We start from the raw sequence: 72,089 nt of genomic DNA, 5'->3' as shown, positions 1-72,089 counted from the left end.
AGTGAAACATGGTTTGTGGTGAACACGATCAAGAAGACTCCTCAGCAACAGAGAATGGAATAATTGATAGCTTCATATGTTTATTAAGCATCATGTGATACGTCTGTGTGGTCAGCTATTACTGATAAAGCACTGAAAAAGTGACCAAAATATACATCAGTGTCCTTGTTAAAACAGCACTATTACCAATGCTGTACCATTCAGTGTTTTGCAGTATGTTTACAGATACAGTTGTTCACATCTGATATTTTCAGATTTTATTCCATTTTCTGTAAGAGCATTGAAGGGCCAAATAAGATGTAATACACATTGGCATTGTAGAATGTTCACACACTTTCACAGTGGGGTACTGTGCTTTTATGTTACGGCCCTATTCATTGTTGTATGGCAGCTAGGCAATTCACAGCTCTCAGGGGCTTCTCTTACAGTAATCTGTACATCAGTGTACGCTTGGCCTGTAGAACACCCAGGTGAGTGAGTATAGCTTGTCGCTGGCCAAGTCATTATGCCAGTTGAGTGTTGAAGCACTATGAAACCCACCAGACCCTGCAGCCCCGGAGGACCAAGCGGGGCCACCCCCACACTCACAACAATGGAGGAGCTGAATAGAAAAGGGAGTCCATCAACTTTATTTCCTTATGGAAGTGCCATGGGATGGCTGCTTTTCAGAAGGAATTGTAATGGCTTGTGCAAGGTAGGCCAGTAAGTGCAGTTGAAAGGTTTTTCAATGCTTAGAGAACAATGGCTCTACTGTAATTCTTAACAGTATGAAACCTTGACAGATGACTGATCACTTAAGTTACTTTTTTAATTGATTAATGGTAGACTACCGTACATTCTATTTAGGTAACCATGACCTGAGCTCCAGTGAAAGCCAGCAGCCACAATAGCTCTCCTCTCCAGAATTACTACAAGTCCTTGGCTGTCTGATGGCATAGCCAGTCACTTACTTATTCTCACTGGTCATAAACCTGTCACACTGCTGGTCGCCAAATACATATACTTCATGTTGTCCTATGGGGTATCACTGCTATACCCGTCTGTCTGTGTAGATCAAAATTAGGACACATGTTGATATCATATAATTCCTGCTGTTACGATCTTAACAACAGACTGCAACACAAAAAAATGCAGGAGTACGAACTGCCAAAGACGTTACGACTTAATTTGAATTACATTGCTTAGAAAGAATTTCGTATTTTTGTCTTTGATTTTGAGAAAAATAAAAGTCATACCCAAAACCACACGTTTTGACACATTTATATCCATTGTAAATGTCACAGGTTGTAAAATGGAATGTTTTGTTTCACACTAGAGATGACAGCATTGGTGGTGTGTAGAGTGTCACGTTGCAATCCCACATGTCCCATGTTTCTAGTTTTCCAATGTCAGCAGGCAGTCAAAGCATTTAGGTCATTTTAAGGAAGCAATACAACAATCAGGGCAGATGGAGTGAAAGGCATGAGGTACACTATATATACAAAAGTATGTGGACACTCAGACTACAGACTATTACAGCCACACCTGTTGCGGACAGGTGTATAAAATTGAGCACACAGCCATGCAATCGCCGTAGACAAACATTGGCAGTAGAATGGCCTTACTGAAGAGCTTAGTGACTTTCAATATGGCACCGTCATAGGATGCCACCTTTCCAACAAGTCAGTTTGTCAAATTTCTGCCCTGCTAGAGCTTCCCCGGTCAACTGTAAGTGCTGTTATTGTGAAGTGGAAATGTCTAGGAGCAACAACGGCTCAGGCGCGAAGTGGTAGGCCGCACAAGCTCACAGAATGGGACTGCCAAGTGCGGAAGCACATAGCGTGTAAAAATCACCTGTCCTCAATTGCAACACTCACTCCCAATTTCCAGACTGTATCTGGAAGCAACGTCGGCACAATAACTGTTCGTCGGGAGCTTCATGTAATGGGTTTTCATGGACGAGCAGGCACACAAGCCTAAGATCACCATAGGTAATGCCAAGCGTCATCTAGAGTGGTGTAAATCTCGCCACCATTGGACTAGAAATGCGTTCTCTGGAGTGATGAATCACGCTTTACCATCTGGCAGTCCGACAGACTAATCTGGGTTTGGCGGATGCCAGGAGAACGCTACCTGCCCCAATGCATAGTGGCAACTGTAAAGTTTGGTGGAGGAAGAATAATGGTCTGGGGATGTTTTTCATGGTTCGGGCTAGACCCCTTAGTTCCAGTGAAGGGAAATCTTAACGCTACAGCATACAATGACATTCTAGACAATTCTGTGCTTCCAACTTTGTGGCAACAGTTTGGGGAAGGCCCTTTCCTGTTTCAGCATGACAATTCCCTGTGCACAAAGCAAGGCCCATACAGAAATGGTTTGTCGAGATCGGTGTGCAAGAATTTGACTGGCTTGCAGAGAGCCCTGACCTCAACCCCATCGAACACCGTTGGGATAAATTGGAATGCCGACTGCAAGCCAGGCCTAATCGCCCAGCATCAGTGCCCGACCTCACTAATGCTCTTGTTGCTGAATGGAAGCAAATCCCTGCAGCATTGTTCCAACATGTAGTGGAAAGCCTTCCCAGAAGAGTGTATGCAGAGTTTACTGTGATAGACTAATGGCATGGCCAGACCCGTTTAAGCAACACTCAGACCATTTAACACAATAGCTCTAAGGACGTCTGTGAAAACGAATAAAGAGAAAGGTGCTTTTCACCTGACAAAAATGTTTTGACCTCATAATGCTCATGAACAGTTTTTGTTGCTAACACAGGCCTTTCATTGAGGAGATTATGTAACGCTCTAGATCTACAGTATATACCATATGTTGCCTTGTGTTAGCTTTGAAATGGGGATATTTCCCCATCTGTGCCGTAGTATGGTGGTGAACCGAGTTGGATGGAACCCTGCAGAGTGTGGTCACCAGACCTCTCTCTATCACCCACACACTTATACACTCACGCCAGCATTATGCTATTTCCTTCTGTGAGCACGTGCTGGAGAACCAGTATGAAAGAACACAGTGGTGTAGAATCAGAAACCCTACAGTCAGTGGTCACCGTCCTCCCCACCACAGACAGCATGGGGCTTTTCCATCCACCAATGGCCTTCCCGAATACTTTCCTAACTAACAATGCAAATATAGCTCCCAGGCCTTATTTTCCGCTTGTTAAAAAGAGCCCCAAACTCCCTCAAAGCAAATCCCCCGTCATCAGATTTCTCCCTAAAATAATATGGCGATGTGTGGACTCAGCACTACCCCTCACAGCAGCCTTCCTGGTGCTCTAGTTGCGTCATTTTATTGACTGTTAGGAGAGAAACTCCAGAGTGTGCATTGCTGAGGTTCTGATTCACACTGCGCCAAGCCAGCATGTTCCTCGCCCAGGAGGAGATGTGTTTCAGGGGGGCAGCAGGGTCACTGGCGGATATCAGTGGGAGTCTGTCTTTCGCTGCCAGATGTATTTCCCAGCATTTAGTTTAGCAGGTTTTGATTGCTGTTTAGTAATGGTTTTATGTTTAATGTGAAAATGTGACTGACCAGCTCAAATCCGTCTTATGTAGCAAAATTATAAATCGTTTTTTTTTTTTTACATTGGATAAAAGTAGAGATTCAGAGCTACAGAATGGTATATCATACAATGCAACTGAGGAATAATGGGAAAGTAATTCTGCTTTTGAAAGTTGATCAGCTTGTAAACTCACTTTTGAGAAAAGGGCCTTAAGTCTTGGTACGTACTGGAGTGCTCTCCTTTGTCTAAACCCATTCAGCATAGTTCACACCCTCTTAAGTCAGCCCCACCAGTCTCTTTAAGGATTCACATGTGAGGTCATGTGCTGAACAGTGACGAGTGTAGTAAAGATTAAGACTAAAAAGTGGTAAAAGTAGTAGCCTACAATAAGGAACAATTCCAGGTAAACATAGTGTCCAGATCATTTTTAAAATACATTTGAGAAACTTACCCGGACACACTTGTCTAAATTGATGGGTCATGTGAAAAAAATGCTATAATCCCCAGCCACATCGAGTGGTGGAAAAAGTACTACATTGTCATTCATTTCAAATTCCTTATATTAAACCAGACGGCACACTTAATTTATTTTATTTTATTGACGATAGCCAGGGTCACACTCCAACACTCAGACATAATTTACAAACGAAGCATTTGTGTTTAGTGAGTCGGCGAGATCAGAGGCAGTAGGGATGACCAGGGATGTTCTCTTGATAAGTGTGTGAATTGGACAATTTTCCTGTCAAAATGTAACAAGTACCTTTGTGTGTCAAGGAAAATGTATTGAGTAAAAAGTACATTTTCTCTACTAATGTAGTGAAGTAAAAGTAGCCAAAAATATAAAATAGTAAAGTAATGTACAGATACCACAAAAACATGACTTAAGTAGTATTTAAGTATTTTTGCTTAAGTACTTTACACCACTGCCAAATTGCCTTCACAACAGTACTTTAGCACACTTTATATACTGTTACACATGCACTTATCACTGTCAGGACTTCTGCCGAAGTCGGTCCTCTCCTTGTTCGGGCGGCGCTTGGCGGTGCTCGCCGGTCTTCTAACCATCATCGATCCACTTTTAATTTTCCATTTGTTCTGTCTTGTCTTCCCACACACCTTGTCTCAATTCCCTCATTACATGTTGTGTATTTAACCCTCTGTTCCCCCCGTGTCTTTGTGCAGAAATGTTTATTGTAAGTGCATGTGCACGTTTTCTCTGGTGAGCGACGGGTTTTGTACCCATTTGTTTGTTGTTCTGGTTTCCGGTGGTTTTATGAATAAAACTGCTCCGTTGATTACCCAGTTTTGCTCTCCTGCGCCTGACTTCCCTGCCGCCAGTGACGCACTCCCTTACAATCACATAGTATTCCATACATAAGTTAAGGCCATGCAAACTGAGTTGAAACCTGAGTGAGGTGCACATGTACAGTACATAAACAGCTGCATGCACCATGTATTTGTGTGGTGGACACTTGATACAGTCACATGATATTGTTGTGGTATGTCACAAAATCATGTTACGACCACACATCAATATTCATTTATATCAATATTTTGCTAAGTGGATGGTCTCTACAGAAGGTGTAAACGGTACAGCAAAATGGTTACTTGCAGAGTAGCAATATCAGAAAAAAATAGTGTCAATATAAATAACATATACAGTATGTACAAGAACAATATCAATAACGATATCAGTGATAGACGAGGTAGTTATACGCATACAATCAGGGGTAATGTGGCTGAGCAGCAGGATAAAAAATAAATAGTAGCAGCAACGTGTTAGGAGAGAGTCATGTGACTAGAGGCACTGCAGGTAGTGCTGATGACTGGTCCGTCCCAACCACGCATGAACAAGGGAATCTACATTCGGAGAGCCCGTTTCTGTCCTGCCCTTGACTTTGGTGCAGGGCATGTGATGTCCATAACCTCTTCCTCGCAAAACTTCATCATCTTGTCAAAAAGATAGCTAGACAAACCGTGTCCAATCCAGGTGGTGCTTTTACAGGCAGACCATCTATGGAAGGAAGGAAGCGCAGCAGCTGAAACCTGGTCCCTACAGTCTGAAAGCTCCTTGGCGACAACACCAGGCTCCAGAACATCGAAGCTGTAAACAGGGAATAACAAAAAAATCTGAAGATATTACAACCCTGCACAACATCAATTCACCTCCCAAGTTTAGATAAGAATAACCTCATACAATGAACGTTATTCTTTACATGAAGTGCTGATACTGCTTGATCTGTGGCAGCGGCCTGAAGTACGAGGTCAGGTGTTGTTGCCAGCCATAGCTTTCCACCAGCACCGTAGCATCCTCCAAATCAAAGTTTATTTGTCATCTGCGCCGAATACAACAGGTGTAGACCTTAGAGCCTGTAAGTAAGAATTTCACTAACGAATAGTGCAAAAGAGGTATTAGGTGAACAATAGGTAAGTAAAGAATTAAAACAACAGTGAAAGACAGGTTTTATACAGTAGCGAGGCTACATACAGCCACCGGTTAGTCAGGCTGATTGAGGTAGTATGTACATGTAGATATGGTTAAAGTTGTAGTTGTAGTTGTAGTGGTAAAGATAAAGATTTTGTTCGGGCGCCAGGCAGGTATTACCATGCCGAAAGGAAAAGAGTAGAATAGAGAGAGTACCACTACCAGACCCACACACATCAGCAGAAGAGACTGCCTAGAGTGTAGCCTGTTTACCAGATAGCCAGTGGAGAGAAAAGAGAATACACACCCTATAAAACCCACATCACAGCACAGGGGTAACCCCACCCAGAATACTTCATATAATATTAATGGCAGAGCAATTAAACAGCAACTTCATACAAGAAAGAACCCAGTCATCAACAGAGGATTGGCAATAATCTGTATTATCTTCCAGTGGAGGAGTGCAGAGCGTATGAATGTGGGGGGTGTTCATAGACACAACAAAGGCCTTAAAACTGTCCACAATCTTCTCGGCCACATGTCATTAGTACACCCCACCTCAATACAGTTCAAATAACAATACACAACTTGCAAGCAACCTGCCTTTTAACTAAAATGTCCACCCAAATACTTCTGGCAGGGCAGTAATAGTCCAGCTCTAATGAACTTCACTGGGAAGTGGATTTGAAAAATAGAGAGTCTGTTGCAGGGTAAAGCACTGGAACGATAGAGGGGAGAGAAAGAGAGAAAGAGAACAAGAGAGATCTTAGCTGTGGTCTTCAGGCGTGCCGGTGTACTGTCTGACCGTCCGATGGTTTGTATGTCAAAGCTTCGCAACAACCACGACCTAGAGCGGTCACACCGATGATTGTGTTAAATACTTTATAATCTACATACGATGAAAACAAACAAAACTTCTGCAGCATAGGACACACAATCAAACTGTCGCGCCACCCAAGAGCTCCTCCCCAAAGAGCTGAACGAGCTGTCTTTATCTCCTCCTTCCTTACTGCTGATGCGCTCTTAAAGTGGCAGCGCACGGTGAAGGCTCCGTGCAGGATTTCGCCACAGTGACTAATCATTTGATGATGAACAGAGAGGAGCAGTAGCGTAAAAGAGGGGTTGGCAGGTAGTGGGTGGCGGGACACAATGCAGATAGCCCGGTTAGCCAATGTGCAGGAGCACTTGTTGGTCGGCCCAATTGAGGTAGTATGTACCAGTCCAGTCCAACCAGCTGTGGGATGTTGACCACTGTAACAGTGCTGTCCTTCACAACACCAGCAATCTCAGACAAAGTGTTCACTCTGGTCTTTCTGAAGTGCTGCTTGATGAGGCCAGTCAGGGGCAAACTTGGTGTGGCCTGTGATCAGGATTGTGGTGGATCTTGTGCATGGTCTACCAGGCACAATACCAGAGCACAAACTTGTTCTTGTTTTGGCCACTGCAGTTGTTGCAGCTCGTTCCAGTCGCTAGCTGCAGCGAACTGAAAGAACAAGCGGCCCATAGATGTGTGTGCTTTGGGGACCTTTAACAGAATGTGACTGGCAGAACGGGCGTTGTATGTGGAGGATGAGGGCTGCAGTAGATATCTCTGATAGGGGGGAGTGAGGACTAAGAGGGTTTTATAAATAAGCATCAACCAATGGGTCTTGCCACAGGTATATAGAGATGACCAGTTTACAGATAGTATAGGGTGCAGTGATGTGTCCTATAACGAGCATTGGTGGCAAATCTGATGGCCGAATGGTTAAACACATCTAGCCGCTCGAGAGCACCCTTACCTGCCGATCTATAAATTATGTCTCCATAATCTAGCATGGGTAGGATGGTCATCTGAATCAATGTTGGTTTGGCAGCTGGGGTGAAAGAGGAGCGATTACGATAGAGGAAACCAAGTCTAGATTTAACTAAGCCTGCAGCTTTGATATGTGCTGAGAGAAGGACAGTGTACCGTCTAGCCATACTCCCAAGTACTTGTATGAGGTGACTACCTCAAGCTCTAAACCCTCAGAGGTAGTAATCACAGCTGTGGGGAGAGGGGCATTCTTCTTACCAAACCACATGACCTTTGTTTTGGAGGTGTTCAGAACAAGGGTAAGGGTAGAGAAAGCTTGTTGGACACTAAAAAAGCTTTGTTGTAGAGCATTTAACAAAAAATCTGGGGAGGGGCCAGCTGAGTATAAGACTGTATCATCTGTATATAAATTATTGGGAGAGCTTCCTACTGCCTGAGCTATGTTGTTGATTTAAATTGAGAAGAGCGTGGGGCCTAGGATCGAGCCTTGGGGTACTCCCATGGTGACAGGCAGTGGCTGAGACAACAGATGTTCTGACTTTATACACTGCACTCTTTGAGAGAGGTAGTTTTTCAAACCAGGCCAAAGACCCCTCAGAGACACCAATACTCCTTAGCAGGCCCTCAAGAATGGAATGGTCTACCGTGTCAAAAGCTTTGGCCAAGTTAATAAAAATACCAGCACAACATTGCTTACAAACATAGTCTGTCCCACAGTTGGGTAAAGAAAGTTCATAGTCAACAAAGCATGCAGGAGTCATGAGGCAAGTAGCAACATGCTAAAGAAATAAATAAAATATATACGACTTGGGGCTAGCCAAGTTCAGAGTCATAAGCCCCAACAGTGCGTGTGTGCTGGAGGCGAGCGAAAGCTCAGGAGAGAGGGGGGAGAGTTGTGGGTGTACCTTTACCAGACAGAGGGAGACACGGCAGACGGTGAACAGATCGCCAGGTGGAATCCAAGCAGCAGTGCAGCAGGCAGTGGGAGTAGGTGTCAAACCCACTTGGGAGAAGCTTTTATTTCTGGAGGCAGATTTCTTGTAGAAAATGCCAGTGGATGGCTTCAAAGACTCCTGCCACTTGTTGGGCCCAAAGGCCTCGACACCTCTCACTCCACACCTCCATGCTAATTTAAGTTGTATCTGGTCTGTCCTAGCAAGCTCAGTTCCAGGTTGGATGGTGTCCTCAGGTCTCTGCTGTTTGTTTGCTAGATCACCCGTCGTATAGCTTGGAAAAAGGAAAGCAGTAAACCCTCCAGTTAATTTTGGCCAAAATTAGGTTGTAGGTTTGGAGTTTTGATCTGGAGCAAAGGCCATGCTCTGGAGGGTAGCTCCATATGTCCCTGCCGAAGAATCCAAGTGTATTAAACTCCCAATCTATCCTTTAGTAAAAAAACATGTTGAATAATGTGAGAGCACCCATGCAGCTGTGTCTCTCTCTCTGCTCCACCCCATACTCAAAATTAAAGTAGTCAAAAGTATTGTATTTGGTCCGATATTCCTGATTTATGGATAATCCTGAATGCATTGTGAATAATGTTGAGTGAGAAAGTAAGACACACAAATATCATATTCCCAAGACTTGCTAACCTCTCACCATTACAATAACAGGGGAAGTTAGCATTTTTTTGTGATACTGTTGCGTTGTAATTTGAAATACTTGCTCCACCAGAAGTTAATGGTTACATGTATGAGGAATGTATATGGTGGGGTCAATTGAGGTTGGATAAGAGTCAGGGGCTTGGAGAGTTACTAAGTAAGGGAAAAGGCAATCACATGGTTGCAGTCACTGATAAGGGTGGATAGCTATGGATTAGTGAGGAATGGGGGCCGAGGACACATGAAGGGAGGAGGAACAGTTTATTATTCACATCACTTAACTTCCTGCTGAGCACCGAAGATGTAGTGTGTAGAGAAAAGGAGGAGACTCCGCCCTAAAGGGGGGTATAAATACTTGTGCTGGTGGAAACATGCTTCTTCGCAGCTGTTTGACCCAGTGGGTGAAAAAACTTGGTTTGAGCTTTGACTAGTTCTATGTTAGTTTTTACTCTGTTTATTTAGACCCTAACAGTATGATATTTATGCATCTGTAACTTTCTCAGTAATCTTTAATCACGATTCATTCAGGATGATCCGTAATCATGGTAGCATCCACATTAATGTGTTTAGAAACATATTCTATTCTTATTTACAATAAAAGTGACTCCCGAAATGATACAATACATTATTTACCAGTCATTTCTATTGGGCACAAAATAATCTGAAATACAACCAAAACAATCCGCAAATGCATCAATAAATTTAGAGTCACAAGCTTGATGTAACCATTGTGTGCTAGGAATATGGGACTGAATATTACATGTTTAACTACTGTAATACACATATAAAGGTATGGACAAAACGTGCTGTCAATTTCTAAACGGTGAAAATATCCTTAAATTAAAGCTGACAATCTGACTTTAACCTCATTGTATTATTTCAAAACTAAAATGCTGGAGTACAGAGGTACAGATCCCCCCCCCCCCCCCCCCCCCCCCCCCCCCCCCCCCCCCCCCCCCCCCCCCCCCCCGCCCTAGACCAAGTCCTTCCTAACTCTACCCACCGGCCTTACAAGCCAACAGAATCCAGGAGCAAACCCCCCCCCCTCCCCCACACACACACCATCTGTTGCCTTTGCTGTGTGTGTGAAATAAATTGGGCAATTGTTAAATCTCATTGCATTTTGAATGATGCCCCATGTTGGCAGCAACATTCCTGAATCTAGCTTACTGTACACACTATAGTCCTTTTCTTCACATCTTTTGTTTCTGGTGCTTGTGATCTTGCTGGACAATACCTGAGTGGGAAGTGTGACAGTAAACTGAGGTGACTGTAGATTCATTTTATGCTGACCACAGAAAACACTGTCAACAGCCACTGGGGCGACAGGTAGCCTAGTCGTTAGAGCGTTGGACTCGTAACCAAAAGGTTGCAAGCTCAAATCCCTGAGCTAACAAGGTAAAAATCTGTCGTTCTGCCCCTGAACAAAGCAGTTTACCCACTTCCTAGGCCATCATTGAAAATGAGAATTTGTTCTTAACAGACTTGCCTAGTAAAATAAATTACACGTGGTAGTTTAACAGTTGGCTCAGGTTGTTGGAGCAATGTTTTATAGTCCAATAAGTTTTTGGAAACAAACTCAGACCTTAACCCCCCCCCACTATTTAAACATTACAATTACAAAAATACCTGGACATGCATTGATTTTGCAGAGTTAGGGACCGTATACATGTGGTCTCACACACATTGTATTGTGTATAAATACCACTTAATGGATAAACGCAGACATTCCGTACGTTACCATGGCAATAATGAACAACGCAGCGGGACGAGGCGTAGCAGAGTTGCATTGTGGAGTTAATTTTTCCAAGGTAATGTACAGAACTGAGAACTTTATCCCACTTACACAGGGTGGCAGGTAGCCTAGTGGTTAGTGTTGGGCCAGTAACCGAAAGGTTGCTGGATCGAATCCCTGGGCTGACAAGCTAAAAATCTGTTCTGCCACTGAACAAGGTAGTTAACCCACTGTTCCCCATTAGGCTGTCATTGTAAATAAGGGTTTTTTCTTAGCTGACTTGCCTGGTTAAATTTAAAAATGTGTACCACAGATGCCAAATGAAAATATGAAAGCACACATTTACCAGTGTAAATAGTTTTAGAAGTGCATTCATAACTACCTTTAGGTTGCTAGAGACACGATCCAGTCTTTTGTTTGATTGGTTCCATTTTTATGGATGCGACCCAGTCGTTTGTGCTTTGTTCTGTTGCAATGCTCAGTGGCAACGTTCTTATCCCTTGCTTGCTGCTAGCTAGCCAACTAGCTTTAAGTTGATTCCGTTGCGTTTAAGCTGTTTATCTCGCTTATACCACAGTTGCTAAAGACAATACTAAGCACACATTTACCTGTACAAATACGTTTTCATTTATATAAGCAAATCTATACTTTCTCATATTTTGGTTGCCAGTCGTATTTTGGTTGCCAGTCGTGGATTATTTCGATATTTATGGACATGACCCAGTTTGTTCTTTATGTTCCGTTGCCATGCTCGCTGGCAACATTCTTATCCCTTGCTTGCTAGCTGCGGCTAACACAGTCATGACCTCTGCAGCCAAAATAACAGCAATGTAGCTGTTTTCTGTTATTAATTTGGATACATCCATAACTATGAGCTGATAATGCCTGATTTTGCCTGGCATATCTAGAAAAGTTTGCCTTCTCATTAGAACACTCGCCATCACTGACTGTTAATTACGAGGAGATTGAATTGCATATCAAACACGGGTAGAAGCTAGCTAAATAGTTTGTTGCTAGCAAACCTGCCAAACCTGCTGTCCCCAGTTCACCTGGCCGTGCTGCTGCTCCAGTTTCAACTGTTCTGCCTGCGGCTATGGAACCCTGACCTGTTCACTGGACGTGCTACCTGTCCCAGACCTGCTGTTTTCAACACTCTACAGACAGCAGGAGCGGTGAAGATACTCTGAATAATTGGCTATGAAAAGCCAATTGACATTTACTCCTGAGGGTCTGACCTGTTTCACCCTCGACAACTACTGTGATTATTATTATTTGACCCTGCTGGTCATCTATGAACATTTGAACATCTTGGCCATGTTATGTTATCTCCACCCAGCACAGACAGAAGAGGACTGGCCACCCCTCATAGCCTGGTTTCTTCCTAGGATCTGGCCTTTCTAGGGAGTTTTTCCTAGCCACCGTGCTTCTACAGCTGCATTGCTTGCTGTTTGGGGTTTTAGGCTGGGTTTCTATACAGCATTTTGCGACATCTGCGGATGTAAGAAGGGCTTTATATATACATTTGATTGACTGATTGATCAAGTTTGCAGACGACAACAGTAGTGGGCTTGATTACCATCAACGGTGTCGTGTCTTTGGCATGATTAAACTGAAGACTGTTAGTTTATCAAATCAATTCTCTGTAATTATTATTACGTGATTAACTAATCAGGTAAATGTAATTAACTAGGAAGTCGGGGCACCAAGGAAAATATTCAGATTACAAAGTTATAATTTTCCTAATATAACTTTCAGATATTTTAATATCTGATCAATTAGTCTTCTAATTAAGGAATTATTCTTTACCTCACGTTAGTCTCATTCCAAACGTCGTAAATTGTTGGTTATCTGTACGAACCCAGTCTTCACTATGAATCATCCATACATCAATTGTCTCAATCATTTATTTATTAAATAACTAAATAATCACAGAAATGCATAAACAAACAACAAAGTAGATATGGTTATAAGGAATGATAGGGGATGTGCCCTAGTGGGCTAAACCGGCATGGCGGCTTGGTAGACAAAGGGACTGAGAAAGGCGCGAAAGACTAAAGACACTACACAGTTGATAATTCTAACAACTGAAATGCTAATCCTTTGCACATGAACGCTCACTCGTTCGGGAATAATTACAATCAATGTATATATTTACGCTCAGTGTGTCGTCGTGATCGCTGTTGGAAAGTTTGTTTCTGTTGGAGAATTTGTCCGCCCTCTCTCTGCGTCCCTGGAGTCTTTGGTTAGAATGGCTATTTCAGAGTAACGTTCAGAAATGTTCTTATAGAATAGATGTTTCGGCGGTTGTCGGCCTTCGCATTCACGGGTACACACTTTCTAGCTGCAGACTAGTAATTAGTATCGAAGAGTAGCTCTTATTCTGTCGGATCGATAGTCTCAGAGTTTAAGCACGTGGTATGTTTAAAAGATTCAGCAATCTACTCAAACCTTAGCTCCCTCTCGTGGTAATCGAGGTAAGCTGGTCTAAAGGGAAATTCTTTAGGGTGGGGTTTTATTCTGAACAGTAGAAACGGGCTGTCCCATGACGCGAGATCAATGTCTGTGCTCATGGGGCGGGCCTATGACTTAGTTAACTTTTTAGGGATAGGGGACAGCATTTTCACTTTGGATGAATAGCGTGCCCAAATTGAACTGCCTCCTACTCTGTCCCTGATGCTAATATATGCATATTATTATTACTATTGGATAGAAAACACTCTGAAGTTTCTAAAACTGTTTGAATTATGTCTGTGAGTATAACAGAACTCATATGGCAGGCAAACTTCCAAACAGGAAGTAGAAATTCTGAGGCTGGTTGTTTTTCAACTCATCACCTATTCAAATCCCAGGAAGATATGGATTTGTTTGCACTTCCTACGCCTTCCACTAGATGTCAACAGTCTGTAGAACGTGGAATGAAGCTTATACTGTGTTGTGGGGCCGGATGAGAGGGGAATGAGTCAGTGGTCTGGCAGATTGCCAGTTCCTGGTCATGCGCATTCCACATGATGTCGCCTTGTGTTCCATTACTTCTACAGACACGAAGGAATGCTACGGTTGGAACGTTATTGGATATATATGATAACAACATCCTGAAGATTGATTCTCTACTTAGTTTGACAAGTTTATTCGACCTGTGATATAACTTTTTTATGTTTTCTTGCACGAGCGTTTGGATATGTGTACTAAACACGCTAGCAACAGTAGTTACTTGGACATAAATAATTTACATTATCGAACACAACAACAATTTATTGTCGAACTAGGATTCCTGGGAGTGCATTCTGATGAAGATTATCAAAGGTAAGGGAATATTTATGATGTAATTTCGTATTTCTGTTGACTCCAACATGGCGGAGAAATGTAGTTTTTATCTGCGCGCCGTCTCAGATTATTGCATGGTGTGCTTTTTATGTAAAGTTTTTTTGAAATCTGACACAGCGGTTGCATTAAGAACAAGTGTATCTTTAATTCTATGTAAAACATGTATCTTTCATCAAAGTGTATGATGAATATTTCTGTTATAAGATGTGGCTCTCTGCAATTTCTCCGGATATTTTGGAGGCATTTCTGAACATGGCGCCAATGTAAACCGAGATTTGTGGATATAGATATGCACATTATCGAACAAAACATAAATGTATTGTGTAACATGATGTCCTATGAGTGTCATCTGATGAAGATCATCAAAGGTTAGTTATTCATTTTATTTCTATTTCTGCTTTTTGTGACTACTATCTTTTGCTGGGAAATGGCTGTGTTTTTCTGTGGCTATGTGCTGAGCTAACATAATCGTTTGGTGTGCTTTCACCGTAAATCTTTTTTGAAATCAGACATGTTGGCTGGATTCACAACATGTGTAGCTTTAATTTGGTGTCTTTCATGTGTGATTTCGTGAAAGATTGATTTTTATAGTAATATATTTGAATTTGGTGCGCTACATTTGTTCTGGCTTTTGGCCAAGTGGGAAGCTACCGTCCCACATATTCCAGAGAAGTTAACTTCTTGCGACTATAGGGGGTGCTGTTTCAAATTAGCATAATTGTCTCTACAGATGAAACGGCTTCCTACTCAATTCTTGATCGTACAATATGCATATTATTGTTATTATTGGATAGAAAACACTATCTAGTTTCTATAGCCGTTTGAATTATGTCTCTGAGTGGAACAGAACTCTTTCTACAGTGAAATCCATGACAGGTTTTGCGAAGGTCTGAGAGCGAAGCTCTGATCTCAGTTCAGTTTAACCTGTTGGGGATGGGGGCGCTGTTTAGACTATTTATGCTAATTTGGTAATTTTTGAAACGGCTTCCCACAAAATCCTTGATCGTACAATATGCATATTATTATTATTATTGGATAGAAAACAGTCTATAGTTTCTATAGGAGTTGAAATTTTGTCTCTAAGTGGAACAGAGCCCATTCTACAGCAATTTCCCTGACATGGATTCAGATTTCAGAAATGTTGGCCACTGTTCTGAAGTCAGTTAAAACGGCACTGATATTGCTATGACTATACGGACACTTCTTACGTCTTCCCCTGGATGCCTTTACGTGATGACGATTCCAATGGGGTCGATTGCGCGTTCACAGGCCCCACAAATGAAAAAAACGTGATTGATTCAGTCATTCTTTTGGAGCTGCGTCATGCGCCTAGAGGACACCGGCCCGCTCCTGTTCCAAGCATTAGTGAAGGGGGTAATATTACTCGGGTCATGTTTCTACTCGTTATGGGAGTTAAAAACATCATAAGGTAGTTAATTTAAAGCGTTTTATAGCAATTTATATCCGTTTAGTGCGATTTTGGGACATTTATTTTTGCAACGATGTGAATAGTTGGGCACGCTTTTCAGTTCATCCCGAACGCAGTAGGCATTTCCACATGGCAAGAGGACAGCTTTCCACCAAAAGACGATTGCTCTCAAGAAAGGATCCTTTGCCCAAGATACTGATGGAAGAACAGCTCAAGGTAGGACATTTTTATTATGATAAATCGTGTTTCTGTCGAAACATTTTAGTGGCTTAGGACGCCATGTTTTATGACGTAGCTTCGCTAGGCGCAAACTGTATTGAAAAGTAAGGATAAATTAAAAAATGTTATTCCGCAATTGTATTAAGAATTAAATTGTCTATCAATCCCTGTCCACCCTATATTTTTTAGTCACGTTTATGAGTATTTATGTATAAGAGTAGATCACTGTCTAAGTGGCGCAAGGACTTTTTCTTTACCAGCTTGTCTACATTTCACATTGTCTAACCATGATTTTGGTGGCTAAATATAAACATTTGCGATCAAACTCTATATGGAATGTGTAATATGATGTTACAGGAGTGTCATCGGAAGAATTCTGAGAAGGTTAGTGAAAAAATTAATATATTTTAGTTATCGCTCTCTTTGGCTAGAATCAATGCTCTGGTAACGTTTGCATATGTGGTATGCTAATATAACGATTTATTGTGTTTTCGCTGTAAGACACTTAGAAAATCTGAAATATTGTCTGTATTCACAGGATCTGTGTCTTTCGATTCGTGTATGCTGTGTATTTTTACGAAATGTTTGATGATTAGTAAGTAGGTAAACACGTTGCTCTAAGTAGTTTTTCTATTCCATTTGTGACGGTGGGTGCAATTGTAACTTATGCCATCTACCTGAAATATGCACTTTTTTCTAACAAAACCTATCCCATACCATAAATATGTTATCAGACTGTCATCTAATGAGTTTTTTTGTTGGTTAGGGGCTATAAATATCTTAGTTTAGCCGAATTGGTGATGGCTACTGGTGTTGGTGGACAAATAAAAGATGGTGGATTATGCTAATGTGTTTTTAGGTAATAGATGTACATCTTTACATATTGTGTCTTCCCTGTAAAACATTTTAAAAATCGGACATGTTGACTGGATTCACAAGATCTGTGTCTTTCATTAGCTGTATTGGACTTTAATTTGTGAAAGTTAAATATTTAAAAACATTTTTTTTTTGAATTTCGCGGCACTGGTTTTTCAGTGGGGGGGGGGGGGGGGGGGGGGGGGGGCGCTAGCGCCACGCTGATCCTAGACAGGTTAAAGGGGTGTGTATATCCTATGGAACGACACGAACTGCACCCGCCTTCCCCTGGATGTCAGTAACCAATGAGAAGTGGAATGGGATTCCTGCGTAGCTCTCAGAGGTTATAAAACACCAAGGAGTGAGGTACGCCATCTTTTCGACGTTGAACTTTACGCAGAGAGAGACCCCGGGATGCCATTTTCGAACGCTTAGTAATGAACTTTAGATATATCAGTCTGTAATTTAATTTGATATAGGTGTTAGAAACATCATAACGAAGCTATTTGAAACCGAGTTATATCAGATTATGCGAGTATATTGCTATTTTTCGGAATTTCCTCAGTATTGCGTAATGAGGATTTGGACACGTTAGCTAATGTTAGCAATTGTTAGCTATAGTTAGCTGCTATATCAGAAGTTGAATGCAACGTTTTACAACCAAGCAACGATTCTTTTGGACAAAAGTACCACTTGGCCAAGATTCCGATGGAAGCTCGTCGAAAAGTAAGAGCTATTTATGATGTTATTCCATTTTTATGTGGAAAAATGTAAACTCAATAACGGTAAATAGTGACGCCGTTATTGCGGCACTAGTCTGTCTGTAACGCACACTGTATGTCTAGTAACGTTAATTTTAAAAATCTAACTTAGCGGTTGCATTAATAACTAATGCATCTTTCATTTCATGGCCAGCCTGTATTTTTTTTGTCAAGTTTATGAATAGTTTTCGATAAAAATAGTTGTATTATCATGATGCTGCCGGGCAGATTGCTTGAGTAGTTGGACAGTATTTCCATTGTGTAAGCACGATTTGTGCCGCTAAATATGCACATTGTCGATCAAACTGTATATGTATGTTGTAATGTGATGTTACAGGAGTGTCATCTGAAGAATTCTGAGAAGGTTAGTGAAAAAATTAATATATTTTGGCGATGTTTACGTTATCGCTCTCTTTGGCTAGAATCAATGCTCTGGTAACGTTTGCATATGTGGTATGCTAATATAACGATTTATTGTGTTTTCGCTGTAAGACACTTAGAAAATCTGAAATATTGTCTGTATTCACAGGATCTGTGTCTTTCGATTAGTGTATGCTGTGTATTTTTACGAAATGTTTGATGATTAGTAAGTAGGTAAACACGTTGCTCTATGTAGTTATTCTAGTCCATTTGTGACGGTGGGTGCAATTGTAACCTATGACATCTACCTGAAATATGCACATTTTTCTAACAAAACCTATCCTATACCATAAATATGTTATCAGACTGTCATCTGAGGAGTTTTTTTCTTGGTTAGTGGCTATCAATATCTTAGTTTAGCCGAATTGGTGATAGCTACTGGTGTTGAGAGAAAATGGTGGACAAGAAAAATGGTGATTTTTGCTAACGTGTTTAGCTAATAGATTTACATATTGTGTCTTCCCTGTAAAACATTTAAAAAATCTGAAATAGTGGCTTTATTCACAGGATCTGTATCTTTCATTAGGTGTCTTGGACTTGTGATTTAATGATTTTTAGATGCTACTATTTAATTGTGACGCTATGCTAGCGATGCTAATCAGTGTGGGGGGTGATCCCGGACCCGGGGTAGGTGCTCGGTAGAGGTTAATGTGTGAATTTCCCGCGCTGCCTTTTCAGCGGAATGTTGTGGGGGGAACGTGTGTCCTAGAAAGGTTAAACTCCAAAGGCAATTGGAGTTTCCTTCAGTACACAGTTTACAATCACATTACATAATTTCACAATAGTCTTTACTCATTCATTTTATACAACAATTAGATGCAAGCCTCAACTGAGACTCTTGTATAAACAGAGTTATAGTAATGTGGCTGTATTGTCTCTCATGAGTTTCACAAACATTAAACGAAATGGACTGGTCGTAGCTGGATTCTCCCTCAAACGTGTACACATTCTCCAAAACATGGACATTGTTCAGTTCTCAAGTTCTGTGATGTGTAAGAGGTTGCTTTGTTCTCCTGTGAAACTCACTCTCTCTAACTCTGGCTATGAGGAGAGAAACCTCTAGGAATTTATGACCTGTCTAACAGAGCCTGGGTGTAGGGGGAAGAGAGAGGGGGGGGGATGGTGCAGAGAGAGGGGGATGGTGCTCGCTGTACCCAAAGAGGGCCACGTCATGACAACGGCGAGACAGCCTGCAGGGAGGTGAGGGCAGTCGGAGTGTGGTGTCAGGAAAACAACCTCTCACTCAACGTCAACAAAACAAAGGAGATGATCGTGGACTTCAGGAAACAGCAGAGGGAGCACCCCCTATCCACATCGAAGGGACCGCAGTGGAGCAGTGGAGTCACTTTATACAATTCACTCTAAATAATGCCACTTTAATAATGTTGACATATCTTACATTACTCATATCACATGTATATACTGTATTTTATACCATCTACTGCACCTTGCCTATGCCGCTAGGCCATTGCTGATCCATATACTTGCATGTACATATTCTCATTCACCCCTTTAGATTTGTGTGTATTAGGTAGTTGTTGAGGAATTGTTAGATTACTTGTTAGATATTACTGCACTGTCGGAACTAGAAGCACAAGCATTTCACTACACTCGCATTAACATCTCCTAACCATGTGTATGTGACAAATACATTTTGATTTGATTTGTTTTGAAAAGGTACAAGGTGAAATGTTGCAACTCGGCCAACAACATTTTCTCAGAGTTTGCCACTTCAAATTCCGACTTGAAAGGTTGTTCAAGTGAAACTTCCCATTCAGAGCTACGAACTTCTGATAACTCCGATAGCATATGAATGCAGCATATGCTGAAGCCAAAAGTTCTGGTTCCTGTTCTGTTTAGGCTCAACTGTGCATTTTTTCTCAAGACAGGAAGTCAATGAACTTAAACAGGCTTTTGGTCAAGCCAGACAGAGGAACTGCTTGGAAGTGTTTTATGGAGGAATTTGTGAGTGCGGCTCACAGATGTTGAGTTTATCCAACAAACAGTAGGAAGAAAGTCAAAGTGGGAACTGGGGACTGATCTGCTGCTGGATTGTATTTGCTAAAATGTGCTATAGGTCTGGGGGTGTTTCAAATATATTTGCGCAAGAGCTGGCGGTGGTGCAAAGGACTGGGTTTTGATGAGTTAATAAGTTGTATGTGTGTCGAGGCTTGACCCCTCATTTGACCAAAATTCGACTTGGATCCTTTGTTCAAACTTTCTGAGGCAGCTCCATTCATCCCGGGGGCTGCACCAAAATGCCGATGCCGGAGTAAAGGAGAAATGGGGCCCTAGTCAGACTACCGTAGTACTGTTTCATATGATACTGCTGACTTTTTCAGCCCTACCAATCTAAAGAACCTGCTGGCGCCTGTTATAAAAAGGTAATAAAGTACATTTTGTTTATAAATCCAGTTGAATTGAAGAAACAGCCACTAGTCTCTTGTACGTGGAGGTCCAATATTATCCACTTCACTTTAATGAGCATACAACGTGTGGCAGCTGTAATCAGCCAGCTGCATCTCCTACTAACCTGCCCTGAATGACGGGTCGCCACTGTATACACATAACATGATGCAAAACCACTATGCTTGAAAATATGGAGAGGGGTTCTCAGTAATGTGCTGTATTGGATTTGCCTCAAAAATATTCAGGACAAAAATGTAATTGCTTTGCCACATTTTTTTTTTCAGAATTACTTTAGTGCCGTGTTTCAAACAGGATGCATGTTTTGGAATATTTGCATTCTGTTCAAGTTTCCTTCTTTTGACTCTGTAAATTAGGTTAGTATTGTGGAGTAACTACTGTAGTATCCCAGGAGGTCTATCCCGGGGGATGGTAATAGAGGTGAGGTACGTGAGGCGACGTTGGCTCCCTCTGCTGGGAATACAGGAGCTGGGCACCCCAACACAGACAGCTCTAAGTGGAGGTAATTAGAGGAAAGTGCCAACCAGCCGTGGAGGCCAAATAAAAGGAGCACGGTGGCACACCGCGAGAGAACAAGGAGAGACCGACACCAAGCGAAAGGAGAGAAGAAGGGCCGAGCCAAACCTCAGTGATTTTCTTTGTTATGTTTATTTTCTGTCTTAGTAAAGTTGTTTTTGCGGATTAAAGCCTCCTTTTCTCTGTGTCAATCTCTGCGCGCTCAACCCAACACCACGGTTTACCACACTACACTGTTGTTGATCCATCCTCAGATTTCTCCTATCACAGCCATTAAACTCTGTAACTGTTTTAAAGTCACCATTGGTCAAAGTCACCATTGGTCACCATTGGCCTCAAACCAATCCCTGAGTGGTTTCCTTCCTCTCCAGCAACTGAGTTAGGAAGTACACCTGTATCTTTTTAGTGACTGTGTGTATTGATACACCATCTAAAGTGTAATTAATAACTTCACCATGCTCAAAGGGATGTTCAATGTCTGCTTTAAAATTTGTTAACCATCTACTAATAGGTGCCGTTCTTCGCAAGGTATTTGAAAACCTCCCTGGTCTTTGTGGTTATATCTGTGTTTGACATTCACTGCTCGACTAAGGGACCTTACAGATAATTGTATGTGTGGGGTACAGAGATGAGGTAGTCATTCAAAAATCATGTTAAACACATATTGCACACAGACTGAGCAACTTATTATGTGACTTGTTACGCACATCTTTACTCCTTAACTTATAACAAAAGGGTTGAATATTTATTGACTCAAGAAATGTTATTTTTTAAATGTTTTATTAATTTGCAAACATTTCAAAAACATAATTCCACTTTGACATTATGCGGTATTATGTGTAGGCAAGTGACCAAAAAATCTCAATTTAATCCATTTAAGTTCAGGCTGTAACACAACAAAATTTGGAAAAAGTCAAGGTGTGTGACTACCTGCAATACAGTGCCTTCGGAAAGTATTCAGACCCCTTGACTTTTCCCAAATGTTATATTACAGCCTTATTCTAAAATGGATAACATAAAATGGATCTACACACAATACAACATAATGATGAAGCAAAAACAGGTTTTTATAAATGTTTGCAAATGTATTAAAGATAAAAAACAGAAATATCTTAAGTATTCAGATCCTTTTCTATGAGACTCGAAATTGAGCTCAGGTGCATCCTGTTTCCATTGATCATCCTTGAGATGTTTCTACAACTTGATTTTCAATAGATGTTCACCTGTGGTAAATTCAATGGATTGGACAAGATTTGGAAAGGAACACACCTGTCTATATAAAGGTCCTACAGTTGACAGTGCATGTCACTGCAAAAACCGGGCCATGAGGTCGAAGGAATTGACCGTAGAGCTCCGAGACAAGATTGTGTCGAAGCGCGGATCTGGGGAAGGGTACAAAAAAAATATGCAGCATTGAATGTCCACAAGAACACAGTGCCCTCCATCATTTTTAAATGGAAGAAGTTTGGAGCCACCGAGACTCTTCCTAGAGCTGGCCGCCCGGCCAGACTGAGCAATCAGGGGAGAAGGGCCTTGGTCAGGGAGGTGAACAAGAACCTGATGGTCACTCTGAAAAAGCACTAGAGTTCCTCTATGGAGATGGAAGAACCTTCCAGAAGAACAACCATCTCTGCAGCACTCCGCCAATCAAGCCTTTATGGTAGAGTGGCCAGATGGAAGCCACTCCTCAGTAAAAGGCACATGACAGCCAGCTTGGAGTTTGCCAAAAGGCACCTAAAGGATTCAGACCATGAGAAACAAGATTCTCTGGTATTCCATTTTTAAAGAGGCTGCTGCCATATATGCTTAGACTTGAAATCACTGGACACTATAAAAATGGAACACTAGTCACTTTAATAATGTTTACATATTTTGTATTATGTATATACTCTATTCTATCCTATTCTACTGTATCTTAGTCTATGCCGCTTTGACATTGCTCGTCCAAATATTTATATATTCTCAATTCCATTCCTTTACTTTGGATTTGTGTGTATTGTGGGTTTTGTTGTGAATTGTTAGATATTACTTGTTAGATACTGCATGGTTGGAGCTAGAAACACAATAATTTCGCTACACCCTCAATAACATCTGCTAAACACGTGGATGTGACAAATAAAGGTAGGGTAGGTTACAAATCTAAATGGAATCCATTACAGTTACTAGTTATCTGTCCAAAATTGTAATCAGTAACATAACTTTTGGATTACCCAAACTCAGTAACCTAATCTTATTACATTCAGTTACTTTTAGATTACTTTCCCCTTAAGAGGCATTAGAAGAAGACAAAAATGTATGTTACCAATTGAATAACATCTATAGCAAAGGAGATGATTGTGGACTGCAGGAAAAAGAGGACCAAGCATGCCCCCATTCTCATCAACGGGGCTGCAGTGGAGCAGATTGAGAGCTTCAAGTTCCTTGGTGCCCATATCACCAACAAACTAGCATGGTCCAAGCACACCAAGACAGTCGTGAAGAGGGCACGACAAAACCTATTCCCCCTCAGGAGACTGAAAAGAGTTGGCATGGGTCCTCAGATCCTCAAAAGGTTCTACAGCTGCACCATCGAGAGCATCCTGACTGGTTGCATCACTGCCTGGTATGGCAACTGCTCGGCCTCTGACCGCAAGGCACTACAGAGGGTAATGCGAAAGACCCAGTACATCTATACCAGGCTGTGTCAGAGGAAGGCCCTAAAAATTGTCAAAGACTCCAGCCACCCTAGTCATAGACTGTTCTCTCCGCTACCGCGGTAAGCGGTACCAGAGCGCCAAGTCTAGGTCCAAGAGGCTTCTAAACAGTTTCTACCCCCAAGCCATAAGACTCCTGAACACCTAATCAAATGGCTACACAGACTATTTGCATTGCCCCCCCCCCGTCCCCCTCTTTCACACCGCTGCTGCTCTCTGTTGTTATCATCTATGCATAGTCACTTTAATAACTCTACCTACATGCACAAATCACCTCAACTAACCGGTGCCCCCGCACACTGACTCTGTACAGGTACCCCCATGTATATAATCTCGCTATTGTTATTTTACTGCTGCCCTTGAATTACTTGTTACTTTTATTACTTATCTGTATTTTTTTAACTGCATTGTTGGTTGGGGGCTTGTAAGTAAGCATTTCACTGTAAGGTCTACACCTGTCATATTCGGAGCATGTGACTAATAAAATTTGATTTGATTTAAATCAATGTTAAAGTTTACATAGCTGGCCATATATGGATGTTAAATTGTACTTTATGGGTTGGTTATGTAGGCTTCTTCTGACCCATCGCTTTCTACTACATATAATAATACGATTAAATTATATCTTTGCATTACTATATATCATTTATACATCCCAAAATGTATGTAGCACCTACTGATTGGCCCTTTAAGTCTATCAAAAGTGCGAGTTTGAGCATGTGTTCATTAGGATTATAATATTTTTTATCAGCATGAATTAGATTGAGCAATAAAAACCCCACTTTTATTTCATAGGCTGGGATCCACACTATGCAGCTGTTGAAAGAGCGCATTTTTCACTGGCTGTCCACTGGTTTCAAAACCAATGATTGATAGGGAGTTCAATTCAATCATTGTTGGGTTATGACACACATTTAGATTTGTGAACAGCTATCTACAACAACCACAATCCGTAAGGCGCAAATAGCTAAATGAGAGTGCAGCCGTGTGATTCACATCAATGCGCTTTGTAGATATAAATAATAAGTGACATCCATATCGCTGTAGACTACACCACTGCTGTCAATCTTACTTCCAAGCATTTGTTCAAGTTGGATAATCTTTGGATGCCCGAAAGCAGTGGCACCATTGGAAGACATAGCTTGGACTGTAGCCTACAAAAGCCTATATCAAAGTGGAATTATGTTTCCAGAAAATGTTACAAATTAATTAAAAATGAAAAGCTTAAGCGTCTTGAGTCAATAAGTATTCCCCCCCTTTTTTATGTGAAGCCTAAAGAAGATCAGGAGTAAAAATGTGCTTAACAAGTCACATAGTAAGTTGCATGGACTCAGTCTGTGTGAAATAATAGTGTTTAACATGATTTTGGAATGACTACCTCATCTCTGTACCGCACACATACAATTATCTGTAAGGTCCCTCAGTCGAGCAGTGAATTTCAAACACAGATTCAACCACAAAGACCAGAGAGGTTTTGCAATGCCTCACAAAGGGCACCTATTGGTAAATGGGTAAAAAACAAAAGCAGACATTGAATATTGTGAAGTTATTAATTACACTTTGGATTGTGTATCAATACACCCAGTCAGTACAAAGATACAGGTCTCCTTCCTCACTCAGTTGCCGGAAAGGAAGGAAACGGCTTAGGGATTTCACCATGAAGCCAATGGTGACTTTAAAACAGTTACAGGGATTAATGGCTGTGATAGGAGAAAACTGAGGATGAATCAATAACCTTATAGTTACTCCACAATACTAACCTAATTGACAGAGTTAAAAGAAGTTAGCCTGTACTGAATACAAATATTACAAAACCTGTATCCTGTTTGCAATAAGGCACTAAAGTAAAACTGCAAAAAATCCGGTTTCTGGTTGGGCCACTCAAGGACATTCAGAGACTTGTCCCGAAGCCACTCCTGCATTGTCTTGGCTGTGTGCTTTCCTGTTGGAAGGTGAACCTTCGCCCAAGTCTGAGATCCTGAGTGTCCAATGGCTCTATCCAACAAGGACAAACATATCTACATGCCCAAAAAGGTATTCAGGCGTTCAGTATAACATAGAGCGAAATGCCAGAAAGCAGGACAACATTTATTTTTACATCTCCCCCCTCCATCAATACACAGGAAGCCGTCATAGGGTGTATCATTCAGCGCGCGAAGCCCAGACCTGCCTTCCCCCTGGGCAATTATGTGTGAAATACATCTCACTGTTCTAGAAATGCCTCGGATGTGAAGGAAACGAAACACATCCCCATATCCATCAGAGTCTTTCCTGGGTATTTTACAGCTTGTTTCTAGCATAAAGGATCTCGGACTAAAGCACCGTTAGAGATCACTTTATATAATCGGATCCGTTATATTGTCTTCAAAATCTTAAGCTAACAAGGGGTAGGCATGTGCTTTTTGCCATTTTCTTTAAGAAAGGGTAGGCCTATGGCATTCAAATCGAGTCTTGGTTTTAACTTAACAGCCTTTCACTGACACGTAGGTAAGCTATTTAAAGAGTGCATGGTGGGTGGAGGAATTGACCAACAAATCTATGGATGTAGCAGCTATAGCCTCATTTTGTCTGTCGGTTTACCTCTTGTTTCATAAATAGGAAGAAACAGGCTTCAACATAAAGCCGTATTGTTGTCAGTAAAGTCTAATTAAAATGATAATGGTTTAAAGGAATTATGCCTACTTGAATTTGCCTAGTTTTCAGCACCATGTGCTGTCAGTTTCGGATTGATTGTGCCACGGCTGCTGCTTCAAGTTTCAGCACAACAATGTAAGTTATTTGAATCTCGCTTATTGTGATGTCAATGACTGTGATAAATACATCATGAGCAAGAAACATATTCTTTTTTTAATCAAATCTATTGTAGTAGTAGCAAGCTATCAAAGTTGACCTCTAGTCCCCCCACTCATCTTCGCACTCTCCTTTTCAAACTGAACAGAACATAGACTATAGGCTAGTCCGCGTGCAAGGTAGTGCATTTTTTGGACTAGGCCTAATAAATGAAACAATTCGGGAAAAAGTCTTTGACTCTCCTGAACTACCACCGTAGGCCAACACAGCACCGCCATTGGTTAGGGAGCACACAAAAACGTTTTTGATCAGAGCAGGGCTCAGGGTTGGAATATCCATTGCAATGTTTAATGCAGCCTAGTTGTATTTACACCATCTCAGCAGCTACTGTATCTTAGAAACACAACTTTGCTCTGTGCTTCTCCGAGCATGCACTTTGTAGCCTATAGCCTATAGGCTATGGATCATTTGATTGAGACCACATTAAACAGCCAAAGGGGGCCCAGCGGGGAATCCGAGATGAGGGGCGGCATAGGGCACACATCGATATATAGCCTAATAAGCAATTAGTTCTTAAACACTGAGAAATATCGAAATTTCATCAATTACAAATTCCATGACCCTCCCCTGGACTATGTTAAAAAAATACTAAACCCTCTCCTTGACTAAAATGGAAAAAACATGATCCTCCCCCATTTTCCTCCAGGTAGCCATTCTGTAAATTTCGATCCATCCCTTCCATGTACTTGTTAGCATTGCTAACCTTTGGTTTACAAAAGTTCGATGGGGTTTGAACATAGCGCCCCTTGTGTTCAGTGCCGGTATTACCGAATATCCTGGTATTGCACAAGGTCGGTATGAATGTATGACAAGATGGATACCACCCAAGCTTTGTCTTGGCAAGAGCAGCTTATAAATTATGGGTCATGACTCTGTCCATGTTACACCGTGTTAGTGTTAGTTATATCAGGGCCCATAGAGCCCGGTGAAGAGCTGCTACAGGGACCTCTGTTTCTAACCACTAGGTGTCACTGTTCCTCTGCCATCTCACCAATCCCCTCAGCCAGTAAGAGACAGTGATGCTAAGTGCAGCTTCCACACGGCATAACCCCTGATTTAATTTCAAGGCTTCTCTCTCTCGCCACCACTTCCCAGACACAGACCCCCCCCCCCTCTGTCTGTCCTTCTGTCTGTGTGTCTGTCTGTCTGGTGAGAGAATCCACACTGCCAAACATTATGCCTGACGCGCAGAGAGAGGACGTTAGTTTTTCCACTACCACACACTTCACCTTGTGGTAACCCCCAGGAAACCATGGACCTCCAAAGCTAATCTGTCTGAACAAGGGCTCCAACCCTGGCCGAGCCAGTCTGTCTTCTCCATCTGAGGTGTTTGCTTTGGTGAGGATATGCTGGTGTATGGACCACTGAATGGAAAATGATGCTAATGTTGTGCCAGGAGAAACACCTCCTGTATGACCCACTATAATAGTAACTACACCTCTGTCTACTATTGTGAAAACAGCATCTGGAATGTCACATCCTCCTATACTATAAAAATAAACTCACTCACTCTGTACATTTCTCTACCATTTCTCTTTTGTTGCCTTTCCTCCAGCTAGGCTGCCTCTTATTGCATTTCTATCACCAGAGCAGTGATTTGGGTAAGTGTTCAACTGCATATCCGTGTTGGCCAGTTCACTCTAATTTTCAAACATGTGAAAGCAACCCCCCCCCTCCCCCTCTGCATGTGTTCCATTCATTTTCAGACATATATGTTTTCACTGATCAATATGCTGTACTGTTCATTTCATTTGATCATTTGTATTTGTTCTGAATTTGCCACTTTTGTATTAATTAATTAACATCTCAACATTTGGAAAGCAGCATGCCATACAGTTTCATTTACATTTAGCTTGACTGCACTTTACTGGTCTAACTAATTGTACTTAGGACTCCCCCCACCTACGGTGCACTAATGCCAAACACTTTAAACTCTGAATATCTTCCTCATAAAAATTGTTATGAAATTCAATGAAATTCCACCTAGAATTAGGTAAATAAATATACCATGTGGGATGGCAGCTGACAAGCTCTAGGTGTTCATTTGACTCGATTTCAAATGCTGAGATCATTTCAATAAAGTGAATTACATGTAATTGATGCATGGCAGTGCAGACTTCACTGGAAGAAAATTATATTGAACAAAACAATAATAAAGTTGAAGATGGTAAATGCAGTAGAAAGTTAGTAAGTAAATAACCTAGAGAATAGGTTGCTGTTGTTGTTGAACCCCGTTTTATCATCAAAGTTGCCTGGTAAGTGAACTTATATTTGTTATTGGAGTATACGGCCTGAGGACTTGGGTTTAGCAAACTGCTGACAAGCAATATTGGATTTATCAGTTAGATTATAATTAGATTATAATTATAGAGTATGGACATTCATTTACATGTTATTAATGTTATGAACAGACTTTTTTTTTCACCTGGAGCAAACTAGTTATCTAATATTTGGATGAATGTTTCACTATCCATCCCCCTACGGAACTTAATTGAGAGCATCCTTCATGGATAAATTAGATTTATTTCCCTCCTCGCTGAAAAGAAAGATTAGCTCTTATCTTTATCGCTTTCTCCCAGATTGTCCTAACTCATTGTGTTGGAATGAGGTGGGCCTTTGCTTACTGCGAATCTCATATTTCAAGAGGACTTTGAAGAACTTCCATTCTAACCCTCAACCCTCCGGTGTGTAGACTTGTCCTCAGGGCCCCTTTGTCTAATCCTTTGGGACAGGGTCATGCTCTTTGGGTTGTGTCAATGTGGAGAGAGACAGCAGAGTCCCTCCCTCCCAGTCCTTCTCACCACATGCTGCTCTGTGTTCCTGAAACACAGCTGTCTGTCGCTCTGATCTAGACACGACATTGCAGTGCTCCATGCTTCAACCCCCCCACATAAACACACACACAAACAGACATTTAAGTGTGTATGCAGACACTGCTACTCACTTTTACACAGATATATGCATAAAAGTCACACACACACACACACACACACACACACACACACACACACACACACACACACACACACACACACACACACACACACACACACACACACACACACACACACACACACACACACACACACACACACACACACACACAGCCAAGCAGGCCTTTGCACAGTCTAATCAATCCCTTTCATTTTCCATATGGAGAGATCTGTAACACATTCCATATCAGAGAGGCAAGTTGGAGGCCAAAGCATGTAGAAGGAAAGGGGATCTCAAGCTGTGTCAGACTATGTTGGGGTGTAAGACTTGGCTGTTAACATGAGACAGATGTCAACGATGTGATAGCTGTTAATATTTGTTTAACTGTTTGATCGTTGTGAGTCATATCATATTTATAGCAATATATGGACTTTAAATTTAGCATATGAAATGGGATGGAGAATGATCTTTTAGGGAAACAAACTAACTTTGATATGTTTGAAGACTTACAAACTTGCCAAGAGAAGTTGCCTCTTCCCAAAGTATTGTCTAACCTTCCCAAGGAATCTCTGACATGCAATTCTCATCCCGAACATTGGCCACATTCCTTGCCACGGCTAATTGTGATTAGCTGGTATTTGAACACAAAACAGCTGTCTAACAAGTTTAAAGGCCTCTAATGGCCTGCTATCTGCTATCTATGCAGTGGGTGTGTCAAAGGTCTCAACCATAATGTTGTCTATTTACAACGTTGCATGACTGAACAAGACTGACTATTAGAAAGGTGGTCGAAGGTGAAATACCACCATGATGTTGGTTATGTAAGATGTTTGCTTTGTGTTTCTCCCAGATGGTGGTAGAGTTAGCGTTTGGGCTGTGCTGGGTTTGGTTGTGTTCTATTCATTACTGCTTCTGGGTGGTCAAATATAGTAACTCAATTTAAAGCCACAGCCCAATCAAGCACAATCCATGGCAAACGCATACCAAGGCTGAGATTCAGAAGGGGCCAGAAGGCTAAGTAAATGTGATTCAAATGCTCATAGGCTTTAACAACATTTTCCAATTGGCTTTATTGTTAGCATGGTAAATTAATATATTTGCAGCCTTGAGATTGATAAAGAAGTAAAAGGAAATTAACATTGAGATGTGTTTTTCTTTTACATAAGCAAATCCTAGCTCACTTTCAAGCAAGCTTGAGAAAGAGTATAGTAACAGTGAGGTAAGCCCTCAAAGAGCACCACATGGCGTCTTCCCATGATAAGATGGCCAGCAAATAGTTTAACCATACGGAGCAGCAATAGCAATTTCCCTGACGGCCTTTCACTCTTCAGTCATCTGCAACAATTATGCAACCACAATGGCAGTTGATTGATGATGCCATTGCTACCAAATATCAGTGATCACATCATTCTCTTGAACGATCACTGTTTGCTTACTCTCTAATAAAGAACCCCAAAAATACATTCCCCCTCACCCCTAACCCCTCTCCCATCTTTATTGGTGCCTATGTCTGTCAGGCCAGACTCCCCCAGACCAAAAGGATTCATGGCCGATCCAGTTCTCAGATGTGGCGGGGAAACGGATTGGAATGGATCGCTTCCCCAAAGGCAGTGAAAACCCTGAAATTATCACTGCGTGTCCGTCTCATATTCTGCCTGCCAAGCGATTTCTGCTAATTAGGGCAGATGCTTCTAGAAGAGAGAGCCAGATCCCATGGCTGCCTCACTGCGCTGTGCTCAAACACTTGTGGCTGAAATCCCTCCCAGAGTTGTCCCAGCTGAGAGCAGAGAGTATTGAGCAGACTAAAGAGCTCAGGCAATGCAGCATGAGGCTTGGCTCCCAGCGCTACGTTTTCCATTCTCCTGGACAGTGCCAATCCAGCTGCGTTATGACTGGCCCTGTATGGACCTACCCACATGAAAGCACCTTTTCACTTTCAGGCATCGTACAATCTACATTTTAAACGATGGCAATTTAACATTTTATTTTCGGATACTATAACATTTTATTTTGGGGCAAAACCTCAGGCCACCCGATTTAGTACATCACTGTAATTGGAAATAATTGGATGGTGAATACAACAATGTGTGTTGTATGTGCTTTGAATTGGAGTATTTTTTTCTCTCCAAATTACAGTCATCAAGGTCTTATGCATAATTGCCGGCATAATGCAACAATGCTGAGTTATATTTGCACACCATTTTTTGTCTAGTTGAGGATTTGAAAGCATTTTCTGTAGTGAAGAGCAGTGGAATTGTCACACCTGATCAGTTTCACCTGTCCACGTTATTGTCTCCACCCCCTCCAGGTGTCGCTTGTTTTCCCCAGTCTATTTATCCCTGTGTTTCCTGTCTCTCTGTGCAAGTTTGTCTTGTATGTTTCCAAGTCAACCAGCGTTTCCCCGTTCTCCTGCTTTTCCCCGTTCTCCTGCTTTTCCCCGTTCTCCTGCTTTTCCCCGTTCTCCTGCTTTTCCCCGTTCTCCTGCTTTTCCCCGTTCTCCTGCTTTTCCCCGTTCTCCTGCTTTTTCCCGTTCTCCTGCTTTTTCCCGTTCTCCTGCTTTTTGCATTCTCCTTTTTCTAGTCCTCCTGGTTTTGACCCTTGCCTGTTTCTGGACTTTGTATCTGCCTGCCTTGACCACGAGCCTGTCTGCCACTCTGTACCTCCTGGACTCTGATCTGGTTTTGACCTTTTTGCCTGTCCACGTCCATTCTCTTGCCTACTCCTTTGGATTAATAAACATTGTAAAACTCCAACCATCTGCCTCCTGTGTCTGCATTCGGGTCTCGCTTTGTGCCTTGATAGGAATTGTACTTGGCTTGATACTCTCCTTTAAGACATTGGTATGAAATCCCTTTAATCATTTAAATATCACATATCATTGTAGAAATCAACATATTCATCTCAGGGTAGAATCCATGACATTGGGCCTAGCTTTTGTGGGATGGGCTGCATGGGAGACTGGGCTTGATGTAGTGCATATGTCAACATACAGATGGTGGTGTCAGGAAGCATGAACCCACTAATGATGTCTTTAACGAGCGGTGTATCAACACCGTTAACTCTTCAACCAGATGTTAATCAAACTGGGAGTGTCTGCCTTGCTCTGAGCATCATTCAGGAGCTGCTGGATGTACATATTTAAGGTGCGGGTTTAATTTCTAACTCTACTGTAGATGGTGGTGGCTTCTCCATGTGGAAACCAGTTAAAGAGGTTTACACTTTATTAATCATAGATTTGGTACACCTCATTTCTTATTCTGTGGTCTGTGAGGTTCTGACCTGGGCCTTCCTCACATCTTCTATCTCTCGCACCAAGCGAAAGAAAAGCAGTGCAAGTCTACCCATTGAGATGAGACAATCTGGCTTGCACAGCCGACATTTGTAAGTGGCCTTGACTTACTGTATTACAGTACTCACAATACAGTGTATTGTTGTTGGTGTTGCAGCTGTAGTAATAAAGAGGCCTCCCATCTTGAAGTATTAGGCCCATTGGAGCTTCTAATTGGCAGACAGAAGAGTCAGGCCATGGCTGGTTAGCCAACACAGATTGCAGAGACATTCATAATGCTCATAATTAGTTACAGGCTAAAGAGTAATCACTCTTGTCTACTGAAAGAAGAAATACACATGCAGACATTAGACTATCACGCTACAAAGATTCCCTTCTCACGAGGAGAGAACACTGTGAAATCTTTCAAGAGCCACAGTGAGAGAGTCTCAGTGCAGAAATCCTAGCCACGGTAGTGTTAGCACCTTGCTGCAACAGTAATGCCGAATGACATCCTCTCATCAAACCTGACTTGACTTCCATTGTGTGTCTTTGTGAATGAGATCTGACAACACCCTGTGTCACCCAAAGATAGAGTAAGGTACTGTACTTTAGTCAGGGCTTTGTTTAAAATAGATCTGTATCCCGCTTGAAATAGATACATTACATAGAAGTGTAGCAGATCCACTATATGGCACCTGGCAAAGTAATTGCCTCTGGCAGCAGACCATGGAGTCAGTGGGTTTTGGTTAGTAGAGATCTTTGATGAGGAATGTGCTCTTTACCGTCTTCAGCCTGATGGGTTATTTTACATGTCTTATGCGACATGACTCAATCTATTTATTTAGGATCCAATGTTTGGAGGTGTAGAGCAACTGTAAGTATTCTCACATGCATAAATATTCCCTGTATGTGACTTGATTGTGAGTTGTTGAAGCATAGTATAGACTGCTCATGGCATCACCTGGGTACAAAATAACTGTTTGAGAAATCAATGCTTTTTATATTAGTCTTAAATTATTGTTGTATGTGCACTCTCTGATTAAAAGCCATAATTCAATTAACTTTATTTGCATAGTTAAGTCGTAACAAAGACGTAACAAACTCAGAATGTGCACAGGCCATTTCAAAACATATGTAATGCATTTGTGGAGCATCTATTGTGCAGCACACTTAGCAATGTTGTATCTCCCCAAATAGAAGAGGATGCGATGATTGTCAGATTAAATACCTATGACAGAGTTTCATTCAGTGATTGAACTGTAGATGCACACCACAGGCCTCTATCAGAGGACCATGCTCACTAGGACGTGTCTTACTATCACGTTTCAGGTAAGACCCAAATGCAGACTGTGTTGAAGTAACAATGTTTATTACAACAACAGGGGCAGGCAAACGACAGGTCCAGGCAGGCAGGGGTTGATAATCCAGAGTAGTGGCAAAGGCACAGGACGGCAGGCAGGCTCAGGATCAGGTCAGACAGAGGTCGGTAATCCAGAGTAGTGGCAAAGGCACAGGATGGCAGGCAGGCTCAGGGTCAGGTCAGACAGAGGTCGGTAATCCAGAGTAGTGGCAAAGGCACAGGATGGCAGGCAGGCTCAGGGTCAGGTCAGGCAGAGGTCAGTAATCCAGAGTAGTGGCAAAGGCACAGGACGGCAGGCAGGGGCAGGCAGAATGGTCAGGCAGGTGGGCTCAGAGTCAGGACAGGCAAAGGTCAAAACCAAGAGAGCGAGATAAAGGGAGACTGGGGAAAAGCAGAAGCTGAGAAAAACCGCTGGTTGACAAACAAGACGAACTTGCAACAGACAAACAGAGAACACAGGTATAAGTACCCAGGGGATAATGGGGAAGATGGGAGACACCTGGAGGAGGATGGAGACAAGCACAAGGACAGGTGAAACAGATCAGGGCGTGACACCTACTGTTACTTGAGTAGGCTCTAGTTCAGAGAACAACGTAAGGGGGAAGGTAATAGAAGAGACAACATCAATATAATGTGCATTTTTAAAGGGAAATGGCATCAAAAAAATTTGGCGGTGCCAGGCCTGGAAATATATTTCTGTTACTCTCCTGCAGTTTTTTCTCAGCTGTGTAGTTGCATGACGCACCACGAGTCTGGCTTCTATTGAATTGGTCCTGCTTAATTTCCATCGCTACTTGACACCTGACACTGGAATGACATTTATCACACTCATATACCCTTTGAGAGACTGCTACATTTAAAAGCATTGCAGAAAAGCAGTACAGCGATGGGCTCAAAAACTGGACTTAAAATGCTCTGTTAATGCTATGGCTTTAAAGTGTATTCTATAAGGTAGAATAGCATTCCCTCATCTTCATCTTGGAAGGCCTGAGTGTAAGGTATGTTTTTCACTGAATGGGGAGGGCAGGTTGGTCAGGAAGAGTAGGAGCAGCACCCTAAACAAAAGAAGGATACAGCAGGAAATGTACTTCTATGTTAGACCTACATAACAGGACATAACAGGTGTGAATTTGACATACTTCTATATTACTTATACAGTTGACAATTCATGGCAAAAAAATACTGTAAGAAACCTACATCCTTTTAACTATCTGTCTGTAGCCTATGCCAAGGCCCTGTCAGTCTGTCTGTTGCCTCCACAGACATCAAACCCACTCTATAATTTCTAAAGGTAATTTCATTAGAGGTTACGCAGTATGACGTGAGGACGCACAGCCATGGTGATAACATGGGCTGACTTGATCAAGGTGGGTGGGCTCTGGGTACCTATCTCCCTGTCACTCATCTGGTGTGATGTGTTTGGATTGGGAGATGGGTCACCCAGAAGGACTGGTAGAGGATGATCTCTGCAGTATCTCTCACTTCACTACACTTTCAACAAGCCATGCAAACGTAGCCACCTGCTCGATGTTGTTTTAACTGGTTGTATCTCTTTGTGTGCATGAGGACTGTTTGTTTATTGATGAGAGAGAGAGAGAGAGAGAGAGAGAGAGAGAGAGAGAGAGAGAGAGAGGGAGAGAGAGAGAGAGAGAGAGAGAGAGAGAGAGAGAGAGAGAGAGAGAGAGAGAGAGAGAGAGAGAGAGAGAGAGAGAGGAGAGAGAGAGAGAGAGAGAGAGAGAGAGAGAGAGAGAGAGAGAGAGAGAGAGAGAGAGAGAGAGAGAGAGAGAGAGAGAGAGAGAGAGAGAGAGAGAGAGAGAGAGAGAGAGAGAGAGAGAGAGAGAGAGAGAGAGAGAGAGAGAGAAGTACAGTCTCAGATAAAAGGATTTGGCATATTCCTTGATCTGTTTCTCAAATCCACAATAAGGTAGTTTAAGCTACAGTTAGGCAATAAAGCATTTTTTTTTGAGCCAGTCTAGATTTAGAACACATTTGTAACCAAATGAGCTGAATATTATAGGTCTGCATTAGTTTACGAAATATAAAACCAGTTGTTGTTGATCGTTGCAGGGATGGAATACAGGCCTTCTGGAACGCATGAGTGCTTCGCTTGAGCTGGATGGAGTCTTGAAACCATTGTCATTATGCAAATGCTTGAAATTACAAAGTCCTGTGGGTGATGGATGCCAAATCACAGGAAGTCTCATCTGTTGTTATTTACACCAGGGCATAGAGGAGTTTATTTATTTTTTTAAACTTCAGCTGCTTTGAAAAGAAATGGAGAAGAGTATTCCATTTCTCCTCTCCTATTGTTCTCTGAATGGTTACTATCTTGGAACACCATGACAGGACATTCATGGGATGTTGAAGCAGATGGGAAGATGTGCAATCATAAACTGATGACCTGGAGTACATGGTCCTGTGTAACTTCGTCCGCGGGCTCAGTTGCTAATGCATGGAGAGCTGGCTGGTGGACGAGAATAGAGGCTCTAGTCAATCTGTACCTGTGAGGCATTATATAGATTGCATGATAGAAATGTAAAGGTCATTTCTGATTGAGCCGACATATGCAGCCTTTACCGTGAATGCGGCGTACAGTAATTTCGGAAAGTATTCAGACCTATTGACTTGTGTGTGTGTGTGTGTGTGTGTGTGTGTGTGTGTGTGTGTGTGTGTGTGTGTGTGTGTGTGTGTGTGTGTGTGTGTATGTGTGTGTGTGTGTGTGTGTGTGTGTGTGTGTGTGTGTGTGTGTGTGTGTGTGTGTGTGTGTGTGTGTGTGTGTGTGTGTGTGTGTGTGTGTGTGTGTGTTGGGGTGTCAATGTAAGTATGTGTGAGTGTGTGGGCAGAGTCCAGTGTGTGTGCATAGAGTCAGTTGAAGAGAGTTTGTTAAAGAAAGGGTTAATGCAGGTAGTATATTTATAGTGTCACAGGTCCAAACACAAAAGGGTCAATCAGTACCAAACATACTAGCTTGTCTGTTCAGTTGCCTTTTGGATCAGGGTTACATGTTTACATTATTTTCATTCACCTGGCAATGCAGATATGGTAGTCCAGAGGTCCATCTGGACTGAGAGGTTCTTCATGCAAACGTCCAAGAGAAAAAGAGGTAGGTTCTTTCTATAAAGAGGGGTTTGAACAGATCATGCCTATGTAAACACACATACCAGAACCATAGAGAGCATATGTAATTCAGCACCAGCCATTTAACTGATCTTAATGCGGCATGAACCATTGAGTTGAACGATTGCGCTATGAACTATGAGGTCAAAGATGGTTGATTAATCAGGGACATAGGGACATTTAGCAAGTTCCCTATTTGGCATGTCAGCTACGTGAGTGATTGCTCACACAATGTTGGACATGGTCCGTGCTTTCATTGGACATTTCAATACACTTTTCTCTGGCAATTCTATGAGTAACATGCCTCAACAAATCACAACATGAATCCTGAAGTTCAAATACATCAAGTTCCAACGTCAATACTGGATGGTCATTGGATGAAATTGATAAAAATGATGTGAACCACAATGAAGTACGTAGATGTCTGAAAATGAGTGATAGGTAGGTAACAAACGTTAATAGTAGCATTTTAGCAGGGTCATTTAGAATAATAACAACAATCTTTCTCAGTGATCAATAGTTGCAGTCGGTATTAACAGCAACCAAAATTACATAATGGAAACATCCCTTTAGTGCACAATTAGAAGTGAATTTGAATATAATTATGTCCCTGTAGTAGTGATTGTCCCAGGAAGAGAGCCAAAACAAATATCTCCCTGACCAATATCCCATCTCTCACCGTGCACATCCATTAATGTCTCTAAACCATTGGTGAATATTTAAACAACAATATCATCCTCCTGCTGCAATACAAATGCAGATATCTCTCTATCAGCAGCACTCTTTCCCTAGAAAGAGACATTTTGTGTTAATCTAGTGTAAATCTGCAATGCCTGGAGGCCAGATATAGACCATACTATAGGTTGACTTTGGTGACTGCTTGTCTAAGGTAGATGAGGTATCGGTTAATTCATTTACCACATGTATGCATTCTTCTCCTTAAGGGCTGTGGGGAAGACATTCATCATTCTCTGACTATGTAAAGAATAACAAACACAAACTGGTCCAATGAATGTCCATACCAGACCAGAAGCATTGACTACCGTATGGAGATGTATTTTTCACAGTAAGGAATGGTTGATGCTTTTTAAGGTTTGGCCAAAGATTTACCTACATATCGGTGTGGGTTTCTGTCATGCATTTCCCAGCATAGGATTCCCATGCTAATAGTCTAACAAGCATAGGCAGAGAAGCATGTAGAGATGAATCAAATCGAATCAAATCTAATTTTATTGGCCATGTGCAGAAATTTTGCAGATGTTATTGCAGGTGTAGCGAAATGCTTATGTTCCTCGCACCAACAGTGCAGTAATACCTAACAATACAAAACAATACACGCAAATAAAAAAATATAGAAACTGAACAAAAAGTCTGGAAACTGAACAAAGTGTAAAGTGTTGGTCTCATGTTTCATGAGCTGAAATAGATGATCCCAGAAATGTTCCATATGCACAAAAAGCTTATTTAAAATGTTGAACACAATTTTGTTTACATCCCTGTTAGTGAGCATTTATCCTTTGCCAAGATAATCAATCAATCAAATGTATTTATAAAGCCCTCTTTACATCAGCAGATGTCACAAAGTGTAATACAGAAACCCAGCCTAAAACCCCAAACAGCAAGCAATGCAGATGTAGAAGCACGGTAGCTAGGAAAAACTGTCTAGAAAGGCAGGAACCTAGGAAAAACCTAGAGAGGAACCAGGCTCTGAGGGGTGGCCAGTCCTCTTCTGGCTGTGCCTGGTGGAGATTATAACAGTACATGGCCAAGATGTTCAAACGCTCATAAATGACCAGCAGGGTCAAATAATAATAATCGCAGTGGTTGTAGAGGGTGCATCAGGTCAGCACCTCAGGAGTAAATGTCAGTTGGCTTTTCGTAGCCGAGCATTCAGAGTTTGAGACAGCAGGTGCAGTAGAGAGAGAGAGTAGAAAACAGCAGGTCTGGGACAAGGTAGCACGTCCGGTGAACAGGTCAGGGTTCCATAGCCACAGGCAGAACAGTTGAAACTGGAGTAGCAGCATGACCAGGTGGACTGGGGACAGCATCCACCTAACAGGTGTGGCATATCATGAAGCTGATTAAACAGCATCATCATTACACAGGTGCATCTTGTGCTGGGGACAATAAAATGCCACTCTAAAATGGGCAGTTTTTTCACACAACACAATGCCACAGATGTCTCAAGTTTGGAGGGAGAACACAAATGGCATGTGACTGCAAGAATATCCACCAGAGCTGTTGCCAAAGATTTTTACATTATTTTCTCTACCATAGGCCGCCTCCAACGTTGTTTTAGAGAATTTGGCAGTACGTCCAACCGGCCGCACAACAGCAGACCACGTGTAACCATGCCAGCCCAGGACCTCCACATATGGCTTCTTCACCGGCGTGATCGTCTGAGACCAGCCACCCGGACAGCTGATGAAACTGAGGAGTATTTCTGTCTGTAATAAAGCCCTTTTGTAGGGAAAAACTCTGATTGACTGGCCCTAGCTCCCCAGTGGGTGGGCTTGTGCCCTCCCAGGCCCACCCATGGCTGTGCCAGTCATGTGAAATCCATAGATTAGGGCCTAATGGATTTATTTCAATTGACTAATTTCCTCATATGAACTGTAACCCAGAAAAATCGAAGAAATTGTTGCATGTTGCGTTTATATTTTTGTTCAGTATATACATATGTGATGTTGTGTATATACATTATGGGCAGTATATGAATAGAAAAGGTGTGTACAGGAAAGGGATATAATGCGTTTTGTGAAGTCAAAGTATTCAGTAAGAGAAACTACGTTATATTTTGTTTATAAATTGGTTTTCAAAACTAAAATCCTGTTTACTTAAGTCAGTACTCACACATTTGGTGTTTATTAAAATGTAATGACGTAGTAACTTGGACTGTTTCAAGACCACAATATAAGATGTGACCAAATAATTTAATCTCAGATGACAAAAAGACAACCACAATGCATTTTACAATGACACAAACCACTGTTATACCCAGTTCAGCTAAGATGTAGTTTCTAACCATTTCTGACAACAGAAATCTCATATCAGCACAGTGAATGGAAGTGATAAAGAGATAAAGCATATTAGCTGCCATTCCCTCATACTCACATTCACTCCACTGGAGATGAAGTTGGCTCACAGAAATCATACAGAATACCCTGTTGAAAGTTTTATGCGGTCAGAAACGTAGCATGGGCTGGGTTGCCCACATCATTGCACAACAAGTTCAGTCCAGAAGCTATTAGTTACCTAATGGTATCTCTTTTGGTAATTTTGGATTGGCCAAACATGGTGTGTGAAAGTCTTTCTGATGGTAATAGGGCTGTCATTCAGTAAAATATAATTTTCAGTGCTGAGAAGAAATGTGGGTGTGCGTGGCTGGTGAATGTGGCAGGAAGGAGACAACTCATTTAAAATGGATCTGGAGGATAGATCATAACACATGGCACATTTTAGATCAACTTCTTTGTTTATAACCATAATTTTTGTGAAATTAGAGTATATATGAGCTTAAAAACACCTGCTCTTTCTCCATTTTGAGTTATGACGGTGTCCAGAACGTTCAGCCCTTGGCTATTCGAGCAGCTAACACCAGAACATCCAACACACGGAAGACATCTTGTGCTCTGGCTCCACATTACCAAGGGTGTGCCTGGAATGATCCATCTAGTCAGAAGCAGAAGGGGTGACCTTTACATTCGACAGAGCTAAAGAGGTGGCCCTGATGTGCCAAAAGACACTTGAGACACCTTTAGGCCATGCAAATGTTTTTTTGGTTATAATAGCAACACTACGGTAATTATAATAATAGGTAATAACATGGTAATAAGATGGCAGCTCTGTGCCTTGATGATTCCAACTTGCCCCAAAGAGAGACAAATGTGCAAACATTCCTACAAAAAATAATCTTTCTGGGCATGTTCATCAACAACATCAATCAAACGAATTCTGTAGGTGGTTTCATTCAATTGAAGCAATAACATTTCACAGAAAAGCCACATAAGAGTGCCAGATCTGAAGCACAACGGTACAGTCAGTCAAATACATCTGCAAACTCCCTGTGCTTTCATTCTGCTGATGGATTTTAACTAGGGCTGACCCCATTTAGTTGACTGGTTGATTGTTTGGTCAATAGGCTGTTTGATAATGATAGATGATACAATGGTTTGAGTTCCTTGCAGACAGGCTACCAATGTGATTTGTTACTATCAAGATATTTTCTACCTGCAGTCTGCAATGTTTTTATTAGTTGGCTTTATGTAGGCTAGCTTTACATTGTTGGCAATGGCAATAAAAGTTACTTTTAGATTTGTATCATTTTAATCTAGATTTAGATAGAATTTGTATTAATCACATGACAATGATTTTGAGATACAAAGACTTAATACAAATAATAAATGAATCTGTTCCACGAAAATGGGCATATGAAAATCATAACTGGCCCGCTGATTGGTAGAAATGGCACTCCAAATGGAAAAGGTTGCCGCACCTGGTGTAGCCTATTACCGGCAACTTCGGGAGCGTAATGATAAAATCTTCAAAGGCCAGCAGCAGTGGGAGGAGACGGCCCGGGAACAGGTTTCTTTCTTCTGGTTAGGCTATCTTGATCTCTGGCTCCCTTTGTGTGTTTTAATTATTGAATCACAGTGTGCTTAAAGCATCAGACAAACTCGGAAGCCTACATATAGTTGATTTTATTAAAACACAGGGTGTATCTATATATGGAAAAAAACACAATTAAAAATGTTGACCAGTCGATTGGTCGAAAGAACAGACAACTCTTAGTCAACCAATATTTTTGTTGTTGTTGGGGACAGCCCTTGTTTAAACACTCAAACATGCGTGGGCATTTGGTGAAAGCCTTTTACATTGCAAAAAAACATTTCTCTCAACATCCTATCAGTCATTTTCCAGGTTGACTTTCAGCCAATTTACTGTGTGGAATTCTGTTGATGTTTTTCCAATGCAGAGTCACGGGGAGGATGAGGGGTCTTTGGTGTGGGGGTTCCGTATGTTCAGAACATACATCCACAGACTGACAGACAGCATCAGAGAGAGCGGGAGGGAAGTCTGTTTCCGTTACGGATAGAAAAATAGGGGCACAAGACCAGATGAGCAAGAAAAAATACATGAATGTCTGAAAATGGAAACATTTGAAAAGAAAGGGATACCAAAAAAACATGATCTGAAATTGATTTCAAAGATATAGACTAGATTTGAGCTGCAAACATCCACCATTTTGATCAATAGAAAAGATACATCCTCCTACCCTATGCTGCTCATAAAGACCAAGCTCCGTTATATTTGTGTCCTAGTCATCGGCTTTCACCTATGAGGCACTTCCTCACTGCAGAATGTCACCTCTGTGTAACATGCTTACCTGGCCCTCAGCTTTGATCATGCTAGATCAAGGATGGGCAACGGGTGGCCCGTGGTTTTGTAGGACTGCCGATCAATTTCCCTCCCCCGAAAATAAATATATACTTTTTAGGAACTCAGTCGGGATCTCAACTTCCTGTTGAGAGTTAAAATAGCAGAATATACAAGGTGCAAGTTCAAAATGTGGTTGTGCATCAGCAGTTTTTCTCTTGTTATGTCTGTCACTGACAGCCACTCAATTAGCTCATGTCAGCTAACTTTTTTCTATTGGTAAGTTGTCTAGCGGCCAGCTATCTAAACTTGTAGTAATCATTGGGCCCCATTGATTTTGTTTGTCACTCTCACTCAGACTCCGATACTGTTTTTCTCCTCCCCCTGGCAAAATGAGTTGAATTGCATGAAATGAGTTATAAAATTGCCAAATCTTTTCTCCGCCCCTTGGCAAAATGTTCAGAGTTACAGCAACCTTGCTTTAAAACTGCAAAATGTTCTCTATGCCCCATGGCAAAATGTGTAGAATTGCAGGAAAATAACTGTAGTGTAGTGTTTTATCCTGAAATGATGGTGGATATAAGAATATAGTATATCAGTCATTTTTGCTGAAAATGTATTTTACAGTAAAATGTCATTTGTCTCTACGCTTTCTTACTCTTCCACATCCTGCACATCTCTCTATATTTATATGCCATAGCTGTCTCTCTCACTCCCCCTCTCTTTCCCTCACACACTCTCTCTCAGTCTTGTTCTTGCATGCACTAAGAATAAATCTGATACAAGTCAGCTGTCATATACAGTATGTTCCCTGTCAACTGAGATTGAACAAACATAATTACTGGGATATCTAGATCTTTGTATGGAATCTTTAGGGGTCATAACTTAAATAGATTTATGGCAGTTAGAAATATACGTGTGCTTTTTGGAGTCTTTGAGGCTGCAAAAAAACATGACACTTTCTTATTTCTTGATCTGTAGGCCTACACTTTCTTTTAAGTTTTCAGTCAAGATACATTTAGACTTAAAAGTAGGGATGTTGTAAATGTTTTATTTAGAAAATGTTTCAAGCTGTTTTGGGTAAGTGAATTCTGTTTTTGTTGTCTCTCTTTAACATGCTAACCAACTCTTTTTCAGAAAATCAAAGTTGACTTTTTGTAAATTACTTATACACTGCATTGAGTTTGTTAATCTTGATTCCGTTATAAGCAGCCAATGAAAACCCAGTTTCCAGATGGAGGGTGGACCTTGTCCAACTATATGAAAGAGGGACATGGACATAAACAAATAGATGTTATTTCAATAAGACTAATCTCGATACATTAATGGCAGAACAACAGATGTAGGCAAGATAAGGCTGTAAAATACTAATAAGTGAATTTGATGTAGTTGAAGGAGGAAGTGAGAAATATCCATTGAAAGAGGTGTATGTGAGTGAAGATGACCAGACCATCTGACCTGATGGGTTTTGTCACCATCTTCTCACTGTCATCCATCTATAGCTGCAGCCTGGGACACAATCATCCAGGGACACACTCAGTGGAGAGACATTTTGCTCATATGTGAATCATTTACTCCCCACTATCTCCTTGTGGGAATCTTTCAAAAACATAAGAACTGTATTCTTATTGCTTTAAATGAGACCCAATAGGCAATAAGGATATTTAGAACAGTGTAAGTATGTGTATCATACTTATCATCATTGGTGAAGTAAAGGACTAAGCCAATATACCACTGCTGGAGAGCAGAGAGCAAGCCAAGGGAGTGATTAGGCAGATATACACTGCACAAAAATAGAACGGGAACATGTAAACTGTTGGTCTCATGTTTCATAAGCTGAAATAAAAGATCCCAGAAATGTTCCATACACACAAAAAGCTTATTTCTCTCAAATGTTGTGCACAAATTTGTTTACGTCCCTGTTAGTGAGCATTTGTCCTTTGCCAATTTTTATTTATTTATTTCACCTTTATTTAACCAGGTAGGCAAATTGAGAACACGTTCTCATTTACAATTGCGACCTGGCCAAGATAAAGCAAAGCAGTTCGACACATACAACAACACATAGTTACACATGGAGTAAAACAAACATACAGTCAATAATACAGTGAAAAATAAGTCTATATACAATATGAGCAAGTGAGGTGAGATAAGGGAGGTGAAGGCAAACAAAATATATATATAAATAAATAAAAATATAAAAAGGCCATGGTGGCGAAGTAAATACAATATAGCAAGTAAAAAAACACTGGAATGGTTGGTTTGCAGTGGAAGAAGGTGCAAAGTAGAGATAGAAATAATGGGGTGCAAAGGAGCAAAATAAATAAATACAGTAGGTAAAGAGGTAGTTGTTTGGGCAAAATTATAGATGGGCTATGTACAGGTGCAGTAATCTATGAGCTGCTCTGACAGCTGGTGCTTAATGCTAGTGAGGGAGATAAGTGTTTCCAGTTTCAGAGATTTTTGTAGTTCGTTCCAGTCATTGGCAGCAGAGAACTGGAAGGAGAGGCGGCCAAAGGAAGAATTGGTTTTGGGGGTGACCAGAGAGATATACCTGCTGGAGCGCGTGCTACGGGTGGGCGTTGCTATGGTGACCAGCGAGCTGAGATAAGGGGGGACTTTACCTAGCAGGGTCTTGTAGATGACCTGGAGCCAGTGGGTTTGGCGACGAGTGTGAAGCGAGGGCCAGCCAACGAGAGCGTACAGGTCGCAGTGGTGGGTAGTATATGGGGCTTTGGTGACAAAACGGATGGCACTGTGATAGACTGCATCCAATTTATTGAGTAGGGTTTTGGAGGCTATTTTGTAAATGACATCACCGAAGTCGAGGATTGGTAGGATGGTCAGTTTTACAAGGGTATGTTTGGCAGCATGAGTGAAGGATGCTTTGTTGCGGAATAGGAAGCCGATTGATGTGAGTCTGGAAGGAGAGTTTACAGTCTAACCAGACACCTAGGTATTTGTAGTTGTCCACATATTCTAAGTCAGAGCCGTCCAGAGTAGTGATGTTGGACAGGCGGGCAGGTGCAGGCAGCGATCGGTTGAAGAGCATGCATTTAGTTTTACTTGTATTTAAGAGCAATTGGAGGCCACGGAAGGAGAGTTGTATGCCAAGATAATCCTTCCACCTGACAGGTGTGGCATATCAAGAAGCTGATTAAACAGCATGATCATTACATAGGTGTACCTTGTGGTGGGGACAATAAAAGGCCTCTCTAAAATGTGCAGTTTTGTCACACAACACACTACCACAGATGTATCAAGTTTTAAGGGAGCTTTCAATTGACATGCTGACTGCATAAATGTCCACTAGATCTGTTGCCAGATAATTTAATGTTAATTTCTCTACCATAAACCGCCTCCAACATCGTTTTAGAGAATTTGGCAGTACCTCCAAATGTCCTCACAACCGCAGACCACATGTATGGCGTCGTGTGGGCGAGCAGTTTGCTGAAGTCAACGTTGTGAACAGAGTGCCTCATGGTGGCGGTGCTTTATGGTATGGGCAGGCATAAGCTACGGACAATGAACACAATTTAATTGTATCGATGGTAATTTGAATGCACAGAAATACCGCAATTAGATCCTGAGGCCCATTGTGAGGCCCATTTTTTTAAGGTATCTGTGACCAACATATGCATATCTGTATTCCGATCATGTGAAATCCATATATTAGGGCCCAATGAATATATTTAAATTGAATGATTTCCTTATATGAACTGTGACTCAATAAAATCTTAGACATTTTTGCATTTATATTTTTGTTCAGTATAGGTTTCAAGGCTGGTTTGTACATGTCGCTGCATCTGTTGCATCCGTTGTCATGGTTATCTGACTGAGCCAGCAATGAGACAGTGTTCACGTTGTCAAATTCTTTGTGAGAATACCCTGCTTTTATTTCATCACACTCACAACCGTAAGCTATTTTCTGTAATTAGCTCGCCATTAACTTGTAAATAATGATCTTGTTGTGAGTTTAATTTCCTGTAATAATGAATACAAATTTGCTGAAGTTAAGACGTTGTCAGCTATGATATGGTGATTATTTGAACTGGCTAGACAGCTAACATTAGCTAGCTAACAAGCTAGAAACTAACCAAAACATTGTTTAGAAAATTGCTTTTAGTTGCCTGGTTTGCAAGATTGACATATACTAAATACATTTTTAAACGGATGGGTTCATTGGTGTAAAATACATCAGTTATAGCATTTTGGACCAACAGGCAAGTTGGTCCAATGACAAGTTTGATGTCGGATGAGAATAAAAATGTTAATGATGTCACTGCAACAACTATCTACAGACATGTCGATAGACGAAGTATAAACCAGCCTTTAGGGAATTATATGAGACTGAATACTACTTTCAACACCATCCAGCAGTACACCCTTAGAAAAAAGGGTTCCAAAGGGGTTCTTTGGCTGTCCCCATAGGACAGGGGTGTCAAACTCATTCCACGGAGGGCCTAATGTCTGCAGGTTTTTGTTTTTTCCTTTCAATAAAGCCCTAGACAACCAGGTGTGGGGAGTTCCTAACTAATTAGTGATGTTAATTCATCAATCAAGTATAAGGGAGGAGCGAAAACCCGCAGACACTCGGCCCCCCGTGGAATGAGTTTGACACCTGTGCCATAGGAGAACCCTTTTTTGGTTCCCGGTAGAACCCTTTTTGCTTCCAAGTAGAACTATTTTGGGTTCTATGTAGAACCCTCTGTGGAATGGGTTCTGCATGGAACCCAAAAGGGTTCTACTTGGAACCAAAAAGGGTTCTTGAAAGTGTTCTCCTATGGGGACAGCTGAAGAACCCTTTTAGGTTCTAGATAGCACCTTTTGTAGATGAAGATTGGCAGTACCAGACCAAAGCACCAGGGTGTAGGCATTCTCCACAGGCAGACAGATGATCTCACCCTACATAACAATGTGTGAACACAGTAAGGAGACACAGATTGGACTTGGCTCTTACATCCTCCTCTGGTAAGTCTTTTGTTTTTCTCCCCTCCATGTGTAAAGGTGTGTTGAGTGTGAAAATATGGGATCACGCTGTTGTAAATGACATGTAGGCCCAAAGGCAAGATATCTAATACATATCTCAGACAGCTGCAGAAAGCATAAAAATAACCACAGAGAGTAGCTAAATGTTGGAACCCCGTGGACATGCAGGGTGCCATAGCCGTGGAGACAGACGTGAAGATGCTCAACGTTTGTGGCTTTCTTATGATAGCATATTGCTGTGTAACCACTTAAGCACAGGGGGTCGAGGAAATGCGCGCACATCTCGATCTTTCATGCAAATCTCATTTTGACATCAGCACGTGATTTATGGGAAAGCTAGAGTAATGCCTGGTCCAGAAAAGACAAAGTAGTTTCTAGGTAACCCTTTTAACTCTGGAGAATCATGAATGGATCTGTCAAATTGAATTGTCAGGCTTATAGAACCACTGTGCATCAAAGGTGGAGTTTAGAGGCCGTATATAATCTCATGATATGCCATAGACCTGAAAGTAAGCACTTTATGCTTACTGGAAAAGGCAACATAGATGAATAATGCAGTTTAAAGAGCGCACATATATAAATATATATACATAAATATATATTTTAAAGTTGCATATGATAAAGGCGTTGTTAAAATGAATTACTCAAGACTGTATAGTAGGTGCAATGTCTAAGCGCGGAAAGTCTAGTCCTAAATCACAAAATATTTTCCTCAATGCACTGTCAAAAATGTAGACGCAGCCATTAGTTTGAATTAAGTGTATGCTCTTATAACCCAGAAAATAACTGGGAAAATAGGATGATGCCAAATTGAAAAAGTGGACAGAGCACAAAGCATAATAAAGAATACAGACGTGGTGCCTCCAGCATTTGAAACGTGCCTTACTCTGGCAGTTTGGAGACGACTCTCCACAGCATACATAAAATGCTAGTGTCGTTACGGTAAATTATGTTTTCGTCATTTGCTGAAAACATAAAATATCACAGATGTAGGATCTTAATTGGATCACCCTGTTGCAGGATAACTGTTTTACTGGTAGTGTAGTTGAGGTTTAAAAAGGCTTCAGAAGTTTGTAATTTCCACTTAGAAATTTCAGACCTGAATTTTACTTGTGAAAAATATATTAGCCCCTACCAAAATAATTTCCCTGCTGTAGCAAACTGGTTTAATTCAGATCCTACATCTGTAACTGTCAATGACGAAAACCATTCAATCTTCTTGGTACAGCTCACGTCTTACTTAATGTTTTTAGTTTTTGTGGTAAACTACATACAAAGTATGTGGACACTCCTTCAAAATAGTGGATTCGGATATTTCAGCCACACCCGTTGCTGACGGGTGTATAAAATCGAGCACAGCCATGCAATCTCCATAGACAAACATTGGCAGTAGAATGGCCTTACTACAGAGCTCAGTGACTTTCAACATGGCACTGTCATAGGATGACACCTTTCCAACAAGTCAGTTCGTCAAATGTATGCCCTTCTAGAGCTGCACCGGTTAACTGTAAGTGCTGTTATTATGAAGTGGAACGTCTAGGAGCAACAACGGCTCAGCCACAAAGTGGTAGGCCACACAAGCTCACAGAACGGGAATGCCTAGTGCTGAAGTGCGTAACACGTAAAAATCGTCTGTCCTCGGTTACAACACTCACTACCAAGTTCCAAACTGCCTCTGGAAGCAATGTTAGCTCAATAACTGTTTGTTGGGAGCTTCATGAAAAGGGTTTCCATGGCCGAGCAGCCACACACAGACCTAAGATCACCATGCGCAATGCCAAGCGTTGGCTGGAGTGGTGTAAAGCTCGCCGCCATTGGACTCTGGAGCAGTGGAAACTTGTTCTCTGGAGTGATGAATCACGCTTCACCATCTGGCAGTCCGACGGACTAATCTGTGTTTGGCGGATGCCAGGAGACCGCTACCTGCCCAAATGAAAAGTGGCAACTGTAAAGTTTGGTGGAGGAGGAATAATGGTCTGGGGCTGTTTTTGATGTTTCGGGCTAGGATCCTTAGTTCCAGTGAAGGGAAATCTTAATGCTACAGCATACAATGACATTCTAGACAATTCTGTGCTTCCAACTTTGTGGCAACAGTTTGGGGAAGGCCCTTTCCTGTTTCAGAATGACAATGCCCCCGAGCATAAAGCGAGGTCCATTGAGATCAGTGTGGAAGAACTTGACTGGCCTGCACAGAGCCCTGACCTCAAGCCCATCAAACACCTTTGGGATGAATTGGAACGCAGACTGCGAGCCAGGCCTAATCGCCCAACATCAGTGCCTGACCTCACTAATGTATTTTAGATTTGAGATTATTCACTAGGTTATTGCATTTCAATGAACAAGTGTGTCCTCTTAAAAGTTATTTTGTGTAATTTATTTCCTTCTTAATGCATTTGAGCCAATCAGTTGTGTTGTGACAAGGTGGGGGGTATACAGAAGATAGCCCTATTTGACCTCAACCAAATTGAGATAGTTTGGGATGAGTCGGACCGCAGAGTGAAGGAAAAGCAGCCAACAAGTGTTCAGCATATGTGGGATCTCCTTCAAGACTGTTGGGAAAGCATTCCAGGTGAAGCTGGTTGAGAGAATGCCAAGAGTGTGCAACGCTGTCACCAAGGCAATGGGTGGTTATTTTGATTTGTTTAAAATAATGTTGGTTACTACATGATTCCATATGTGTTATTTCCTAGTTTTGATGTCTTTACTGTTATTCTACAATGCAGAAAATAGTAAAAAATAAAGAAAAACCCTTGAATGAGTAGGTGTTCTAGAACGTTTGACCGGTAATGTATATCATAAGGCCTTGATTTCAAGGCCCAGCTGAACTCTAACATAATGGTCGCATACTCCTGATTTACAGGCCACGTCAGGCCTGGAAGTCAAATTATGCTTGCCTGCAAAGTGATACCTAATCCCTATTAGAAACCAGCCAGAGTGAGGATATCCAACAATTGGACCTTTTAATCAACAGCAACCTTTATTTAGAATGACTACCAAGGTAGGGAAAATGAATTACTGAGATTACCCAAATCATCTAAACTGAAACAGTAACAGGTACAATAAGTCAAACTACTTACAGATTGGATTTGTTTAGAAAAAATGTATGATATTTATCTTTGTGGCATGAGATTAATTCACGAATCAATGTGCATGCAAGAAAACAGATATTGAAACAAACAATTCTGAAAATCTATCTGCAACAGTGGCGTGTATTTATGGATGCCAAGGGAAGCCAGGCTTCCCCCAAACAATGAAGGTTGTAATATGTCTTTTTGGGGGGTGCTTGGCTTTCCTGGTGATTTTACCCATGCACCACTGCTGATCTGCAATAGAGCATGCTGGGAAATATGATAATGATGGGCATGGCTTTAAGTGTTTTACTCCACACAGAGTAAAATGACACAATCACACTCAACTCTGGTTACTAACACCAACACTGATATTATTTTACACCACTGAGTGTTGATTTAACTCCATACACAGTTAATTCAACTCCTGAATCAACACTATAAATGTTACATGATAAAATCAACACTTAGGTAACACATGCCAATTTGCTCTGTACCATACACTGCTGGTTCACTCAGACTCCTTTCTATTCTCCTACTCTGCTCAAAAAAATCACATAATATACATTTGAAAGAAAGAAATCATGGCAAAGATAATGTCAGTACTGTATATGTTACATGATTAAAGGAAGAACCAGATACATGTGCAAATCTGCCCATATAGGTGCAGTTTAAAACATTCTCACAACTAGTGTTAAAGTTTAAACACTGAGGTAAACACTAATGCTCAGGCTCTATTTAAAAGAAAGGGAAAAAAAAGAAAAAAGCTGATTCAGATTCAGAAGGGTTCTATGTAAAAACCCTTGCCTTCCAAAGAATCATCAAAGAATCCTTTCTTCGAAAAATGTGCTTAGGATGAAGAAGGTTCTAGATAGAACTCTTTGCCTTCAGACGAATACGGTTCTTGGTAGAACCCTTACCCTCCACAAAGAAACCTTTTGGAAGGAGAGTGTAGGGCTTGCCGCTGCAAAAAAAAGATGAAATTATATCATATTCCTAATAATTTATTTACAATGGGGTTGGAGATGAAGTAAAACAACAACATTAAATCGGTGGTGAAAGTTAACAATAATAAAACCAAAGCCAGCAATAACACAGCTACAGTGATTGTAGTGATTACATTACCAGACTGGCAGACGTGAAAAGTCCTGTCTGGTATGTGATGAAAACTCTGGGGAAGTTGTGGGCATATCAAATACCAATACCAACTTGTAGAGATGGTTACATAGAGATTTCCACAGTGCTGTTCAGAGCTGTATTGTTGTCTTAAGGAATAAAGGTGAGCGGAGAATGAAGGGACCTCTGATTTTAGTTTCTATTGGAAAATCCCCCCAATTTTTTGTTGTTGCCTAAATCTTGTTTCATAAGCCGATACAACAGAGTTATAGTTGTGTTTTCATGAATTACTATTTGTCTCATAATAATCAGCACTCTGTGTTTCCACTGGCTTTGAAACAGCACTTCTTGTCTTCCACAATCCCCTGACTTCAGCCGACAGCTCTTTTTGCTGAATCTGTGCATTCATTCACAAGTCTCTCCAGCTTAATATCAAATCCAGTTGAGGTGTTTCCAGTGTTTGTTCAAAACCGCCAACAAATCTCCTGGAAACACAATCCTCCTTTCCCATGAACCGCAGCAGCAGCAACACAAAACAGAGGGGAGTCTTTCAGCAGATGGCCATGAGTGGGAGAGAAGATGAGAGGAGCCTGTAGTCAGACGGATGGTAGCCCTTTGGAAAACAGTGCCAGACACCACTAAACAACAAAATGTACATACATGCAAGATGGACAAAGTGACCATCCCGATTTTCACCCACAAAATAAATACATGAAATGACTGTGAAACATTGTTGAAAACCCATGGCAATCTGTATGCATCTAGATTTTTTTGTATGGAAATGTTGGAAATGTATACGACTTACATATGATGTTACAGTATCACGAGTTTGAGGGTCTTAAAGGGTCTTACATTTGCAACTCTGATGATTTTCCTGGACCATTTTAGGTCAGGAAGACATCCTCCCCGGTGATGTAGAATGGAAAGTCAGATTTCTTTGTTATATGAGACACTGCTTGTACACTGGACAGATGCAGAGTGAATCACGCTATAGAAAGATGGCAACATTTTCCATCTGATCTGACCGTTCCCCTAATTGACTACGTAATCCGCACAGTTACCCCGTCATATAAGGTCATTCTATTAGACTCTATTATCAACGTTAATATCCATTCAGAACATGAAGTGTAATGTAAATCCCAGATGTGTGTTTGAGGGGGAGAAAGTGAGCAGAGATTCTGGTCATCTCTGCAGCCCCCTGCCAATACAGATGGATCACAGGAACTGTCCTAAGTGTAAGACTGTGTGTGTGTGTGTGTGTGTGTGTGTGTGTGTGTGTGTGTGTGTGTGTGTGTGTGTGTGTGTGTGTGTGTGTGTGTGTGTGTGTGTGTGTGTGTGTGTGTGTGTGTGTGTGTGTGTGTGTGTGTGTGTGTGTGTGTGTGTGTGTGTGTGTGTGTGTGTCTGTGTGTATGTGTGTATGTGTGTGTGTCTGGGCAACACAGGAACATGCGCTCCTGCTGAGATTGCACATTCACCAGACAGGAGACTTTGAGATTTTCCATGCTCTCACACCTGGTTCAGCACTTTTAACATCATCTCACACACTGTCATTAATCTAAGCCTTTGAATCATGTCTGTTCTCTGCTAGGGGGAAGAGTAGATTATTGGCTTTGGTCACATGGTGGTTATGGAATCAGGTTGTTCACAATCTTTGTTCAAACAGTAGGAAAATAGTTCCCTGACAACTCTCAGTGGCTCTTTCAAATGTGATTGATTTAATGCCTCAGTACTGGAGCAGCTATGGGGAAACCTCACAATCTAGAGCTTTGACTTCTGGTGGTGGAATTTAAACTTCTGGTTGGGATAATCATGCACTTTTAAATCAAATCAAAGTTTATTTGTCACGTGCGCCGAATACAACCTTACAGTGAAATGCTTACTTACAGGTTAAACCCAATAGTGCAAAAAAAGGTATTAGGTGAACAATAGGTAAGTAAGGAAATAAAAACAATAGTAAAAAGACAGTGAAAAAACAGTAGCGAGGCTCTATACAGTAGTGAGACTATAAAAGTAGCGAGGCTACATACAGACACTGGTTAGTCAGGCTGATTGAGGTAGTATGTACATGTAGATATGGTTAAAGTGATTATGCATATATGATGAACAGAGAGTAGCAGTAGCGTAAAAGAGGGGTTGGCGGGTGATGGGTGGCGGGACACAATGCAGATGGCCCGGTTAGCCAATGTGTGGGAGCAATGGTTGGTCGGGCCAATTGAGGTAGTATGTACATCAATGCATAGTTAAAGTGACTATGCATATATGATAAACAGAGAGTAGCATCAGCGTAAAAGAGGGGTTGAGGGGAGCACACAATACAAATCGTCCGGGTAGCCATATGATTACCTGTTCAGGAGACTTATGGCTTGGGGGTAAAAACTGTTGAGAAGCCTTTTTTCCTAGACTTGGCACTCCGGTACCGCTTGCCATGCAGTAGTAGAGAGAACAGTCTATGACTGGCGTGGCTGGGGTCTTTGCCAATTTTTAGGGCCTTCCTCTGACACCACCTGTTGTAGAGGTCCTGGATGGCAGGCAGCTTAGCCCCAGTGATGTACTGGGCCATACGCACTACCCTTGCGGTCGGAGGCCGAGCAATTGCCGTACCAGGCAGTGATGCAACCAGTCAGGATGCTCTCGATGTTGCAGCTGTAGAACCTTTTGAGGATCTGAAGACCCATGCCAAATCTTTTTAGTTTCCTGAGGGGGAATAGGCTTTGTCGTGCCCTCTTCATGACTGTCTTGGTGTGTTTGGACCATTCTAGTTTGATGTGGACACCAAGGAACTTGAAGCGCTCAACCTGCTCCACTACAGCCCCGTCGATGAGAATGGTCACTGACCAACCAAGATTGGAGCTTTCCTTAACAAATAACCTCTGTCAATGTAATTAGGCTATGATTACTGATTGTAAACCTATCCCACGCTACCACTTCATTCCACATCACATCTTTCATGGGAAAGTTGTCAAATCAATCACAGGTTGTAAAAGCCTGCTATTTTAGGTCTATCTTGTGAATCTTGTGAATCTTTTGATGTTTGTTGTCTTTTGAAACATAACTAAGAACACTGCCAACAAAATGTTGCCTGACACTCCTCACAATATCCTGTTCTATTAGTGACAAGTGTACTTTCCAGGTACTGTAGTATAACATTGGAGTGCTTCAGCTTTCATCCCACACAATAAAAATATTTTATTGTGGAAAAGCGATTGAATCCAAATCTTGTTAAAGTACCTGTACTTAACAACACTTCCTCATAAGACCATCCTCTGTCTAGAAAAACTAACAAGCCTTGCCAAAGCTGTGGTTCATTTCCGTTTAAAGCTTCTCAGCATGCGGTTTTATTCTTTATTTCTTCCTTACATCTACTGTGTTTCCAATCTGTTTCTTGTACACGTTTCACCTCACATGGCCTCACTGGCACAAACAACAACCAAACACCCAGCAGCCAGTACGCTGTGATTTGATGCCATTGCATCCCACATACTCAACAAAACTGAACTAACAGCTAATGCACTGACTTCCCTGAACTGGTGTTTTTGTGCAGACCCAGACACGTAATAGGAAATATATCTACCATTGGTATTACTGGAAGGTAATTAAAGACGAAGTTAATGACCATGTTATAAAGAGTTTGGCGGTCAGCGGAAGGTGAGATCAGTAACTCAGTACTGGCTGCGCGTGTCTGGCACAACGTTGAGGGATTGTCTGTGAATGAATCTCCTTAGCACTCCTTATGGTTATAAAAAAGGGCAGGGAAAATCAGAGAAGGAAATGGAATCTCCTGATATGGTAATGGTATGCCCATCCATTACCCAATGCTCCAAACGCAGTGGGAGACTCCATTCCCAAGGATGCATGTCATAATACCAAGGCCATTCCCAGAGTGATGCTAAATCCTCTCAATGTAAACCTACTACTATTAAGCTTAGAATGGTTAATGACTGATTTTTTAAAAATATATAATCAATATAGATAACAAAAAATCATGCCTGGATAAGGCACTGTAAGTGGAAAGTTATATTGTCTACCTTTTAAAAATATACGGTACCAGTCAAAAGTTTGGACACAACTACTCATTCAAGGGTTTTCTTTATTTTTACTATTTTCTACATTGTAGAATAATAGTGAAGATATCAAAACTATTAAATAACATGTATGGAATCATGCAGTTATGAAAAAAGTGTTAAACAAATTCAAATATATTTTATATTTTGCATTCTTCAAAGTAGCCACCCTTTGCCTTGATGACAGCTTTGTTTCGAGTCCTGTTTAGTGCAGAATTAGATACCTTCTCTTTTGGTGTCAGTGCCTCTCTCGAGGCATACAGCTTAAGTTACAAAGCATTAACAAGCATTACAAGGCATTATTCTAAGCATGGTATGAGAGAATGAGACAAAGAAACCATGGCACACTTAACCAGCATGGCTAACACAGCATTCTGCAGCGATACGCCATCCCATCTGGTTTGCACTTAGTGGAACTACTGTCATTTGTTTTTCAACAGGACAATGACCCAACACACCTCCGGGAGTCCCATAGGGCAGCGCACAATTGGCCCAGCGTCGTCCGGGTAAGGGGAGGGTTTGGCCGGGTGGGCTTTACATGGCTCATCACACTCTAGCGACTCCTTGTGGCGGGCCGGGCAACTGCAGATTGACTTCAGTCATCAGTTAAATGGTGTTTCCTCTGACACGTTGGTGCTGCTGGCTTCCGGGTTAAGCATTCGGGTGTTAAGAAACACGGTTAGGCGGGTCATGTTTCTCGATCACGTTGGGGAGTTGCAGCGATGAGACAAGATCGCAATTGGATATCACGAAATTGGGGAGAAAAAAGGGGTCAAATATTAAAGATATTCTCCATAATCCATTATCATCAATATTTAGGCTATAAACCAGTTGCATTTATAAATCATTGATTGTATGATAAAGAGTTTTTATGATTTGATGCTGCCTTTTACATGCACTGAAACCCCCAAAATTGTTTTCACAACACTCTCTTAAAAACACCAATATTCAGGTTGAAGAACCACTTTGGGTGTTTCAGAGTAATTCATTTCTGTTTTAATACACATTCTGGGCCTCCTGAGTGGCGCAGAAGTGACTCTTGCGGCGGGCCGGGCGCAGTGGACACGCTGACACGGTCGCCTGGTGTACGGTGTTTCCTCCGACACAATAGTGCGGCTGGCTTCCGGGTTAAGTGGGCATTTTGTCAAGAGGCAGTGCGGCTTGGTTGGCTGTGTTTGGGAGGACGCACGACTCTCGACCTTCGCCTCTCCCGAGTCCGTACGGGAGTTGCAGCGATGGGACAAGACTGTAACTACCAATTGGATACGACAAAATTGGGGAGAAAAAGGAGTAAAAAATAAATAAAAATAACATTCTATGTATTAAAACACTTACATTGGGTTTACATTCAAACACCAGATCTCAGCTTAGGTGCCCCACTTTTTATGGTATCATCATAATACTTTATATTTTTACAGTGTAGCGGTTAGAGCATTGGGCCACGAAACGAAAGGTCGCTTGTTCGAATACCTCAGCCGACATGGTGAAAAATCTCTTCAAATCAAATCAAATGTATTTATAAAGCCCTTCTTACTTCAGCTGATGTTACAAAGTGCTGTACAGAACCCCAGCCTAAAACCCCAAACAGCAAGCAATGCAGGTGTAGAAGCACGGTGGCTAGGAAAAACTCCATAGAAATGCCAGAACCTAGGAAGAAACCTAGAGAGGAAGCAGGCTATGAGGGGTGGCCAGTCCTCTTCTGGCTGTGCCGGGTGGAGATTATAACAGAACATGGCCAAGATGTTCAAATGTTCATAGATGACCAGCAGGGTCAAATAATAATAATCACAGTGGTTGTTGGGGCTGTTTCATAATCTTGGCAATGTTACTTATTGTTTTCAGTGTAGTTTCGAAAGGACATTTAGGCCTAAACTGCATTTCTCCCCCAAAATCTCTTGATTTGCCCTTCAGCAAGGTACTTAAACCCTGTTTTCGTTTACAGCTCCTCAGCATGCGGTTTATTCTTTATTTCTTCCTTACATCTACTGTGTTTTCAATCTGTTGCTTGTACACATTTTTCATCTCACATGGCCTCTCTGGCACAAACAACTGAACACCCAGCATCACCAAGCACCCATCCAGCATTGATTTTAAGATTTTGCATCCCACATACTCTACAAAGCTGAGCTAATGCACTGACTTCCCTGAACTGGGTTTTTTGTGCAGATCCAAATACATAATAAGAAATATATCTACCACTGTTATTACTGGAAGGTACCTAAAGACAATGTAAATGACCATGTTATAAGGAGTTTGGCAGTCAGTTGAACGTGAGATCAGTAACTCAGTACTGGCCGCGTGTGTCTGGCAAAATGTTGAGGGATTGTCTGTGAATGAGTCTCCTTAGCACTCCTTATGGTTATAAAAAAGGGCAGGGAAAATCAGAGAAGGAAATGGAAACCACTGATAAGGTAATAAGATGTCCACCCATTATCCAATGCTCGAAATGGAGTGGGAGACTCCATTCCCAAGGATGCATGTCATAATGCCAAGACCATTCCCAGAGTGATGCTAAATCCTCTCAATGTAAACCTACTACTACTACAACTTACTTTCAGCAATGTGTATAGCTGGAAAGCATATAAAGTGCTCCGAATGGTTTCTGACAGATAGAAAAAATAAATCAACATAGATAACACAAAACATGCCTGTATCAGACACTGTAAGTGAAAAGTTATGTTGTCGACCTTAAAAATAAATACAAATAAATTGTCAACCTTTTTGTTTGCTATTATTATAATTTTTCCAATCACTTTGTTCCAGTTACAGTGTATTTATGGACAATTAAACATGAGGTTTGTAACCTGCCTAATATTCTCAGACCAGGATTAGGTGGATCTTCTGTACAAGAGCAGGGATCATTGCATACCATTGTTCCTGTCACGGACCCAAGGGAAGATACTGTGGAGGAAGAAATCATGTTAACTAAAGTATGTGGAAAATGTACATGCTGCACAGTAATGCAGAACATGCCAAGACCTGAGATATGCTTTGTTGTCCAGGGATGATACATTCCGGGATGGACTTGGTCCAGTATTCACATTCAGTATCAAGCACTTCACTGTTTTCGGTGTACGTGACAAATAACTTTTGATTTGATTTGATTTGACAGGTACAAGTGTGTAACCTGTACAGTGTTTGGTGAAATGGAAATGGAAACACCCTTGGAGATCTAGGACCTAGATTCAATCAGATCAAGCGTTTTAACCAGCGACACCTCCAAAACAACCACTATGTGGATGTCGGCAAAAGCAGATGTGATTTAATAGAGCCCCGAGTCGGCGCGGGGATTCAAACTAGCAACCTTTCGTTACTGCTCCAACACTCTAACCACTCGACTTGCCACCCTTCTGATCTCCTTGTGTACTGCAGCCTACATGTACCTGACATTTCATTGCAGGGAGTACTTCCTTGTAGCTATAATGTATCACTATTCTTCCGCGTTAACAAGTTCAATCTTTATAAACCGCCTCTATGGAACTATAAGCATCTTCCCTGACCACAACATCATTGTCTAGACAGAAGCAGGAAAGCGAAGTATGGAGGGAAAACGAGAGGTATGAAAAGCAGTCTAATTTAAAGGGCATTTGACTTACATGCCAAGTTAAATAAATGTAATATAAATGAAGACGTGTGCTGAATAACGTCCTCTGAAGGAAACTGAAGGACAGTTGTAGATGATTTACTCAACACAGTCAGCTGAGCGTGCACATATGAGTCCATGGAAAGAACTGGCACTAGAGAAATAAACACATTACTTGTTCCCCATTGTCCATCACTTTTGAATATTATGAATAATTGTTTAATGTTGTCTGTTTTATATCATGGCAGGTAGAGCCTGATGGGCAATAATAGGCAACACCATGGTGGAGGTAAAGCTTGACTGAGTTTCTGGGGTAAATAGTTAATGTTTGTTTCAATATGTTTCTCATCATTACACAAATATAAGAATGGAGACGTGACCACCCTGAAGGCGAGATTAGCCTGCTTCTAGCCAGGGCTACCCAGGCTGTAATTCAGACTGCATCCCACGCCAACCCTGGTCAGGACACATCTTCCATTATTGTTTTAGGATTATCAGTGAGTCATGTACTAACAGTAAATATCACAACTGCTCCTACTCTTCTATAATTCATCTTTGTTATGACCATAATGGACACTGCACATATACTGTAGGCACAGCTGATGGATAATGTTGGAAGGATATCGTCGCTGTCATTAGGCTACTGAGTTATGCCTGCAAGGGGTGAGGAGGGGTGAGGGGGAATGAGTTGGGTAAACGTAGATGGTGTGTAGTGTTTCAAAGAGAGATCAAACAAATACAGTAGCGTAGTGAGGGTGGTAGCAACTCAGAAATCCTGATCTTCTCTCAATAAAGTGCGGGATTAAAAGCGTTAGCCGTCTTGCTCCCTGCTGTTGTCCTTCCAGCTCACAGGCTTCTTCTCTCGCCTCTCTCCAACACATGTGGTCTGAATTAGCCTGCTAGCAGCAGCTGTAATCTGTAATCTTCCTCCAATGGATGCGGCCCAGGCAGACTTTTACTTATCCACCACTGACAGATCTTAGTGGAAAATCTGGGTCCAATTAGCTTCAAAAATACTGAAGACCAAACCTAGCCGAAACCGATAGGAGTAAAACTGGTAGGTAGTAGAGTCGTCACTGTGACACACCAGGACACTGGCATTGTTTCTCTGCTACATCACCGACAGAGCAAAGGAGCACTACCACACCCACCCCCCTCCCCCACACCCTCTACAGAGGGGGCAGCAAATAGATTTGCTGCATAACATTGAAGATATGTTCTTTTAAAATAATCAAAGCTGGCGAACTGGAGTTACCACATGTACAAACAGCTCATTAATTGAAGCACTGCGGCATGTGTTCCCAAACGTGGCCCATTAATCTAGTTGCTACTGAATTGCTAAATGGGGTGTTTCTGAGAACACAGTGGCAGCTTAACGGTCATGAGTAGTGATTGTTAGAGTAATAGCTTGTCATTGTCAAACATTCAAATTTCCCACCTCTGAGCCTCAGGGGAAAGATACAGTTGGTCATGCCATGCCATAGCTTCCCTTTCCAGGCATCAGGAAGGAAAATATTTGATGTTATCCATGGCTGAAAATAGCTTGATTCTCTTCAGCCACTGCCATGCACCATTCTCTCTGATTTATAGGAATTCCTGAAATATGACATACTGTCGGTATCGGTGTTTGTTACAAGGCAGATGACATTTTGTCATTCACAGACTGGTACTATTTAGTTGAAAAATCATGTGATCAAGAAATGTGTCTTGATTGCCAGCTGGTACTGCTTGCATGATCACCTAGCTTTAGCGGTGTGTTGTTATTTCATACCATCCATGATATCCACTCTCCAGCTCTTCTTTGGAGGCACAACTCGAGTGGATTTTGTAAACACATCAAACACATAGGGTTATATTAGACCCGATTCAGGAAACTAGGCGTATGTTGCAAGTCATGACTTCACAGGAGAGCTGTTTGAACGTAAAAAATATGTTTTAATAAAAATTCTCGAACATGTGAACTTTCATGTGCCTCAATATCAGACTTGTATATCTGTAAATGCAAATACAATTGTTAAATTACGAGCCTAGTTGGTTTAGCCACAAAAAAAGGGGGCAACCTTCCCACTAGCCATGATTGGCTGGGATAATGAGTGGGCTTGACAGTTTGGAGATGAGATGAGTCTGCCATATAGCATGCGTCTGTCTATTGGAGCTGATCAGTATGTCTAGGTAATCGTGTCAAATGCGGCTTTTTAAAAATTGTATCACGTAATAAAACTGCATAAACCTAATGTCAAGTTAAAGTGTACTGTTAGCTAGCTAACGTTAGCTGGTTGGCTCGCTAGCTAATATTATGTGTATGCTCTCCACTTTTTGGAGGACCGAGTTTTGAAATCAGTAGAATTTGAGCTAAGGAGATGGAGAAAACACCAGTCTGGATTACATCGTCAAACTAAGGGCAACCATGCATGGCATCAGACAGGAGACGCATCCAGCCATGATGTATACTGGTAAGATAGTCTAGCTAGCTACATTTTCAGATATGACACATTTCTAATTTTGAAAGTGGTTTCATTTCAAGTGTACTGTTAGCTAGCTAACGTTAGCTGGCTGGGTCACTAGCTAACGTTGCGTATGATCTTATTCTTCGTATCTCAGACACATTTGCTTGACTAGTTATAGCCATAGAACCTGGTTGGTTAGCTACCTGTGTCGTGGAAATATTCAGTCAATCATATTTCTCCTGTGAGTTCAAATAGACTTTTATTACAACATAATAAAAGCTGAGCTGGTTTGTGAAATCAACTAACTTCCCGTCTTGGCACTGTAACGGTGGTCCTCCTCCTCTTCAACCGAAAAGGAGGAGTAGTGATGGAACCAAGGCGCAGCGGGTTGTGAACACATAATTTATTTAAAGAAAACACGAAAACACGAACTTGACTATAAACTAACAAAACAACAAACGGTGTAGACAGACCTGGACGACGAACTCACATAAACACGAAGAATGCACGAACAGGGAAAAATAGACTACACAAAATGACGATGTACAAAACAAACCGAACAGTCCCGTATGGTGCGACAAACACTGACACAGGAGACATCCACCCACAACGAACACAGTGAAACAACCTACCTAAATATGACTCTCAATTAGAGGAACGCCAAACACCTGCCTCTAATTAAGAGCCATACCAGGCAACCCCTAAACCCCTAGGCCAGCAGCATACCACCCTGCATACCACTACTGGCTTGCTTCTGAAGCTAAGCAGGGTTGGTCCTGGTCAGTCCCTGGATGGGAGACCAGATGCTGCTGGAAGTGGTGTTGGAGGGCCAGTAGGAGGCACTCTTTCCTCTGGTCTAAAAAATATCCCAATGCCCCAGGGCAGTGATTGGGGACACTGCCCTGTGTAGGGTGCCGTCTTTCGGATGGGACGTTAAACGGGTGTCCTGACTCTCTGAGGTCATTAAAGATCCCATGGCACTTATCGTAAGAGTAGGGGTGTTAACCCCGGTGTCCTGGCTAAATTTCCAATCTGGCCCTCAAACCATCATGGTCACCTAATAATCCCCAGTTTACAATTGGCTCATTCATCCCCCTCCTCTCCCCTGTAACTATTCCCCAGGTCGTTGCTGCAAATGAGAACGTGTTCTCAGTCAACTTACCTGGTAAAATAACGGTAAAATAAATAAAATTAAAATAAACCAACATAGAAACAGAAAACATAGAATGCCCACCCAAACTCACGTCCTGACCAACTAACACATACAACAAACTAACAGAAATAGGTCAGGAACGTGACAGGCACATACTTCTTATACATTTTTTGGGGGTCACACCCATAGTAACTCCTCTTAATGACTCATCGCCTCTGGCATTTACCTTGCACTAATTTTTGTTTGGTTTCATATTACTATGGTCACACCCATAGTAACTCCTCTTAATGACTCATCGCCTCTGGCATTTACCTTGCACTAATTTTTGTTTGGTTTCATATTAGGGCATGGAAACTGTAGAGCCACACCAATAGTTCAAAAATACAGACATGTACTCACCTTAAGACAGGTGCATGCATGTAGGACCATAGCAACAGTCCTTGGCACTTTACAGAAATAACCAGACATGTCATCCTGCTAACTCCTCTGAAAGGGACACCCATGTTCTGGAAAAGACCCAAGAGATATAACCATAGCAACAGTACATATTAGACCATAACACAGTTACAGGAATAACCAGTCCTGTCCACTTCCCAGACAGGTGCATGTCTAATGGTGTCTAATGACCCAGAGCACATATAGAGTGCACAAATCTTACTAGCTCTCCTGCAATTAATAATTAACACACATGGTCAGGAAAAATCTCAATACCTGCAGATTCAAAGAGGGTAGTAACATCATGAGTGGTGATTATGGTCCATTGTTTAGCTAGCTTATGTCTGTACAGTTGGAGGTACATTACTTTTTGAGGTTGTGCTAACGTTTAAGAATGCATAACTCTGAGGGTCTTGAACACACTTCTCACCAGGTCCCTCACCCTTACTGGTAATAACTTTGACTATCCACATTGGACATCACTGTAGAGACAGAAGGGTAATTTGATTTCAGAATCTGATCCTGGATCAGCTACAGAATGATATGTGCTTCTCCTAGTTCCTCTTGTTACATGGTGATTTCTTTATGTCTACATGGACATGTGGCAACGCTTACCTAGATTCAAGATTATATTCCATCTCTGTTGTCCCTCAGATATTTTCCTAAATTTAAGCCCCTGCTTTACTGTTTAAGTGAACTCTCTTGTCACACACCACATCTGAAATGGGGTGCCACTTTGAAGTCCAATTCGCAAAAAGCAAGAGTCCAACATCTGTTTATTCCAATACCTGTTATTTTGACACCTTTGAACTAAAGTTAAGTTAGAGCAACATGTTTCTGCATGTCCTCATCAAACACTTTGGATACTTACCACATTCTACATATCCCTGTGGAGAGACCTGTCAGCAGGATGTGTGATTCTTCTCATGTAATGAGCCAAACTAGAGTGGGGAAGAAGACATCAAGGAAGCTAGTCAACAAGCTTCAAAACGGAGCACTTGCTGAATATAAAAAATCCTACATGGGAATGTGAGGTCATTATTGCTATCAAAAATGTGTCTCTTAAATAAGAAACTCATAACAGATAAAGCTCATTCCAAATTGATAGTTTTGACTCGCACAGATAATTCATAATTCATGCTATAATCAGGATATTTGTTACATTTATTGGACAATGTATTGGACATGAATTGTTTTCCAAAAATACGTACGCACTTGTCCCAAACTACCAAATCCCTAGTGATAAATCCCATACATAAAAAAAGGGCACAACAATGATTGAAATATGCATAATAAAATCCATAAAATATGATTCCAGTTACAACAGTGCAGCATGATGCTATTACTATGGGTCGTTAAGTGAACCGATAAAGCCAGACATGCTAAGCTCTTGAACCTACCCCATATTTAATGGTGATAATCAATAAAGTCTTGGCAGATAGCTATTATACTGTATATCTAAACATAACAAACCAATGTCCTGTGATGTCAAAGTCTTTATTTTCTCTCGAGAGTAATTTAAGTTTAAACATCCATGAAGGTGTTGGTGTCCTTGTTTGATAGTATATATATATATAGACAGTAAATATAGATATAATATTATTTCACACGAACATGTGTTAAAAATGCGGAAATTGTCTTAAATACCAAGAGTAATATATGGACCCCCCTGATGTATGGTGTTCACTCAAGTCCTGTATTGATAGGAAACAGATTGGAGCATCATAAATGGACAATCTAAGAAATGAGCCCAATTAGTTTTCAACAATCGTTTCCAGAAGTATGAGAGGTCTTTGCTTCATTTTTAATATTTCAATTTTCATGAGAAAGGAGCCTATTTGTGAGCAGCAGGATTTTATCTATGAAAACGATTAAATGGCAACAATAAACAGTATGTAATTTCTAGTTTCAAATTGTATTAGTTGTATGTACTGTACAGGATACACATGGTATACACCGTCCAACTAAATGCTTACTGGCAGGTTCCTTCTGGACAATGAAACTGATAAGAAATAATACAACATAAGGAACATAAAGTAAATGGCTCAGTAGAATACAAAAGATTTTTGGAAGGCACAATTTATAGTCTTATATTTACACATGTTTTGGCGAAGGGAGATTGAGGGCAAGAGTTTAAACTGTGCAGTATTTAGCAATAATAATATGATTCTGGTAGCAGCAGTTGTGATGTGTGTGTGTGTGTGTGTGTGTGTGTGCGTGTGCGTGTGCGTGTGCGTGTGGCTTGGGTGTGTGGGGTCCTTGATGATGCTGCAGGACTTCCTCAGGCACTGTTTCGAAGTGTCCTGGATGGGTGGGAGCACGGTCCCAGTGATATACTGGGCCAGCTTCACCACGCTCTCGAGGGCCTTGCGGTCATGAAGGGAGAAATTCCTGTATCAGGCTGCGATGAAGCCGGTCAGGATGCTTTCGATGGCGCGGCGGTGGTATTTGGAGAGTACCCGGGGTGGCATGCCGAATTTCTTTAGCTGCCTCAGGAAGTAGGGACGCTGTTGCGCTCTCTTGTCAAGAATGGTGGTGTTGGTCCATGTCCTGTCCTCTGGCAAGCAGTACCGATTCACCATGTCTGGAACCAACAAGATACTGAACAGCTTCTACTCCAAAGCCATAAGACTACAAAATAGTTAACACAACAGCTACCTGGACTACCTGCATTGACCCTCTTTGCACTAACTCATCATTTCCATTCCTCTTCTGACAACAGAACTTGACCAACTGCTCACCAGGCACAGCAAGTCCGGACCGTCATGCTGTTCTGCTATTCCAAGGATGTGTAACCAAAGAGAGATACCACGAGTGGATACAGAATAACAACTGGGATGGATGCCGAGGCAAAATTGGATTACCAGTGAACCTCTGGGTTTTCATCATTAATACTGTGTCTCAGAAATGTCTGTCCATGACTGATGCAACCCGAAAAAGCATTAAAGACAGAGTTAATGAGTACTTGAGGTCACCGAGAAAGTCTGGACATGGCCTGCTCTCCCTCATGTATGGAATTAGGCACTTTACCATGTTTACTAAAGCATGTACTGTAGGCTATGCTTATTTGTCAGACTGCACAGTAGCCTAATAAACAAATGCAGGCGGCTTCTTCAAAATGCTTTTAATGCTTTATTGTCCAAACGTTTAAAGTGCGTGTGGGCGACCTCATGCAACCGCAAAATGCCGGATAAAGCATATACTGTACAGTACTGTTTCTTCATCAGCATCTTTATGCTTTCGTTAATAAAATAATGACAAAAATACTCTTTCAAAATGCAGATGCTTATTTAGTTATGGATCCATAACGAATTACTATGGGAATAAATATCACTGAATGACATAAATAGGCTATTAGCAGGACAATATAAATTGGTCATATTGGTCATGGCCCCTGAGTGGCGCAATGGTCTAAGGCACTGCATCTCAGTGCTAGAGGCATCACTACAGTCCCTGGTTTGAATCCAAGCTGTATCACATCTGGCTGTGATTGGGAATCCCATAGGGCGGTGCACAATGGGCCCAGCGTCATCCGGGTTAGGGTAGGGTTTGGCTGGCCAGGATGTCCTTGGTTTCTCTCCCTCTAAAAACATAAATAGATATTTTGGCCTTTTTGAAAACGAAATGATCTCCAAAATATCGTTATATATAGCCTACCCGCTGTGGTCAACTATTTCAGCACCGTTTCGTGCTGCTCTGAGACAAGCATGGAGAAATTAAAATGTTAAATTATATTCCATGATATTCTTAAGATATATGTGTTGACTGAATATATACAGATGGCATACAAATGTGTTATTAATAAGGCACATGAAAGTTCACATGTTCCAGAAGGCATTTCTGCCAAAAAAATGCATTTTGATTGAAAGAAAAGTTTACGTTCAAATGGCTCTCCTGTGAAGTAGTGACGTGCGACATATGCCTAGTTCCTGAAACAAGTCACAAATGTCTACATCCGAACTCACAAACTTCTGGGAAAGGAGGTGACAAATGAATGCTAGATCCAAGAGAGTGATGCGTGTGGAAGGCATGTTAACCACAGTTCTCATGTGAGTCACGTGCCCCAGTCTTTACAGATAGTGGGGGCCACTGTAACGACCTGGGTGTCGGGGGGGTGCGAAGTCAAACGCAGGAGACAGCAGAGCTTCAATAAGTGGAGTCTTTAATCCCCAACTGTCCAACACAAATGTCCAACACGGACGAACTGGGTGAACATACACGACGGTCCAACGACACGAGCAACAATCCCAGTCCACAAATACAATCTCCACTCCCGAAATCCAAAAGGTTTACAAAGTAACAATCCCGCACAAAGACGCCTACGGGCTGGCTGACAAATAAAGCCATACTAATTACCCACTTAACTGAACACAGGTGTAACAAATAAACACATAAGGAGGGGGGAGGAAAAAGAGTCAGTGGGAGCTAGTAGGCCGGTGACGACGACCGCCGAACGCCACCCGAACGGGAAGGAGAGCCTGCCTCGGTTGAAGTCGTGACAGTACCCCCCCTCTGACGCGCGGCTCCCGCAGCGCGCCGACACCAGCCTCGAGGTCGACCCGGAGGACGAGGCGCGGGGCGATCCGGATGGAGGCGATGGAAATCCCTTAACATAGATGGATCCAAAATGTCCTCCACCGGTACCCAGCACCTCTCCTCCGGACCGTACCCCTCCCAGTCCACGAGGTACTGCAGGCCCCTCACCCGGCGTCTCGAGTCCAGAATGGCCCGTATCGTGTACGCCGGGGACCCCTCGATGTCCAGAGGGGGAGGAGGGACCTCCGGCACCTCACCGTCCTGCAGGGGACCAGCTACCACCGGCCTGAGGAGAGACACATGAAACGAGGGGTTAATACGATAATAGGAAGGGAGTTTTAATCGATAACACACCTCGTTTATTCTCCTCAGGACTTTGAAGGGCCCTACACACTGCGGCCTCAGCTTCCGGCAGGGCAAGCGGAGGGGTAGGTTTCGGGTCGAGAGCCAGACCCTCTCCCCCGGTACAAACACGGGAGCCTCACTGCGGTGGCGGTCAGCGCTCCTCTTCTGCCTCCTAGTAGCTTGTTGAAGGGACTCCTGGACGGACCTCCAGGTCTCTTTGGAGCGCTGCACCCACTCCTCCACCGCAGGAGCCTCGGTCTGGCTCGGATGCCATGGTGCCAGGACCGGCTGGTACCCCAACACACACTGAAAGGGGGACACATTAGTAGAGGAGTGGCATAGTGAGTTCTGGGCCATCTCGGCCCAGGGAATGTATCTCGCCCACTCCCCTGGCCGGTCCAGGCAATAGGACCGCAGAAACCTACCCACCTCCTGGTTCACTCTCTCCACCTGCCCATTACTCTCGGGGTGAAAACCGGAAGTCAAGCTGACCGTGACCCCCAGACGCTCCATGACCGCCCTCCATACTCGGGACGTGAACTGGGGGCCCCGATCAGAAACGATGTCCTCCGGCACCCCGTAGTGCCGGAAGACGTGAGTGAATAAGGCCTCCGCAGTCTGTAGGGCAGTAGGGATACCGGGCAACGGGAGGAGACGACAGGACTTAGAAAACCGATCCACAATTACCAGAACCGTAGTGTTTCCCTGAGAAGGGGGGAGATCGGTCAGGAAGTCCACGGACAGATGAGACCATGGCCGTTGTGGAACGGGGAGGGGTTGCAACTTCCCTCTAGGAAGGTGCCTAGGAGCCTTACTCTGAGCGCATACCGAACAGGAGGAGACATAAACCCTAACGTCCCGAGCTAAGGTAGGCCACCAATACCTTCCCCGAAGGCTCCCCACTGTCCTCGTCACCCCAGGGTGACCCGAGGAGGGTAGGACATGAGCCCACCGAATCAGTCGGTCCCGAACACCAAGCGGTACGTACTTACGGCCCGCCGGGCACTGAGGAGGCGCGGGTTCCGCCCGTAACGCCCGCTCGATGTCCGAGTCCACCTCCCATACCACTGGCGCTATCAGCCTCAAGGCGGGGATGATGGGAGTGGGCTCGGTGGTCCTATCCTCCGTGTCGTAAAGGCGAGACAGTGCGTCAGCCTTTACGTTTTGGGAGCCGGGTCTGTAGGACAACGTGAACCTAAACCGGGTGAAAAACATGGCCCACCTTGCCTGACGCGGGTTCAGTCTCCGAGCTGCACGAATATACTCCAGATTCTGGTGGTCGGTCCAGATGAGAAAGGGGTGTTTAGCCCCCTCAAGCCAGTGTCTCCACACCTTCAGAGCCCTGACCACCGCTAACAACTCCCGATCCCCCACATCATAGTTACGCTCCGCTGCACTGAGCTTACTAGAGAAGAAAGCGCAGGGGCGGAGTTTTGGTGGCGTACCCGAGCGCTGTGATAGCACGGCACCCACCCCAGCCTCGGACGCGTCCACCTCCACTATGAATGCCAAAGAGGGATCCGGATGCGCCAACACGGGAGCATCCGTGAACAGAGCCTTCAACCTGTTGAAAGCTCCGTCCGCCACCGCTGACCACCGCAACCGCACCGGGCCCCCCTTTAGCAGTGAGGTAATGGGAGCCGCTACCTGACCAAAACCCCGGATAAATCTCCGGTAGTAGTTGGCAAAACCCAAAAACCGCTGCACCTCTTTCACCGTGGTTGGAGTCGGCCAATTACGCACGGCCTTTATGCGGTCACTCTCCACCACCACCCCCGAGGTGGAAATGCGATAACCCAGGAAGGAGACGGCTTGTTTGGAGAACACACACTTCTCAGCCTTGACGTATAGGTCATGCTCCAGCAGTCTGCCAAGCACTTTGCGCACCAGAGATACATGCGCGGCTTGAGTAGTTGAGTAGATCAGAATGTCATCGATATACACAACTACCCCCTGCACGTGCAGGTCCCTGAGAAGGTCGTCTACAAAGGATTGGAAAACAGCTGGAGCATTCTTTAACCCATACGGCATGACGCAGTACTCATAATGGCCCGATGTGGTACTAAATGCGGTTTTCCACTCGTCCCCCTCCCGAATACGCACCAGACTGTACGCGCTCCTGAGGTCCAGTTTTGTAAAGAACTGCGCTCCGTGAAATGATTCCACCGCCGAAGCGATGAGAGGTAGTGGGTAACTAAACCCCACTGTGATGGCATTTAGACCTCTATAATCAATACACGGACGCAAACCTCCCTCCCTCTTCTTCACAAAAAAGAAACTCGAGGAGACGGGTGAGATGGAGGGCCGAATGTACCCCTGTCCCAGAGACTCCGCGACATATGTCTCCATAGCCAACGTCTCCTCTTGGGACAAAGGGTACACGTGACTCTTGGGAAGCGCAGCGTTAACCTGGAGATCTATCGCACAATCCCTACCCGGTCGATGTGGTGGTAATTTCGTCGCTTTCTTTTTACAGAAAGCGATTGCCAAATCGGCATACTCGGGGGGAATGCGCACCGTGGAACCCTGGTCTGGACTCTCCACCAACGTGGCACCAATGGAAACTCCCAGACACCTTCCAGAACACTCCTCTGACCACCCCTGGAGAACCCCCTGTCTCCACGAAATATTGGGATTGTGCCGGGCCAACCAGGGAATACCCAGCACCACTGGAAACGCAGGCGAATCAATAATAAAGAGACTGATACGTTCCCTATGATTCCCCTGCGTCACCATGTCCAGGGGAACTGTGGCCTCCCTGACCACCCCTGACCCTAATGGCCGGCTATCTAGGGAGTGCACGGGAAAGGGAGAATCTATCGGCACAAGCGGAACGCCCAACTCTCGGGCGAGTCCGCGATCCATAAAGTTTCCAGCTGCACCTGAATCTACTAGTGCCCTATGCTGGGAAGAGGGGAAAAATAAAGGGAAAAAAATTGAGACAAACATGTGACCAACAGGGGGTTCTGAGTGAGTTTGGTGCTGACTCACCTGGGGTTATCGAGAAGCGTTCCGCCTGACATCTCGACTCCCAGACAGACCCCCCCAGCACCGATCGGCCGTGTGTCCTCTCCGACCACAGCTGGTGCAGGGGAGGCCTCCTCCTCCGGTACCCCTAGGCGCGGCCCCTCCCAACTCCATTGGGATGGGAGCCGGGGCGCTGGGTGGTGGAACGCACAGGACCCTCTCCGAACGCCCGCGGGCAGCCAGCAGATTGTCCAGTCGGATGGACATGTCGATAAGCTCATCCAAAGAAAGAGTGATGTCCCGACACGCTAGCTCCCTGCGGACGTCCTCCCGGAGACTACACCGGTAGTGGTCAATAAGGGCCCTGTCGTTCCACCCTGATCCCGCGGCCAAGGTCCGGAACTCCAGCGCGAAATCCTGTGCGCTCCTCTTCTCCTGCCTAAGATGAAACAGTCTCTCACCCGCCGCTCGGCCCTCTGGGGGGTGGTCGAACACGGCACGAAAGCGACGGGTAAACTCTGGGTAGTGCTCCTTCGCTGAGTCCGGGCCATTCCAGACTGCGTTGGCCCACTCCAGAGCACGACCCGTTAGGCAGGAGACGAGGACACTCACCCTCTCCGCTCCCGAGGGAGTAGGGCGAACAGTGGCCAGGTATAGCTCCAGCTGGATAAAAACCCCTGGCACCCTGCCGCCGCTCCATCATAATCCCTCGGGAGCGTAAGACGGAGCGCGCTGGAGCCGGGGGATGAAGAGTCCTGAGGAAGGGGAGCTGAAGGTGGAGAGAGGAGCCCACTCCT

Source organism: Salvelinus fontinalis, chromosome 16, assembly GCF_029448725.1.
Source record: "Salvelinus fontinalis isolate EN_2023a chromosome 16, ASM2944872v1, whole genome shotgun sequence".
Lineage (NCBI taxonomy): Eukaryota > Metazoa > Chordata > Actinopteri > Salmoniformes > Salmonidae > Salvelinus > Salvelinus fontinalis.
Note: the sequence above shows the minus strand (reverse complement) of the source record.